At 42.7% G+C, this 72,089-nt stretch overlaps 1 protein-coding gene across 2 annotated transcripts; it reads right to left on the reverse strand.

The window, feature by feature from the left end:
* Positions 1-31,953: 31,953 nt before the first annotated feature.
* Positions 31,954-46,545, reverse strand: LOC131258361 (putative clathrin assembly protein At5g35200). 2 transcript variants are annotated; one of them, XM_058259630.1, is made up of 16 exons: positions 46,405-46,545; positions 45,912-46,030; positions 45,662-45,731; positions 43,552-43,649; positions 42,279-42,420; positions 42,088-42,188; positions 40,668-40,751; positions 40,435-40,485; positions 39,893-39,958; positions 39,749-39,814; positions 39,555-39,635; positions 39,373-39,438; positions 35,700-35,849; positions 35,507-35,582; positions 35,300-35,421; positions 31,954-32,533 (listed from the first exon to the last, which is right to left on the reverse strand). In XM_058259630.1, the coding sequence occupies exons 2-16, from the start codon at positions 46,002-46,004 to the stop codon at positions 32,174-32,176; spliced, it is 1,626 nt and encodes a 541-aa protein (XP_058115613.1). In that variant the 5' UTR covers positions 46,005-46,030; positions 46,405-46,545; the 3' UTR covers positions 31,954-32,173. The 2 variants fall into 2 exon arrangements, with proteins under 2 accessions (XP_058115613.1, XP_058115614.1); XM_058259631.1 differs by lacking the exon at positions 46,405-46,545 and adding an exon at positions 46,293-46,318.
* Positions 46,546-72,089: the final 25,544 nt, after the last annotated feature.

The raw sequence follows: 72,089 nt of genomic DNA on the forward strand, positions 1-72,089 counted from the left end.
CACCCGACCCGTCGGAGCCCGACTCGGACTCGTCAAAGGTTGAGAGATCAAGCTCGGGGAAGTTCTCTCTCATCACCCTCACGCATTCAGTATAACCTTAGCGAAAGAGAGTATCCCTTTCATCCAAAAATGCTTGGGACGATTGGAAGTCCTTCACAGCATCCCTTCATACAATGGCAAGGGTAGCCTTGATATACATCTTCAGCCGATCCAGCTTGGCGTTTGTGTCAGCGAGCTGTGCACGACAATCGGCATACACTACTTTAACCTCTTACAATCGCGAGGCCATCCCAACTTTCTCGACAGAAGCCGCTTTGAGAGCAGCCTTCATCACCTCTAGCTTGGCGTCTGCAGTCGATGCCCGAGCTTCAGCCTCCTTTGCCCGCCTATGAGCCTGAGCAAGCTCGGCGCGGGCCTTCAAAGCGCACGGAGTGAACTGCAATAAGAAAAGGAAAATTAGAGCAAGTTATCCAAAGACAAAACAGGCGAGGAATAATGTCGGTCGAAGCTCTTACCTCAAGGAGTGTGGTCGTCATGCGGGCCAGTGTCTAATTTGTGGAGGACTCGAACAAGCCGACGAATTCTTCTTCAATGCCTTGACGATCCGCCCAAGGGAGGATGTCCTCCACTGTCCAATGGAAGCTCCCCTTCTCCTCTTCGACCTCTTCCCTTCTCGAGGGCTGCACCTCAGAAGGGTGTTCGGCTCCCTACTGTGGTTCGGAGGGAGCCACGTCTACGCCCTCGTCCATGACCTCTATGATGGTTGGGCAAGAGGGGCCGACTGTCCCCTTGCTCTTGGAGGACATCTTCTGCTTCTTCTTCTTCAAAGCATGAGTGTCGTCCCGAGGAGGAGCTCGCACCTTAGAAGGGGGCCGAAGGATAGGCCGAGCCTCAGACATCTCTGCATCAAAGAAAAATGCAACAATACGTCAGGAATTTCTACTCGACTTAGAAGCCAAAAGTCTAATAGCTCAACCGAAGGCCTTACCAAAAGTCGCACCTGTCAAAGCTATATCCAAGCTTGACCGAAGGAGACACTTTGGTTGGAGGAGCACCCTCCAAGATCTCCTCTCCCGGCTCAAGGCCGGCAAGTCCCTGATCCGAGCTAAGGACCCACTGTCAAGCAAGGGCTGGCTCTTTGGGACGACTAAAAATATAAAAGAAAAATATAAGGTCACCAAACAGTATGAGCCGACCAACGAAGGACGACCCATTATTAAAATACAAACCTGACGTACAAAAAGCTCGGGGAATGAGGGAATGTGTCGACTCTGGGTCAGTCGCCTCCCAGCTTTCGTAGACCCAGAACCACTTGTCCCTCCAGTCTTATTAGAGGAAGGAGAGTTGGTTATTAAGGGACCGCCAGTGTTCAGCCACGTGGAGAAGTAATACCAACTAGGCTGGAGGGTGTTCGGTCTCACCTGATATAAGTGAAGGAACTCATCCATCGACAGCTCGGGCTACTCTTGTTGAGCCCATAGAACTACATAGCTGAATAAGTCCCTTCACCTGTTCGGAGTTAGCTGCCTAGGGCCAAGTCGAGGCAAGTCAGGAGACGCCGAACGATCCCCTGGAGCGGAAATCACAGGCCACGCTGAAGGGCGACCTAGAAGATTGCCATCGCTCCCTCAAGAGGTCGGTCTGGAAGGACCTCCGCCAGGGGAAGTCCGAAGATTACAGACTCGGGAATGTGGTAACCGAGCCTGATCCGAACCAAATCATCAGTGGTCAGAGTCGAGGGCACAGGCCCCTTCGGGTCCTCCTCATCCGCTCCGTCATCATCATCAGGAGGATAATCTGCCTCAGCAACTTGTTCAGTTTTCGAAAGGCGCGCTGGGCTCTAGCACGCTAAAGGCCCTCTCTTGTCTGGATGATAAGTCTAGTGCCCTAACGGCAGATGCCCTGGCAGCGAGCGCTGGTCTCTGCGCTGGAGACCTCTCCTCTGCTCTCCTAGAGGATGAATACCGGAAAGCGGCATCTGCCATTACTACCAGTGGTGAAGGTGGGTTCGACATTACCCGGAGGTGACTGCTTGCCCCACTTTCGCCACCAGAAATCCCCTCTCATGAGCTCCTAAACCCAGACATTGAAATCAAATGGAAAGGGAGAAGAGATGGAGCTCACCGGAGACAGGAATGGCAGAATGGTAGTGGATTGTGGCAAAACGATCGCCAGAGTGCATTTGGGGAAGAATGAGAAGGGAGAGAAGACGAAAATGGCAAAGGGAAGAGCCCTAGTACTCCAGGGCCCTCCTTATATAGTTGTGCCACGTGGCGATAATTTAATGGCACATCAATTCCACACCATACAGACGTGCCCTCGTCTACCCCGTCGCATCACGTGTCGCAACTAGAAGCGCTGCTCGGCCGAAAAATCATTCGCAGCACCACGCGTCACTGCCTTATTGCCAGTCATCGAAACGACGGCTCAACACCCACGTGACGACACGTAATGAGCGATGCCTCGACTGTCGTGCTGGCCACCACGCCTTATATTAATGACTACACTGCCCAACCTGGTCCGCACATAACCCGACCGAATGATGGCTAAGCTTACTTTCCGAGCCATGTTCGAAAAGCAAGGGGGGCTCACTATTGGGGAAAAATATGTAAATCCAAAAGTCGACTTATGGAATGGACCAACTCTTCTAAATCGGCCTGAACCCATTATGGTCCAAGCCTGATAAGACCCCCAAACACAAGAGCAAACTGACCTCTAAAAAGGGTAATGCTGATGCGAGCACCCTAAAAGCCCAAAAGAGGCTGAGAGACCGATCTAATTTATGGGTCAGCAAAGGGTCGATTATGAATCGACCATAGCTCAGTTATAGATCGGCCATAGATAGGTCGAAGATCAGATATAAGACGGTCATAGACCGGCCACAGCCCGGTCACAGATCTGTCGTGGTTCAGAATAATCCCTCAGCAGGGTTGGAGCACCTTGGAAACTAAGCAGCAAGGAATGCGGAGCCGTCAGGAGCAACTTCCTCCCTAGATCCGACCCAAAGTCGAGCCATCATCCGAAGGATCCTTACAAATTCCGAAGATCTCTCCTAAGTTCTTGAGAGACAAGATCAAATCCCAATAATCTCGGGATCCTGTAATCTCGGAGAGATCCCAGATCATATCAAATTTCCATAATAGTCGAAGAGAGCCCCCGCACGGTGGAACTCTCCCTTCCCTATAAATATGGGGGCATATTTCACCAGGAAAGGGACGTTCACCAAAAAACCCTAATTACCACATTGATCTCTTTTCTGGAGATCCTTCTTAGACCACGAGCCTGACTTAGGCGTCGGAGAGTCCCCTGAACGAGCCAAGGCCTCCTTTGTCCTTCACCTCTGCTTGTGCAGGTTCAAGAGAAAGACGCATAGAAGGTATGCTGGAAAACTGCATCAACAATAATAATAAAAGAGGAAATGGCATAAGCGGAGCAACAAAGAGAAAGCAGAAGGCCTCTCTGCCACCGTTGGGCTAAAAAATTCATGTACTAGGCTGCCATGTCTACTTGGGATGAGCTACCCGTTTCCATCTTTCCCGAGTTCACCCAGGCTCCCGAGCGCTTAACCCATGACTCTCCTCTCATGTAGCCTTCAGCCTTAAAAAGGACGGAGGAAAGTTCCCACGCAACATTTTATGTGAACGATTCTCTCTCTTTTACCCTTCTAACCTAATCAAAGGCCCTGATCATCCAATAAAACAGAAAAAACTTCAACCCTCCATCACAGAGTGATGGATGATGATACACCAAGCACCCAAAAGATGTATGAGTGGAAGATGTGTAACTCAAATAAAACCGTCCAGTTAGTAGGCCCTACTTTATTTGGTTTATAAAACATCTAATGTATTCAAATGATGCCTTGATAGCTATATTATAATAACGGTTCCAATTCAACAAAGAAAAAAATTCATAAATAAAATGTTATACTGATCCAAATAAATAATTATTTTAGGTTTATACCTACCTTCCTTTGATTTTGACTGCCAATTAAAGGAGAGACAGGTTCAATCCAAGCACTGTGGAAGATAGAAATCCCATGCTAGTTTTGAACGATTCTGAAAGAAAAAAAATAAAAATAAAAATGGTGGTGACTCGACCTACTCCCATGTGACACTGACGTACAGCTATACAGACCATCCAAATTCTGAGACCCATCATGGATGGAACATATATTTAAAATCATACTGATCAAGCAATCCCAACCATTCATAGTAAACTAGCGAGTGGTACAAATTTGAAGGGAAAATCAGATGTTTACTATTATCTTCATGCTGCAGTTCTTCTCTTATGTTTCATCCGTAGCTGGGTTACTGATTTTGACTCCCTTTTCATGCAACCATGCAATGTGTACGTTCCATTACCTGCCACCAGCTTTTAAATGGTACAAAACAAACACAGTAGTGTAGCTCGAAAATGAAAAGATAGAGATTTACCAACGATGAACCTATTACGTATAGAAAGCATTGGGAGGAGACCAAAGCATTTTAAGAAGTCGTTGAAGTCTTTTAAAATGCACCCAAATGAGAAATTTGTAACTAGTACAAATCAACATGTCACATCATTCATATTACAAGGTGATAGTCAGCCTACTAAGACAAAGTCCCAAGTCTGTTTAGGCAGTTGGTCACTTTCAAGGAGCGTGACATCCACTGACCCACCAGACAGGTCCTTTTCAGCCATCATCATGTCTTTCCAACGTATCAAGGTGCACGCTCAAATGAATGTATTTTATTTTATTCCACGGAACCTGGATCAAATTCGAAGATAGGTATTGGATTAAATGGTATGGTATTGCATGGGATGAAATTAACACTGTTGATGCAAAAACCTGGTCCACCCTCTTGAAATCTTGAAGTACTTGCACAGGATGAAGACAAAGGAGACCCTGGCTAGAGCAGGGGACCCTCTGATGTCAAAGTCAGGCTAGGAATCAAGGTCTTATAGTATTGAGGGGGTTTGGGAGAGAGTTTTTGCGTACCTTTCACCCTTGGAGTCCCTCCTATTCATAGGAGGGAGGATCCCGCCATACGGGAATTCTTTCCTGATATTTTAGAGATTTGATTTAGGTGTAATTTTGTTTACTGATACTTCCGATTCCGAGATTTCCGGGCTCGGGAATCCTTTTATAAGATTCTCGGGACGGTGTTTAAGATTACACCGTCTCTCCTTTGTTTGGCACGACCTCAATAGATTCGTAATCTCGACTGGCTTACAGAGTTTTTTTACCTACTGTCGGACGAAATTAAGTCGGTTCAGGACCGATGTTTTTCTTCTATCCAATAGCCAATTCCACAACCAACCATACATATGTCGGTTTCATAATCGGTCAGGTGGCTTTCTAATTTAGGACCTTTAATAGGTCTCTTTAGACATTGCTACCCCATTAACAGAGTCAACTTGATGTGTCTTATACTTGCCCAAAGCTCTCGACTCTCTCAGCTTCGGTCGGAATTCATTTTCCTACAAATCCGAGCAAATCTCTCCTTTAGGCTTTAGCTTAACTAGATCTAAACTATTGACTCGGATCCCTCGGACAATTTCAGGAGAGTTGGTCCATTCCATAACATAGTCTCCGGACTTGTCATATTTTTCCCCAATAGTAAGCACCCTACTCCTTATGTCAGTTGTATCGACACTAAGAGTAATGCATTGCAGACCGAGGTTATGATGGGGCATTTATTGCTTCTAGTGTCGTTCTTGACATGCGACGGATCGTTATTCGAGGTCGCACGAGCGGACAGCCGTCAAGTTGTTTCATCCGCTTATGAGCGTCAGACACATGGCGAAGACGTTACTTGCGTCAGTCAGCGTGTGCCACGCGTCAGGCGAGGGAGTCGAAATAGGCGTCGATTTGACTCCTCCTTAAATGCTGCTGCCATGTGGCTCGGCTATAAAAGGAGGAGCGAAATCGACTTTCGCACTTTCGTCTACCTGGTTAATCTCCTTCTTCTGTTCACTCTTCTTCCTTCTTTACTGCACTTGCATTCTGCCATTCTTCTCCGTCCTCGCTTTCTTCCTCCCTTCTCAACTGTGTGCTTTTCGTCTTTCCGGTGAGTCTTATCTTCCTCCCTTTTCTTTTCGTCGTTTAGTGACAATGCATCCTTCAAATTCCCAGGAGGGGATTTTCGGTGATGAGGGCGAAACGGAGCATTTTTGGAATGTTTCGGAATCGCCTTCCTTACTGGCGGAGATGGCGATGAGCGCCAATGAGGCTTTCCAGCTCACCGCTAGGATGTCCAGTGGGACTCCAGCGGAACGCCCTGCTCCAGAGGGCCCTTCTGTCTTGAGACATGCCCCGGGCAGGCCCACCCCTTTTTTCCCTGGGGATGACTTAGAGGAAGAGGAGGAAGAATTAGAAACCTCTGAGTCGGCACTTCCCAAGAGACCAATGAGGACCGAGTTTAGAGGAACCACTGAGTCAGTTCCCCTACGGATATCGGCTCGATTCGCTGAGTCGGCAGCTGAAGAAGGAGAGGCCACCGAGAGTGAGGAAGTCGGAGAAGAACAGAAGGGACCTGTTCCCTCAGTTTTGACTGAGGCGGATTTGGATAGGATCCGAGTAGGGTATCATGTTCCCGACTCAGTAATTCTTCAACTTCCGCTTCCGACTGAATTGCCCGACCATCCCCCTCCTGGGATGGTCGCAATTTTTCAAGTCGCCATGCAATGTGGCTTGCGTCTGCCCTTACAACCCATTGTTCGAGATTTTCTTTCCCGACTCAGAATTGCTCCTGGGCAGATAGTCCCGAATGGGTGGAGGAACTTGTTTGGATGTGCAGTGTTGTGGGCTGAGACAGAGTAGCCCCCACTGACCGTGGATGAGTACGGCCGAACACTTCGCAGCCCGGCTGGTATTTTTTTAGTACTTGGCAGAACAAGGGTGGCTCTTTGATAACCGACCCTCCTACCTCTAACAAGCACTAGAGAGAGAGGTGGTTCTGAGCGTGCGGTCGCTGGAAAACTCCGAGCCTAGTCTGTTCGAATCTCTCATTCCTCGGGTGTTCTCTAAAGTAGGTGACTCGGCATGCCTTTTCCCTCGTTTTGCCTTGATAACATCCTTTTGAGTCTGAATGAACGTATTCTGCAGATATTTCTAAGAAAAAACTGAAGCTAGCAGCCAACGCTTTAGCTCGGATCAAAGACCTGTAGACATTAAGCCCGGAAGATAGGTCTTGGAAGTCTCTTTTACAACCGGAGCGTCTTCTTCTTTCGGGCCTGGATTCATCCCTGACAGGTATCTTTGAATTATTCAAACATATCCTTCTTAAATTTTCCTGACTCTGCGTTTTGTCTGACACAGAAATGGCTGAAGCTCGACCCCTTCTGAGGCCATCGTCGAAGCTGAAGGCTCCTCCTAGGTCGGTCCTTCTGTTAGAGCCTCGGCCTCCAAAAAAGGTGAAAACTGCTCCCTCGGTCGCGGAGCCTTCCGCCCCAATCGCCACTACTGCGGCTGTCCCGACCATGGTCGATCTTTCTAACCCCGAAGAGAGGGTGGAGGATGTTTCGGTTGAGTCCCGGGCGACTCTTGAGCAAGGACCTGTTGCAGAATGGGTCTCGGGGTGAAGAGAGGAGCAGAGAGGAGAGAGTTCAAGGGAGGAGTCGGCCCCACAGGAGCAATCATCCTTTCGTCGGGCCGTAGCAGACATGGTTCCTTGGGTTATTTCTGCCCTGAGCGAAAAGGAATTCGCTTTCATCTTCGAAGCTCCTGGGAGTCGGATACTCTCCTATGCTGTAAAGGTCTTGCTTCAAGTAGGATTTCAAATTTATCCTTTAACTCCTTGTTTCTTTCGGCTTTTAATCGAACTTCATTTTTTTTTTGCAGCTCGCTCCTTGCCTATTGAGAGCCAGCGTGGACTTGACCAAGGCTGAGAAGGCCCAGAAACATGTGGCGGACGTCGAAGCAGCCCAAAAACGGGCAACAAAGGCAGAGGCTCAACTTGAGATTACCTCAACTCAGGTCGGGCGTTTGACTGGCGAGTTGAGCTTGGCTTGGAAGGCGACTGAAGATGCTAGAGCTGAATGTGCTCGAATGGCTCAGCTGCTGAACGGGGCTATTGATGAGAGTCGGCAACTCCGCCTGGCTCGTGACGCCTTCAAGGAGAAGCTAGCTCGGCTGAAGGCCAATACAAAAGAAGCGCTCGAGGTGGCCAGGAAAGAAGTAGGAGAGAAGGTCGTAAAAGACTTCCTTGAATCTTTGGAGTTTGAAGACGAGAGAGATCGCTTATACGCGAGCGGGTACAAAGCTTGCACCTAAGTGGTGAAGCAGTTTTTTCCCGACCTTGATCTCTCAAAATTTGAGGAAGGGCCCCCTAAGGATCCGCCGACTGAAGCGGCTGAGTCTAATGATGCTGCGAGTGATACCAGGGCCGAGTCTGAAGTGGCTCAGGCTCTAAAGGTCATTCCGAATGACCCTTGATAACCTTGGAGCTCGATTTTTGGTACCATCATCGGCTCTACTTTTGGTACCATCATCGGCTCCATTTTTGGCACTAAAACCAGCTCTGGGCAAACTCGAGAAATAGCGTTAACCGAAGGAGAAATTCGCACATTGTGGCCGATCTTTCTTTTGCCCCTTTCTAGTCTAACAATGTATTGTTGAAGTAAGATGTAACTCGATATAACATACTGATAAATGAATATGCTCAGTTTCATTTTATTCATTTTTGACTTAGTTTACATGCCTGTTATTTTCGAGCCTTCTTCATTGCTTTATCATGCTAACTTTAGGGGTAATAGATTTTCAGATGCTCGGCATTCCACGGATAAGGTAGTAGTCATCCGGTTAGGTCTTCTAACCGATATGTCCCTGGTCGAATGGTGGCTGAGATGATATAGGGCCCTTCCCAGTTGGGTCCCAGTGTACCTGAGCTAACTTCCTTAGTATTGAGGAACGTCTTTCGGAGAACCATGTCTCCCACTCGAAAACGTCTGACCTTGATTCGGGAGTTATAGAACCGAGTTACCTGTTGTTGCCGAGCTCCCATACGTAGCCGAGCTCTTTCTCTTTGTTCGTCCACAAGATCGAGTCCGAGTGCTAAGAGTTGTTCATTATCCTCTTCGTTAAACGAACTGACTCGGGCTGAAGGCAACCCGATCTCGACCGGAGTGATGGCTTTCGAGCCATAAGCAAGGGAGAAAGGAGTTTCACTTGTGGCGGTTCGAGCTGTAGTTCGATATGCCCACAATATTTTCGGGAGTTCTTCAGCCCATACTCCTTTGGCTCGGTCGAGCTTGGTCCGGAGATGCTGTTTGATGATCTTGTTGATTCCTCAACCTGTCTGTTTGTCTGAGGATGGTGGGGCGACGAGTACACATTTCTGATTCCGAGGTTCCCACACATTTCACGAAAGTTACTATTGTCAAACTGCTTTCCATTGTCGGTGACAATGGTCCGGGGTACTCCGAACCGACATACAATGTTCTTCCAGACAAAATCAATGATCTTCTGTTTGGTTATTTTTGTCAGTGGCTCAGCCTCGGCCCATTTCATGAAGTAATCTGCGGCTACGACAACGAACTTGGTCTGGCCTCTTCCCACAGGGAGTGGGCCTATGATGTTGATTCCCCATTGTGTGAAGGGCCAAGGACCAGTCATAGGTGTCAGCACTTCTGGAGGTTGTCTTGGGATAACCGTGAATCTCTGACATCTGTCGCATTTCTAAACGAACTTACGAGCGTCGTGTTGGATAGTCGGCCAGTAGTATCCCTGACGTAACACCTTATGCGCTAGTGACCGTCCTTCTGAATGGTTTCCGCAGATCCCTTCGTGGATTTCTCGTAGTACATAGTCCGCTTCACTGGGGTTTAGGCATCGCAGCAGTGGAGCATAATAACCTTTCTTGTATAAAGTCCCGTTGAGTATGGTATAACGGGAGGCTCGGATCTTTAATCGTCGGGCCTCGGCATGGTCTTCAGGCAACTCACCCTTGTTGAGATATCGGACGATCGGATCAATCTAAGAAGGTTCCGAGTCAATCGTATGTATGACCGAGCTAACTGGTTCATCAATACTTGGCTTAGCGACGTACTCGACTGGAACAGACCTGGGTATATCGTCTTCGTCGGCGGAGGCGAGTTTTGCTAATAGGTCGGCTTTGGCATTCTCTGTCCGAGGGATCCGAGCGACGATACAACACTGAAAGCCTCTGATCAGTTCTTTAGCTTTCTCCATGTATGCTTTTAATTGTTCTTTCCGTGTTTGATATACACCGGTAACTTGGTTAACAACCAGCTGAGAATCACTGAGAACATTTAGATGCGTAACACCTAAGCTGGCCGCAAGTCGAAGGCCGAGCAACAACGCTTCATATTCTACTGTATTGTTCGAAGCTTGAAATCCAAGTCTTAAGGCATATTCCATGTAGGTTTGATCTGGAGTTTTCAGAACTACTCCTGCCCCGCTTGCCTTAAAGTTTGAGGAACCATCGATATACAGCTTCCAGGGTATTAGTTCGAGCAACAACACGGGAGAAGCAATAGTCAATTCTTCAATAGGCTCGATCGTATGCTCAATCATCGGGTTGGTTTGTGGTGTTACCTCAGCAATGAAGTCGGCCACGGCTTGCCCTTTGATTGCTACTCTCGGCTTATATTGAATGTCGAATTCGCTGAGTTCGATCGCCCATTTCATAAGTCGGCCGGATGCATCCGGTTTCTGTAGAATCTAACGCAATGGGAGATCGGTCATAACGACAATAGTATGGGCTTGGAAATATGGTCGACGTTGGCACGAGGATACTACTAGAACTAGGGCCACTTTTTTCAAGAGTGGGTATCTCGTCTCTGCCGGTAATAGTGTTTTGCTGACGTAGTAAACCGGTAGCTACTTTCCTTCATGCTCACGTATTAGGGCTGAGCTAATTGCTGCCTTGGACACCGCTGGGTATAGCAGCAGAGCTTCTCCTGGCTCAGGTTTCGATAAGAGTGGTGGAGATCCGAGATAAGACTTTAATTGCTGGAACGCGGCTTCGCACTCTTCCGTCCAATCCACCATTTATCATCCCTTCAATTGTTTGAAGAACAGGAGAAATTTATCCGTGGCTCTGGATAGGAAACAATTAAGTGCCGCTACTCGTCCAGTCAGTCTTTGTATATCTTTAAACATTTTCAGAGATTCCACGTCGAGCAGGGCTTTTATCTTTTTCAGGTTTGCCTCTATTCCTCGCTGACTGATAAGGAAACCGAGGAATTTTCCCGAGCTTATGCCAAAGGCACACTTGCTCGGGTTCAGCTTCATTTGGAACTTGCGTAAGATAAGGAACATTTCTTCTAGGTCGGCTATATAGTCGGCCGCGTGTACACTTTTGACGAGCATGTCGTCAATATAAACTTCCATGGTTCAGCCGATCAGCCGAGCAAAGATTTTGTTCACCAATCTTTGATAAGTCGCACCAGTATTTTTTAAACTAAACGGCATCACACGGTAATAATAAAGGCCTTTATCAGTGACAAAGGTAGTTTTAGATTTATCAGACTAATGCATTACAATCTGATTATACCCTGAATACGCATCCATAAAGCTAAGAAGTTCATGCCCTACAGTACTATCTACCAACTGGTCTATCCTTAGAAGAGGAAAGCTATCCTTCGGGCAGGCTTTATTTAGGTCGGTATAGTCAATACAGACTCACCACTTCCCATTGGCTTTCTTCACAAGTACGACATTAGCTACCCATTCCGGGTAATATATCTCTTCTATGAATTTTGCCTTGAGAGGCTTGCTAACCTCTTCTTCATTGACAGCGTACCTTTCGGGGCCGAGTGGTTGTCGTTTCTGTCGGATTGGTCGGTAGGTCGGATCGATATTGAGTCGGTGAGTGATCACTGACAGGTCGATTCCTTGCATATCTTCCTGGCTCCAAGCAATCGTCGGAGCAGGGCTATCAAATTATCTTTCAAGGGTGATCGCAGAGACGAGCCAACTTGCACTATTCTAGACCAATCTGTCTCGACCAAAGGCACCCAGATTAGATCTTCAACTAGTTGCCCTCGTTCATGTGTCTCGACCCGGGGGTCCAGCAACTCGATCACTGATACTTCGGTTGGAGCTTTCTCGGTGGGTATTTTTACAGCTGTCATGTAGCAACGTCTCGCGTCCTGCTGATCACCTTTGACAACTCCTACTCCTGACTCAGTCAGGAATTTCATTGAGAGGTAGTATGTAGATACCACGGCTTGGAGGAGACTCAGAGAGGGTCGGCCGAGTATAGCGTTGTACACGGACAATTGGTCGACTATCAGGAAATCAACCATTATCGTTGCTTGGTGCGAAGGGTTCCCGGCTGTGAGTGGCAGTGAGATGATCCCTTCCGGGAGTATCTGTCCTCCCAAGAATCTAACTAATGGGGTACGAACCGGTCGTAATGCCGATCGTTCAACACCCATCCTGTCGAACATCTGAGTAAATAATACGTTAGCCGATGATCCGGTGTCGATGAGTATGCGAAACACCCTTCGGTTTGCAATGGTCAGAGTAACGACCAGCGCATCATCATGTGGATGATGGATACCTCGAGCATCCTCATTAGTGAACGAGATACGGTACTTTTCCTTCTTCCTTTCCTTTGAAGGCCAAGCTATTATCAGAATTTCAGACTCAAGTCGGCTGAGGCTTCTAACATGGTTTTTTCGGGCATTATTTAAGTCGCCTCCGCACAAGGGTCCTCCGACTATTGTCCGGATTTCTTCTGTGGATCGGTTGTCGCTCGGTTGTTCTTTCATTGCTCCTGTTCTCTTGACATGTTCTTTGAGCCGGCCTTCTCAAATAAGCCTTTCAATTTCCTCCTTCAAGTGATAGCAATCACTTGTACTATGGCCATGATCGCGATGGTAGTGACAGTACTTGTCCTATTTCATCGGTTCGGATTACTTCGAAGCTTATTCGGCCAGCTTATGAATCCTTCACTTTTGATTTCAATCAACACCTATTCTTGAGGTTTGTTAAGCGGGGTGTATGTAGAAAACATTCGGTCAAGTCGCTTGCCCAACTTGCGTTCGTCGCGCGCTCAGTCGTCCTTACGCTTTTTTCCTCCGGCCGAGTCAACTTCCTTTTTGGCTAACTCTTTGGCCGTGGTTCTTGCATTCTGGACGGCCTCTCGTAAGTTCTGCGTTTCTTCGGCGTTTGCGTATTTGGCTGACCGAGTCATGAACTTCGTCAAAGTTTTGGGCGGATTCTTGTCTAGGGATGCCAAAAATGGCTTATCCCCCACACCTTGCATGATGGAGTTGAGTGCTTTCTCCTCCGAATGTTTTCAAACTTGGAGTGATTTGAAGTTGAATCGTTTGATGTAATCTTTCAGCAACTCTCCCTCCTTCTGAACTATGTTTTTCAGATGCACTGGGGGCTTCAACTTCATCTTCCCGCCAATAAAATTGGTAAGGAAAGCGTCATTAAGTTCTCCGAAGGTTCGGATGGACTTCGGTTTCAACTGTTTGAACCAAAGTCGGGCCACGTCAGTTAAGGTGAGGGAGAAAGCCCGCCACATTATGGCGTCCGAGGCATCATGTAATTCCATGTATGTCCGAAAGCATTCGATGTGCTCTGTTGGGTTGGTTTTACCAGTGAAAGGCATGATTTACGGAAGAAGGAACTGTTCCGATAGTCGACCTGCAATACTTCCTCCACAAACGGGGATGCTTTTGTTTTGAGTCAATTCTGATGCAAATCCCAACCCTGTTTCACATCCTCGATCTCTTCCCGCACTTCCCTCCTAAAATCTTGAAGGTCGACTTTCCAAGGTTCATCACTTTTGGCCATTCCTTCGACCGGAGGCCGACTGCGCCTCCGCCGATCAATTTCATGTCGGAGGTCAGTAGGGGTAGCAGGCAGTAGCGGAATGAGCGGGCGCTGGCTTGAACGGACCTTGGGGCTGACTTCGCTGAGGGAATGTCGGTTGCGGGGCGATAGGCTCCGGATCAGCAACCTGCTGCGGGACGTTAGTGTCTGAACACTCGGTGGAACTTGCTGTTGGTGTATCTGTTCCAACAGTTGTTTCATGACGTTGATGTTGGATCTGAGTTCCTGGACTTCTTTATCCAGTCGCCCATTACCTCGGTTCCGCTGAGTGTTTCTCGTCCCAGCAGAGGTCGCTGGTCGAGCAGCGGAATTCTGACCTTGATTCCCTCAGACAATGTTTGCATCCGATGGTTCAACGGCAGCAGCCTCATTCGGATCTTCTTGGACCGTTCTTCCGGTAACCACCATTAAAGAATGTTTTACAGCCTCTTGATAGAGAGTAGGAAATGACTTTTTGTATCGATTCCCACAGACAGCGCCAAACTGTTGATGCAAAAACCTAGTCCACCCTCCTAAAATCTTGAAGTACCTGCACAGGAAGAAGACAAAGGAGACCCTGGCTAGAGCAGGGGACCCTCCGATGCCAAAGTCAGGCTAGGAATCTGGGTCTTATAGTATTGAGGGGGTTTGGGAGAGAGTTTTTGCGTACCTTTCACCCTTGGAGTCCCTCCTATTTATAGGAGAGGGAGGATCCCGCCGTACGGGGATTCTTTCCCGATATTTTAGAGATTTGATTTAGGTGTAATTTTGTTTACGGATACTTCCGATCCCGAGATTTTTGGGCTTGGGAATCCTTTTGCAAGATTCTCGGGACGGTGTTTAAGATTACACCGTCTCTCCTTTGTTTGGCTCGGCCTCAATAGATTCATAATCTTGGCTGGCTTACAGAGGTTTTTTGCCTACTGTCGGACGAAACTAAGTTGGTTCAGGATTGATGTTTTTCTTCTATCCGATAGCCGATTCCACAACCAACCATACATAGGTCGGTTTCATAATCGGTCAGGTGGCTTTCTAATTTAGGACCTTTAATAGGTCCCTTTAGACATTGCTGTCTCGTTAACCGAGTCAACTTGATGTGTCTTATACTTGCCCAAGGCTCTCGACTCTCTCAGCTTCGGTCGGGATTCATTTTCCTACAAATCCGAGCAAGTCTCTCCTTTAGGCGTTATCTTAACTGGATCTGAACTATTGGCTCGGATCCCTCGGACAGTTTCAGGAGAGTTGGTCCATTCCATAACATAGTCTCCTGACTTGTCATATTTTTCCCCAACAGTAAGCCCCCTACTCCTTATGTCAGTTGTATCGACACTAAGGAGTAATGCATTGTAGACCGAGGTTATGATGGGGCATTTATTGCTTCTAGTGTCGTTCTTGATGTGCGACGGATCGTTATTCGAGGTCGCATGAGCAAACAGCCTTCAAGTCGTTTCATCCGCTTATGAGCGTCATACACGTGGCGAAGACATTACTTGCTTCAGTCAGCGTGCGCCACGCGTCGGGTGGGGGAGTCGAAATAGGCGTCGATTTGACTCCTCCTTAAATGCTGCTGTCACGTGGCTCGGCTATAAAAGGAGGAGCGGAATCGACTTTCGCACTTTCGTCTTTCCGATTAATTTCCTTCTTCCGTTCTCTCTTCTCCTTCTTTACTGCACTTGTGTTATGCCATTCTTCTCCATCCTCGCTTTCTTCCTCCCTCCTCAACTGTATGCTTTTCATCTTTCCGGTGAGTCTTATCTTCCTCCCTTTTCTTTTCGTCGTTTAGTGACAATGCATCCTTCAAATCCCCAGGAGGGGATTTTCGGTGATGAGGGCGAAACAGAGCATTTTTGGAATGTTTTGGAATCGCCTTCCTTACTGGCGGAGATGGCGATGAGCGCCAATGAGGCTTTCCAGCTCACCGCTAGGATGCCCAGTGGGACTCCAACGGAATGCCCTGCTCTAAAGGGCCCTTCTGTCTTGAGACATGCCCCGGGCAGGCCCACCCCTTTTTTCCCTAGGGATGACTTAGAGGAAGAGGAGGAAGAATTAGAAACCTCTGAGTCGGTTCTTCCCAAGAGACCGATGATGATCGAGTTTAGAGGAACCACTGAGTCGGTTCCCCTACGGAGATCCGCTCAATTTGCTGAGTCGGCAGCTGAAGAAGGAGAGGTTGCCGAGAGTGAGGAAGTCGGAGACGAACAGAAGGGACCTGTTCCCTCAGTTTTGACTGAGGCGGATTTAGATAGGATCCGAGTAGGGTATCATGTTCCCGACTCAGTAATTCTTCAACTTCCGCTTTCGAATGAATTGCCCGACCATCCCCCTCCTGGGATGGTCGCAATTTTTCAAGTCGCCATGCAATGTGGCTTGCGTCTGCCCTTACAACCCATTGTTCAGGATTTTCTTTCCCGGCTCAGAATTGCTCCCGGACAGATAGTCCCGAATGGGTGGAGGAACTTGTTTGGATGTGCAGTGTTGTGGGCTGAGACAGAGCAGCCCCCACTGACCGTGGATGAGTTCGATCGAACACTTCATAGCCCGACTGGTATTTTTTAAGTGCTTGGCGGAACAAGGGTGGCTCTTTGATAATCGACCTCCTACCTCTAATAAGCACTGGAGAGAGAGGTGGTTCTGGGCCTGCGGTGCTGGGAAACTGCCAAGCTTAGTTTGTTCGAATCTCTCGTTCCTCGGGTGTTCTCTAAAGTAGGTGACTCAGCATGTCTTTTCCCTCGTTTTGCCTTAATAAATCCTTTTGAGTCTGAATGAACATATTCTGCAGATATTTCTAAGAAAAAATCAAAGCTAGCAGCCAACGCCTTAGCTCCGATCAGAGACCTGTGGACATTGAGCCCGAAAGATAGGTCTTGGAAGTCTCTTTTACAACCGGAGCGTCTTCTTCTTTCAGGCCTGGATTCATCCCTGACAGGTATCTTTGAATTATTCGGACATATCCTTCTTGAATTTTCAGCCATCATCATGTTTTTCCAATGTATCAAAGTGCAAGTTCAAATGAATGTATTTTATTTTATTCCACGGAACCTGGATCAAATTTGAAGATAGGTATTGGATTAAATGGTATGGAATTGCATTGGATGGAATTAACACTGTTAATGTAAAAACCTGGTCCACCCTCTTGAAATCTTGAAGTACTTGCACAGGAAGAAGTCAAAAGAGACCCTGGCTAGAGCAGGGGACCCTCTGATGCCAAAGTCAGGTTAGGAATCTGGGTCTTATAGTATTGAGGAGGTTTGGGAAAGAGTTTTTGTGTACCTTTTACCCTTGGAGTCCCTCTTATTTATAAGAGAGGGAGGATCCCGCCGTACGGGGATTCTTTCCCGATATTTTAGAGATTTAATTTAAGTGTAATTTTGTTTACGGATACTTTCGATCCCGAGATTTTCGGGCTTAGGAATCCTTTTACAAGATTCCCGGGACGGTGTTTAAGATTACACCGTCTCTCCTTTGTTTAGCTCCGCCTCAAAAGATTCATAATCTTAGCTGGCTTAGAGAGGTTTTTTGCCTACTGTCGGATGAAACTAAGTTGGTTCAGGACCGAGGTTTTTCTTCTATCCGATAGCCGATTCCACAACCAACCATACATAGGTCGGTTTCATAATCGGTCAGGTGGCTTTCTGATTCAGGACCTTTAATAGGTCCCTTTAGACATTGTTACCCCGTTAACCGAGTCAACTTGATGTGTCTTATACTTGCCCAAGGCTCTCGACTCTCTCAGCTTCAGTCGGGATTCATTTTCCTACAAATCTGAGCAAGTCTCTCCTTTAGGCTTTATCTTAACTGGATCCAAACTATTGGCTCGGATCCCTCGGACAGTTCAGGAGAGTTGGTCCATTCCATAACCGAGTCTCCGGACTTGTCATATTTTTCCCCAACAAACACCATTTTTGTATAATGATTGCATGCCTAAAAATATTATGGTATTTTGACCATCCAACCCACGTTCTTGTGACCAAATTCTTCCTTTAAGAAAAATAGTGGATTAAGTGAAACCTATAATCGACAAACCGGATTTCATAACTAATGTCGGCCAGTTGTACGCATAGGCAATGTGAATGTCATGTGTTAAGGGCCCATATGAATGTATGGTGTGGATATATACATGCATCAACGTGGGACCAGATGTAATGGATTTCAAAATCCACCATAAATTACGCATTTCTACTGTAGGGATGGGATGATATCATACCTCGATTAATCCAGTTCTTTTGTTCATTTCCAAATGCTGGATGAAATTTACATGGGACCAAATGCACTCCCATTCCACTTGATTCCATATTCCAAGCAGGATAAGCAGCTTAAGTACAACATGTGTCTAAGTACATCTAAATGCATCTAAGTGTGTTTAAATACATAAGTTAAATTGAGGCAGTACTTAGGGGCCGTTGGGATCCCTTTAAAGTTTCAAGTTGTAAATAATTTATACATTAAACTCTTTTCAATATAAACTATTTACATGCTAATCTTTTTAGTTTTGAAGTGATGAAGTATTTGTAGGTAAACAAATTATGTGTTTGGCTAACTTGATAAGTGTTTGTAATACATAAAGCAAGTGTTTATGGTGGGCGTTCCATTCTAGATGGACTGGGATGTCCTGCACCCATAGGGGGGGCTATAGTACAAAATTAAATTACCCACATGTTGGATGGACTGGGATGTCCTTGTAACGTCTCGGAAATATTCGTACAAAGACCCGAGTACCACCTCAGGCAGAAATCACCCAGGACCGAAACCTTTAGAAATTAGGTTAATATTAGGAAGTGTTAAACTAGAGTGCTTATGAAATTAGCATTAATCACTTTAAATATGATCTGCAAAACCTAAACTATGCAATACCATTGACGCTACATTACCCTGAAATCTAGAATCCATCCCTAAACTCGGTTGCTCTCGGGAGCACACTGAAACTCTGTATCGGACCTGGACCGCACGTCGAAAGTCCGATAACCGCAAAACTATACAGCTATGACTGCATTATTGGACTTGACAACCCCCTCGAAAATCAAGTCTTAATTGTGTCTAGAAATGCACAACTTGAGCCCGGAGCAAAGTGTGTGAGAAACGTGAATATAGAAATAAGATCCGAATTTAAGTAATCTGAGACGTGTCGCTTGCGGGCCAAATATAAGGATTCAGACTATCAGAATCTGACCTAAATACACCCTCGGATCAGGGGAAATTTTTCATACATGACAATGTACTTGTGGCCCTGATCGAGTGACCGTGACCATTGAACTGAAACTGGTCCGCCACGGCTGATCTATAAACTCGATTGAAACGAAAACTTAGCCTGACCTAGATCCATGGTCAGGGAGCTTAAGTCTAACCGCACGTGGAAAAGGGGCCACTAGAAGTGCTCCATTGGGCTGAAACAGACACCCTTTGGATATAACCAAAGTATACCTTGGCCATGGGGCCATTTTCATCAGTCCTGGGCCTATATGAGGACCTTAAACCCCCTCTCTCTCACCTCATTCGAATTTGAGAAACCCTAGGGGAGAGAGGAGAGGAAAGAGAAGGGAAAAGAGAGAAAGTGAGAGTGAGAGTTGGAGATTGCTCCTGGGATTCGATCTCATTGCTCCTCGAGCTTAGTTACCGCTTCTACGTCGCTATTCCGGTGATTCTGACTCCGTACTTGGGTAAGAAAACCTAACCCTAACTTGCTTTAGGGTTTTCAATTAGTGTAATAGATGAATTAGCTAACCTATTCCCTATTATAGGTTATTGTGGTGCCGTTGACAAAAACTTAGCCTTTAAACTAAGTTTGTTACGTGTCTATCGGCGAAAGGTGTGGACTATAAACATATAGGTTATGGTTTTCAAGGCTTTCAATGTCAGTTAATGATTTATGACTGACTTGAATTGCTATCACATGCTTAGATACGATGATTCCCGCACTTTACATATATATATGACCTATGTTGAATATAGTGTATTCCTTGTATTTGTTGATATGACTAAATGAATATGGAATTAGGATTAGTACTTGTTATGATAGATGTTTGGTAATACATGATCGTTGTATGTGTTGTAACTCCTATGTGAAAGGATTTACTATAATATACGTTTTAAGTAAATTAATCTATGTACGTTGGAATATGTAGTCTGTTTGTAGAAATGTCTGTATGATCAGGCATGTAGTATTTTTACTTTACATGGGTGTTGAGATGAGATTCTCAACTACCTTAATGATGTGTATGATTTCCTCCATGTAACTTATATTCTTTGTCTGTTTTACTTAGGGACTGCATGTGTTTGAATTTATGTTTAAGTTGAAATCCATCAAATGCCCACATGCTTGTATGATTGGAATTAAGCATTCATTACTGCTTTGATTATCTTATATGATTATCTATTAAAATTGAATGTGTTTGGGACTACGGTATAGTCCAGGCAATCGGTAACAGGCACTGAATAGGTGGCTGAGGTTGTTTCGCCACATAGGACGTGATCGATGAATCCGAACTGTACTTGGGATGTTGGCAGTGGTTAGGCCACACGGAGTGCTTACGCACTTCATGTCGATCAACTCAACGTGCGCTCCTACTAGTCGAGCTCATCAAGTAACCCGATTGACCCAATGTATGTTCACCATGTATGGACGCTACTGCTTGAATCTAAGGTACCAAACTCACCAGTGAAAACTCCTTTAACCTTGGTACCTCGATCCGCTAAGACTCATGATCTGGGCATGGTGGTATGGGACACCGTGGTCGAGCTGTCGGCCTACGCTGGGGTGATGAGCCTCCCTGTAGTGACCAGTGAGCAACCCAAACTCGTGAGCCAAATACGGTGGTATAGGACACTGTATTCGAGCTGTCGGCCTACACTGATAAGGTGATGAGCCCTTTGTAGTGACCTCGAGCGTACTCTAAGACCGCGTAGAGGCGATGAGCCCTTACGTAGCAACAAGAGTACATACTAGGCCTACACTGATAAGGTGATGAGCTCTTTGCAGTGACCTAGAACCGTAACATCGTATGAGATTTACTAGGACTGACGACCCTAGAATGGATCATCGTTTGGGAATTGATATAAGGGAGGTACCTTAGCTTTCCAATCCTGCTGTATGAAAAGGACTAATAAGAACTTGGTAATCATACTCATGCACCACATTGCATGTGCCGTTTGGCGATGTGTAGAGAGCACGAGGAAGTGACTGACATGCGCGACCGTTAGATGAAGATCGCTGAGGGAGTGCAGACGAGGGCATGCATCATTTATACATATCATTCCTGCATTAATCAGAGTACTTAAGGATATTCGATTGTATTGCTTTATCATTACTGCTTGATTAAATTGATAACATGTTAACCTTTGCTTTATTATTCCATTGAGTTGATCACTCACTCCCACGTTATGGGACGGTGTTTTAAACACCAACCAGACTCTGTCTTAGTTGCAGATGGAGACCTGACTGATGAGGCAGAGGCGGACTTCGCAAACGATGAGGATGTTTTCTCATATATGTAGTATTCAGGCGGGTTTACATAGACCGTTCTGATCGGCGGAGCTTCAAGGTTACACTTGTAAAGGACTCTCATATTTTTGACATTTTGTTAACTTAAAACAGTAATTGTAATAATTCACCTGGAAGGTGTTTATACTCTGGAGATGTATCAAGACTTATATGTTTTATATCCATCTATTATAGTCTTCCGCTTGCGTAATTTAACTATCTCTGGAGTATGACATGCTGTTTTGGTATGATCCCACTCATGTTTAATGCACTAATATGGACAACATTAATCATCATTTTCTATGTTGCATAAGTGATGCGTTGGAACTCGGGAGTTGGACTTCTACTCGACCCCCGATTTTCAGGGCGTTACAGTCCTGCACCCATAAATCAAAGTACCCACATGCTGGATGGACTGGATGTCCTGCACCCATCAGAGGGGCTCCATACACAATTTGGAAGGTTTTCCTTTTTTTAAAAAAATGGTGGGTATTCCATTCCCAATGTGTCCACTCGATCGTTTGACTAATGATCAACCGTGCTATTTTGGGAGCTATAGGAGAGCATCAAGAAACATTAAGAAACCCATGATAAATGGATTACATGTATTGTACACATCATGGTGGGCTCAATACCATATCAATGTGTTGTTAGTGCACCATTTTGTCAATGACATGACATAGGATGTCTTAAGTCGGTTGACCATTCATCGAAAAATATTGAAGACCAAAAACTCAAAGACTTGAAGCATCAAGGCCGGCAGATAATAGCTAAATTGAGATGCGTTGGTGATCTTAGCCTAGACACCTTAAATTTCAAAATAACTTTAGCCTCTAGATGATCCATTTCAATAAGTAAACATTTGCATGATCATCCCATAGCCTTAGGATACATATTCGATCATAGTCTAGTTAAGCTTTAAAAGTTCAAAGCTATTAATAAACAAATAGCCCAATTCAGCAGTTTCGAGGGGATCTCGATTGAATCGATGATTTAAAGCTGGTAATAAACAAATAGCCCAATTCAGCAGTTTTGAGGGGATCTCAATTGAATCGACAGTTCGTTAATGGGACTCAATCGAATTAAAAATTCCCTCGATTCAATTGAAGTTGGACAAAAATGTCCAGCAAGTAAAATTGCCTATATCTAGAGTTTCTCGATCAAATCGAATGGTAGTTCAATCCTATCAAATGGGTATTCGATCGAATCAAAGGATCGATCAAATCGACAATGCCGTTAGTTGCCCATTTTATAGCCATTGCAAATCTTTTCTATATTTATGGGCATTCAAATTTTAGACGTTTTGATGGATTTTTTATGCAATTAGAACCTAGGTGATTCCCCACTCATTATCCTCTCCTAGCTCAAAACCAAAGATATTCATGATACCCTTCTTGTGATTAATCACTCTAGTGAGCATTCCAAGCTCCATTATGAAGGTGTTAATGTTATTTACATTTTTTATATTTTAGACACTAAGCATATAGGTAAATTCTTATCTATATACTCTAGAATACTCATTACTATAAACCAACTAAAAGCATTAGTTGTAGGAGATTCAACCCAACTCCCATTACCTTCACATCTTAATAGGAAGATTGTTGTCCATAGCCGATTTAAGGAAGTGAAAGAAGATCGACTTCAAAGATCGGGAGAGCACAAGAGAGGCTAATTCAAGCATTGAAGAATCTTCTTAAAGAAGGTGCTACAATGGAGATCAATCCAACCACCAAGTAAGAGTCATTTGTTAGAATCCGAGTATGCTCTTTCCTTGTGTAGGATTGAGTATAGAGCTTGAGATCTAAACTCATATAGGTCCTTGTGTAGGACTGTCTCTGGCGGGAGTATACGTAAGTCCTTATGTAGGATCACCACTGGACACGGGTGTATATGTGTTAGTCTCCGTGGGAGCTTTCAACGGAAGTATACGTAGGTCCTTAAATTAATACTGTAGTGGTTCTTGGTTAGTCAATAAAAAACCAAGTAAGTCGCCACCGACATGGGTGGAAACATGTTCCACCAATACACGTGAGTACATGTAGGTCATTGTTTAGGATTGTCACCGACATAAGTGTGTACGTGGTCCACCAACACGGGTGAGTACGTGTAAGTTTGTGGTGAACATGTAAAATTATTATAAAAGTTAGAGGTGAACCCATTGGAAACATTTAAGATAATGAAATTTAGTACAGTCGAGGAGTGTGTCCACCGGAAGTGGAGTAGGCAATTAGCTGAACCACTATATATCATTGTATTTGTGATTGTGATTTGTGCACATTTCTATTTTATGTTGTGGATCTTGATTGTTGTATATGAATGCATAATTAATTGTATGCTAGGTTCTTAATTAATTACACATATATACACAAGATATCTATCTCACCACATAGACTAGTTGCTCAATTAGTTGTATCTATTGTAATCTATATACTTGAATCCACTTGACTCGGAAGCTTAAGTGTCAATTGCTTTAATTGACACATATTTTTAAATGATCTTATTCACCTGCCCTATGGGACTTAGCCAAAATTTTAAGCTCCATAAGTTTTTGCGTGGCATGGTGTCATGTCACACAATTTTATGTGTGTTCATTATCGTATTCTACTTTATATAATGTCATTTTAGTTGTAAAGATTTTACATGTATTTAAAATTTAAAAAAATTTAAAAAAAAACATAGCTTTTTGCTTAGAAAAAAGGAAGTGAATTCACCTATAAAGCATCTACAAACAAATATTGTCATAAAAATATTTTCCTATAAACCCTTTACAACTAAGGAGTTTATGAGCATCAAATGGCCCTCAAATGTTCTTAGACGCACTTATATAGACATTGATAAACTTTGTTTAAGGTACAAAGGCTCATTCAAGAAAGCATACACCGAATTATATTATAGGAAGAAAATTATTGCTTACCTCGCGGTCGGGGCTAACTTTCTCTAACTTGGGAAAATAATCTAATGTGCATAAAATCCGTGTTGGGGGCCATTGCACAAAACCTTAGGATCTAGCCTCCGAAAACACCAGAATTATGGGATATAATAAAGCAATGAAATAAAATCAAAGTATAAACCACACGACACAAGAGATTTTTACGTGGAAAACCCTCAAAGAGGTAAAAACCACGGGACCTCGTCCAGAGCAACAATTCACTATGAAGTAGAACGTTACAACATATCACAAGCACACACCGCTTGGATGAAACCTTCTTCACTCACGCAAGAGTGGATGAACAATAAGAGAATAATGAAAAACGAAGAGATCTCACCAATTACGAGGACGTAGAAGCGTTGAGATGTCGAGTGCAAAGTAGATCACCTCTACGAGTAGAACCTCCCTTCCACAAGCTTCCTCTCTCTTTCTCTCTCTCTCTCTCTCTCTCACCTTTGATACCTTAAACCCTTTAGCAAACCCTTCCAAAGCTTTAAGAAACTCTCTTGCATTCCCTAGAATAACCCTAGGGACCCATATTTATAGTTTAGGAAACTCCTTTTCGCACCTCGGTGAAAACCACCTCAAATTTACGCAGTCCACACAAAATACGGACATGAATCTGTGTAACCTCGACTAGCTGAGCAGACCCTCGACCGGTCGAGCAGACTCCTCGACTGGTCGAGCAGCGTGGAAGAATTAACACAATTGGTCACTGGACTTTGAGTCGAGCCAGGGCTCGATTGGTCGAGCACCACCCTCGACCTGTCGAGCTAGGCCCTTGACCGGTCGAGCTATGAGGAGAAAATCCCCATCAAATCTCTCCCTTTTCGACTCGGGAGAAATCTGTCATCTTCAAGTCAGCCAGGTTTCTACAAACCTCAAACTTGCCCTTGAGCAATGCCTTGGTCATCATGTCTGACTCATTATCGTCTGTGTGGACCTTCTCAAGCTGTAACACCTTCTGTTCCAAAGTATCCCTAATCCAGTGATACAGAATCTCTATATGCTTCGACTTAGAGTGCTGACTTAGATTCTTGCTTAAGTGTATAGCACTTTGACTATCACAATAAACCACGTGCTGCTCCTACTTCAGGCTAAGTTCCTATAGGAACCTCTTCATCCAAACCATCTCTTTACATGCCTCTATGACTGCAATGTACTAGGCCTCTGCGTCGATAATGTTACGACCTTCTATAGCTTGCTCTACCAAGAGACCGCTCCCCTTACAAACATGAACATGAACCTCGATGTAGACTTCCTGGAGTCTATGTCACCTATCATATCTTCATCTGTGTAGCCATCTAACATAGGTTTTCCGTTGCCATAGCATAGGCTCAACCTGAATAAACCTCTTAGATCCGCAGTGTCCATTTCACCGCTGCCCAATGTTCTTTGTCAAGATTGATAAGATACTGGCTGGCAACACCAACCGCATATGCTATGTCTGAGCGCGTACACACCATAGCATACATCAAACTTCTTACTGCTGACGCGTAAGGTATCTTCTGCATCTCATCCACCTCTGGCTTCATCTTGGAACACTACATGTCACTCAATCTAAAGTGACCATCCAGTGGAGTACTGACCGGCTTCGCTGCATTCATATTGAACCACTTTAGGACTTTCTCAATATACCGCTCTTGTGATAACTAAAGCTTTCTGCTGCTTTTGTCACAAGTTATCTCCATTCCTAGGATCTGTTTAGTCGAGCCCAAATCTTTCATCGCAAACGACTTGCCCAACTCCTGTTTCAGCCTGTCAATCTTCTTAATGTCTTTACCTATGATGAGCATGAGTAGAACTAAGAAATCACCATCTGAGAACTTGCACGTGAACACATAGTGGTCCGACTCGATTTTGTCATATCCATGCTTTAACATAAATGAGTTGAACTTCTTGTACTATTGCCCTGGAGGTTGTTTCAGTTAATACAAGCTCTTCATCAGCCTACACACCATATGCTCTTTACCCTTGACTTCGAAACCCTCTGATTGGTGCATGTAGATCTCTTCTTCCAGGTCACCATGGAGAAAGGGAGTTTTAACATCTATCTACTTTATCTCCATATCCATGCTACCTGTCAACCCAAGCAACACCCATATGAATGTCATCTTCACCACTGGTGAGAATATCTCCTCGAAGTTTATACATTTTCTCTGACCAAACCCTTTTATCATAAGTCTGGCCTTGAACCTCGTTTGTGAATTTTTCTGCTCATTCTTCTTTCTGAACACCCACTTGTTGCTCAGAGCTTTCTTGCCCTTAGGCAATTTCACCATATCATAGGTGTGGTTCTTATGCAAGGATTTCATCTCCTCTTGCATAGCTTTCATCCACTCCCCCTTATGCTCGTCGGCTAGGGCCTCAGAATAATCTTTTGTCTCTCTCCCATCAGTGAGCATAATATACTCATGCGGCGAGTACCTCTTGGACAGCTATCTATCCCTAGATGACCTCCTCACCTGTGGCTCAACAGGTGGATCAAGTGGGGGCTGCTCCCCTGGTCCATTTCTGTGGGAACTCCCTCGTCCTCTGCACTTTGCTGTACTCCCCCGTCATCAGGCACCACGGGAGGAATAACCGGATCCATATCCTCTAACTCTCCTAAACTAGGCTGCGTCTTTTCTGGCTTACAAATGTCGTCAATACATTGGTCTTCAAAGAAAACCACATCTCTGCTCCTAACGAGCTTCTTCTCAGTCGGATCCCACAATCTGTAGCTGAACTTCTCATCACCGTACCCTAAGAACACACATTGCCTGATCTTCATATCGAGCTTGGACCTCTCGTCTTTTAGTACGTCAATGAATGCCCTGCATCTAAACACCCTAAGATGATTGTATGATGGATCTTGTCCAGTCCACACCTTCTCAGGTACTTCTCCATTCAACGAGGCTGATGGAGACCTGTTTATCAAATACACTGCAGTGTGCATTGCTTCTCCCCAGAATATTTTCGACAACTTTGCATGGGATAACATGCATCTGATTCTCTCTACAATGGTGCGATTCATTCGCTCAGCCACACCATTATGTTGGGGGGGTCTTGGGAACCATTTATTCATGCCGTATACCCAAAGACTTGCAATACTCATAAAAGCCACCGATGTATTCACCACTATTGTCAGTGCGGATGCACTTCAATGATCTACCTGTCTCTCTCTCTACCATAGCATGAAATAATTTAAACACACCAAAGACCTCGTCCTTGGATTTCAAAGCATAAACTCAAACCCTCCTAGATGCATTATCTATAAAAGTGATAAAATACAATCCTCACCCAATGTTGTTGTCTTCATAGGACCACAAACATCAGAATAAACCAAATCTAATGCATGCACTTTATTAACATGAGAAGTAGATTTAACAAATAAAACTCTATATTGTTTTCCTGATAAACAATCAATATAGGTTTTGAGAGGTATACCTGTTATGTCTGAAAGGAGCCACTTCTTTGCTAGTAGCTGAAGCTCTTTTTCACTCATGTGGCCTAGACGCCTGTGCCACATGTCAATAGCTGAATCTTCCGTTGTATTCAACCCACCCTTACACACACTGATACTTGCCTTGTAAAGGGTGCAACACTTCTTTCCTCTGGCCTCGATCAATGAACCCTTGATGAGCTTGCAGCGCCCACCAGCAAAACGGCTTTCATACCCATCATCATCCAACCTTCCCATCGACATCAAGTTGAGGCAAAGGTCTGGAATGTGCCTCACATCTCTTAGAACCAATGTGCAGGCCACATCAGTCTTCACACAAATATCACTGACCCCTACGATCTTCGATACACCAGAATTTTTCATCTTCACGATCCCAAAGTCACCTCACCTGTAGCTTGTGAAGAAATCTTTGCAGGAAGTTGCATGAAACGAGGCTCCTGAGTCTATCACCCAGTCGGTGTCTTGACTCGTAGCCGTGAGACAAACATCATGATATGCTGAAAGAATAATTACAATGTCGCCATATGAAGCGACCGCAGTGGAATCTGATTCATCTTCCTTTTCCTTTCCTTTTCTTTTCTTGTCATTCTTCTTCCTATTACATTCATGCTTGTAATGGCCCTTTTTGCCACAATTCCAGCATTCAACATCCTTCCTGGTACTCGACTTGCCTCTTGATTTATCTCGAGCCTTCCCGCCCTTTTTGTTCTTTCCTCTCCCTCGATCTTGTATCACAAGGGTATCTTGCTGAGTAGACCCCTGAGACTTCCTCCTTGTCTCCTCATTAAAGAGACAACTAGTTACCTGTTCCATGGACACCTTTCCTTCTGGCGTGGAGTTACTCAAAGACACCAACAGTGTCTCCCAACTATCAGGCAATGAGCTAAGCAATAGCAAAGCCTGTAATTCATGTTTATGACCATCTTTATAGCGGAGAGATGGTTCAATATATTGCTAACTTCATTCATGTGCTTAGTCACAGAACCACCATCTTTGAACTTGAGATTCACAAGTTGTCTTATCAGAAAAATTTTATTGTCGGCTGTCTTCCTCTCATACAGTCCTTGCAGTTTTAGCCATAGGCTAGCGGCTGAGGTCTCCATAGACACATGGTGGAATACGGAATCGTCTATCCATTGTCTAATAAACCCCACCGTCTTCCCGTCCAATTTCTTTCAATCATCATCTGTATATCCTTTGTTTTTGCTAATATGCCTTAAATTGAAGAATACAAGTCCTTGCAATAAAGCAAGTCCTCCATCTTAGCCTTTCATATGGTCCAGCTAGAACCATTGAGACTGATCATCCTTGATGAGCCACCTTTTATAATTTAGAACCGATCCCACTCCGTTCAACCAACCTGAACTATCTGATACCACTTTATTAGGGGTCGTTGCACAAAACCTTAGGATCTAGCCTCCCAAAACACCAAAATTATGAGATATAATAAAGCAATGAAATAAATTAAAGCATAAACCACACGACAGAAGAGATTTTTACGTGAAAAACCCTCAAAGAGGTAAAAACCACGGGACCTCATCCAGAGCAACAATTCACTATGAAATAGAACGTTACAACTGATCGCAAGCACACATCGCTTGGATCAAACCTTTTTCACTCACGTAGGAGTGGATGAACAATAAGAGAATAATGAAAAACGGAGAGATCTCACCGATTACGAGGACGTAGAAGCACTGAGATATCGAATGCACAGTAGATCACCTCTACGAGTAGAACCTCCCTTCCACAAGCTTCCTCTCTCTCTCTCTCTCTCTCTCTCTCTCTCTCTCTCTCTCTCTCTCTCTCTCTCTCTCTCTCTCACCTTTGATAGCCCTAACTCCTTTAACAAACCCTTCCAAAGCTTTAAGAAACTCTCTTGCATTCCCTAGAACAGCCCTAGGGACCCATATTTATAGTTTAGGAAACTCCTTTCCGCACATCTGTGAAAACCGCCTCAAATTTACGCAATCCGCACAAAATCTGGACATGAATCTGTGTAACCTGTACTGGTCGAGCAGAGTCCACGATTGGTCGAGCGGACCCTCGACCGGTCAAGTAGACTCCTCGACTGGTCGAGCAGCGCGGAAGAATTAACACAATTGGTTGCTGAACTTTGAGTCAAGCCAGGGCTCGACTGGTCAAGCACCACCCTCGACCGGTTGAGCTAGGCCCTCGACTAGTCAAGTCATGAGGAGAAAATCCCCATCAATCCCGCCCACCTATCAGGCATAGCATCCCTTGTTTAGCCATGGTCGAAAAAATCATGCTGTGCAACACTCGAGCAATTTAAAATTCATGAATAAACTTCTAAATTCTCATGGTAGGGCACACATTACTTTTTCAATATTATGATTTTTAGGTAATCCTTTCATCTTGATGAGGCAAATTAGATGAAGAGAATGCATACAAACATCATGGTGAGCCCTATGCAAAACTAACGGTGGATGTCCCATTCCATCTGTTTCCCATGGTGTGGCCTACTTGACTTTTGTATCATCTTGATATTTGGGTCCAAGGGTGTAGAAGAGACAATGCACCTTATGGATGGGGTAGATCTCATGAAAATTCCATCCATGTGGTGCTCGATTAGCTTTAGGTGCCCATTTCCACCAATCCTCTTTGATCTGTAAAGAGAGATTCCCTCACATCAAAGGAAAACTATAGCGAGAGAGGTGACACATTTGTGTCTATTGGCTCCCATCATATAATCAGAGCCATCAATTGTATTTGGTGGGCTATCCTAACTGTAAATCAAAGGGATGGAACTCTAGTAGTGTTTTGGCAGACCACTAGAAGAAGGTCGTCCATCTTTGGATTTGCATGAGTGCATCCAAAAATCAGACTGAGAAAATCCACTGGATCCTGCCTTTTATTGATTGGCTTTCAAAATGGCATCAGATATTCTTTAGTTTATTTCTTTCTCTGCATAGGTTCTTATTTGTTTTTGGGTTTTTTTTTTTCCCCCTACTTCCTTGCCTTAGGCTGTGGGTCTTTTTTTTTTTTTTTTGCTTCCCTAGCCTGAGGTGTAGTTTTTCTCTCTGCTCTGTTCCCTCTGTATTCTTGAGAAATTAGTCCTTTACAAGTAATAAAATCCTGCTCATCTTCTAGAAAAATAAAATTTTATTTAGAGACATAATACCAATCAGTAGGACATAGTCGCAGTCCATGGAAAATTGAGACCCATAGGTTATATTAGATATGGTCACTATGATGGTGTATTTTCCAAGATATATTGAGCTTTGAAATAAAGCTAACATAAGAAATATAAACACAAAACCTCATTGTCTGGCTGAGATTTTATGAATGGTCGTTTAATCATGTCACTCTTTCCTTATAGGACCAACGACTTGTCAACCCAACATGTTAGATATGGTTATTCACTAAAATTTCCCTGTAACTTCGAGGAGAAGGGTGGATTGTTAGTGTGGATGATTTAGAAGATATGATTGTTATGAGATATTATTGGAGGATATCTATGGTTAGGTTTTATTTGTATACTTGGTGGAACTTGATATATCTTAATCAACCTGGCCCATTGCCACCTCTAACTAAGCATCTGATGAGCCACATCTGATGTAGAGCGGGTTGCGGACACTTTCACGTCCAAGATGTACCAGAGAAGGCACGATCAGAGGCGGAGGGGATCCAAACTAGGAGAACCTTACAATAAGCGTATCTCTCGCAAACCGGCTATGCCGGGTTGCCCATGCCAAATTTGCGAGATTCCATCAGATTGACTGTCGAAAATCTATTTTATTTCCATTTTTGCTATTTATACTAAGTTTTAGTTTGATTATAACTTTTTATCCTTTGAGTTTTAGGAGTTGTGTCCAACATGAAAAGTGTTTAGAAGAGTGAGGAGAATAACGTGATTAAGCCACATAGGACACTATAAATAGTAAATTTACTAGTAAGTTAGGAATTTTAGGGAGTTTTAGTTGTAGTTTAAATCATAAACTTCTTCCAAGGCTTGGTATCCCTATTTAAAGGGTTGTAGACTTGTTTATTTCATTCATCAATCAATCAATTTATGAATTTTCATGAATATTATTTCTATTTTCTTGTTTTTTCCCTGTGGATTCAATAAGTCTCTATGAGGAGTTCAAAGAAGCTTCGTGGATTCGAAGTAGTTATCCTTGAGGAAGATGATGATCGACCTCATCACGCTCATCCGTCAACATCCTACATAGGTGAACGGACCAACCTTGCCTATTCCCAGGATCAACCCTCAGAGCCCCTCCCATCCCAATTTTTAACAAAAAGCTGTTACTTACATTGGCTAGCCACCCTATATTCCACACTAAGATGCTGTACAAAAAAAAAAATGCAGCTGAAATAAAAAGTAATGAATTTTTGGTAACATCTAAAACCGTTCAATCAGTACAGATTGAATATTTTCAAACCAACTCTCAGAAGATTATTAGGATCACATCCATGTCCATAAATAATCCAATAAATCCAAAACATTTACTTACTGCACATACATGACATACTTTACATTTCTGCATCGACATCAACGTGGGAAGAAGATGGCTTCAAGGACCGCGGGTTCTAACTAAAGCCTGCATATGGGTTGTATGCCTGAAGATGAGGATGCATACCTGGCCCAAACTGGTGTGCCCCAACATTGTATGGATTGCTAAATGGATTGAGAGGTGGTTGTGGTTGTTGGGCCATCATCGTCTGTTGCTGCAACAGGAAGGCCTGCTGTTGGTAGGCCATTGCAGCCATCTGCATGCTATGAGGTGTTGCAAATGCGTTAGAGGCATAGAACGGGTTGTGGGCCACTTGTGGCATCATGGGACCCGCCATAGGCTCCATGTTCCATTGGTTGTAGCTCACGTTCTGGTTCGCTCGTCTCAGTGCATCGTCGTATAATCTATCCAATGTGAGCTTGTCTAGCCCACCACCCTGTCATGAAAATTCAGAGAACATCATCAACTATAACAAAGAGAGGTGAACATATCTATCTAATCCCATAAAATAAAATGAATCTACTTTCTCCAACAGAAGAAGTGCAAGAATAAAGAAGACAAACTATCGCATGGTGATCCTAGACCATTGATCTGACCTACATGTTGTCGGGTATGCCCCAAGAATCTCCCAGATTGATAGATCCTAACCCTTCATTCAATAGTCTACAAATAGGCAGACACTTGGAACAAAAAACGCCGAAGACTAGCTCCATTGTGGGAGTGGGACCCATCAATCCACAATATGGATAATAGGACCTGCAGACTGGGCACGAACATACACCATGACCGCACTTACCATCCTAGCGATTGGCATATTCGCAGTTGGCAAAAAATCTTTGCACGTAAAGGATGTCATATTCTCGGACGCGGATTAGCTAGTAACAGGTTGAGTATCGAGACTCGCTACTGAAGTGACGTCACCAAGTTGTGGGACCCACCATGATGTACGTGTTGTATCCACACCGTCCATCCATTTGGAGAAATCAATTTAGGACATGAGCCAAAGAATGAGTCAGATCCAAAGCTCAAATGGACCCCACCACAGAAAACAGTGGAGAGAGTGACACCCTCCATTAAAAATTTATAAGGGCCACAAGTTTTCGATTAAGCTGAAATTTGTGTTTTCCCTTCTTTCATGTCTGTCTTAACTTATGAGCACATTGGATCTCAGATCAACATCATAGTGGACCTTAGGAAGGTTTCAACAGTGTGCGTCACTCTTCCCGTTGTTTTCTGCGGTGGGGTCCACTCCAGATTTGGATCTGATTCATTCTTTGTCTCATGCCCTAAAATGATCTCTCCAAATGGATGGATGGTGTGGATACAATACATACATCATGGTGTGTCCCACAAAACTTGGTGACGTCACTTCAGTAGCGAGTCTCGCTACTCAAACCTGTCGGTATCCAATCCGCGTCCCATATTCTCATGCATATCATTTTAGAGTCACGTGAGCTTTATACCACTCAACTGAACTACATGCACCCATAACAGCCATTGAGGTCATGTGGCTGATTGCAAAGCTGCCAAGCATGATCATGAAGAAGATCATCACTTTGCCGTGGCTGCTTGATGCCTATATGCTTGAAAACAGACTTCGGAACAAGAAAATAGAACTTAAATGAGTAATTAGTAAATGGCAGCAACAGAAAGGCCTTCTAGGACAAAACTGTCATGAGGATTGAAGTCTCTGTGATTTACATTCTTCCAAGCATGCTTCTAAAACTTAGCAACTCGACTTGAAACTCACCAAGTCAACTCAACTTGACCAGAAATCCACCCGAGTCAACGTGAAACTCTCTGAGGAGTTTGACTTGATTCAGACACGTCGTGTCGGCTCGCCTACTCGGTCAACTCAGAAAGACTCGAACCAAGCCACTTGGGACCTCGACCAAGCTAACAAACAGCATCAACTAGCTAACCACACACTATTTCTATGTTCATATTCATGCTATTTTAAGTGTCAATTATTAGTGTAATTAAATTCCTAGTTTAAATATTCAGTCAAGTCATCCCGACCCAGATGGACATCGGGTTGAGGCAAGTTTTCAAGATTTTAAACTATGCTTCCAAGAAGAATAAAGGAGAAGAATCCAAAGTCTGGAATAAAGTTTTAGATTAAAAGCATGAGGCCACAGTTACCAAGGTCACTAAATGTTCCATGGATTGATAGCCAGTGTTCCCCAGCAGAGGTTTCTCCCTTCTTCTGATGGGCCCAACATGTCCACTCCCTAGGCAGTGGATCTGGCTCCCCTTGAGCAGGTACGCTGTTTCTTACTACAAATTGACTACTCTCAGTTCCACTTGAATTCTTTTGATAGACATCATCGATATTCTGCATAAGCGTCCTCTGTCCACATCCAATGGGAATCTATTTCCACCAAAGCTACACCATTGCTAATAGGATCGACTTGGTAGTAAGATTCAATTCATCCCCATTGTCATCTTTGTCATCACCATCATCATTATCATCATAGCCTTTCCCGCTATTTGGGGTAATGTTAAGAATCCTGTTTCACCAGTTCTCCGAAATAGGACATGACTTGCTTGGTAAAAAAACTATTTACAACCAGCTTCCACTCGATATCATCCTCACTCTTTGCTGGGTTTGGCAATGGCTGGCGCACCTCTTCAAGGCATAGTGGGATACTATGACTAAATTGTGATATTAAAACATTATGAAATTGAATAGTAAAAATGAAAAGCTAAATATTCATTGAATTAATAGCTAGTTCTAAGTTCATTAGAAATATATCAAACCACAAACTATGTAGAAAAGTAGACAGAACTGGCCACACAGCCCATGTATGCTGTTGGAGTTGGGTATTTTCACACCGGACTCGAGTGGAGTAGCCTGTGGGATGTGGGGACACACCAGGGGTGGGTGGCCCATGTAAAGCGGAACCCATGTGAAGTGAGGCCCACGAGGAGGTTTGGCCGAGGTCCTAACCCATGTGATGTGGGGCTTGGGCTATGAGATAAAGGGATTGATTCACCACTCACTATCAGTTCGAGCTTTTAGAGCAAGTGGTCAATTGTCCTACATCAGTTGGTCCAAGGATAACCTCTTTTAGGAAAACGACACTCTTGCCCCATGTTCAATACCAATGCAAGTCGACTATTTTAAAACATCGAGGTAACTCAAAGACCCAGCCATCAACAAGAAACACTACAACGAGGATATAAGGAACGAAAATATTACCAGCTTAGTTGCCGTTGCAGCACCCTCAATTGAGCTTGGAGCAGTTACGAGTGCCAATTCCCAGCCTGTAGTTCCACTTGCCAGATCAGTACCAAAAGAAGCAGCATCTGTTGAAGGATTTGCTGCAACAATCGTCCACAAATACCATGAGAACTGCTTAAAGATGTAATTCTTAATAAATGTATCTACATTTTGTGAGTGACTTACAAACAGGTACCATGGCAAGCGCCATAGAGTTTTTCTCATCAAGATCAGATGCAACTGGGCTTGGATCATCCAATACCTGAAAATCACGTAACACAAAACATTGGCAATAGCCTCAAAAGGTTTCGGAGCTCGAATACAATACAAATGGTGAAACTCAATGTAGTATTGGGTGAAAACCGAATAAACACATTACCAAAAGATCAGGTAGTTCGATAGCAGGAACATCCACTTTAACTGGTTCAGGTGGTGGTGGGGATGCCTTGGGTGCCACCTCCATTTCTGGGACTTTCTTATATTCGAGTGCCAAGACCACTTTGGGAGCTGGAAGTTTGTTGTTCATCTCCTGATTATATGAAAAAGAAAGTAGTCAAAAAAAAAAAAAATTTGTATCAATTTCATGGTCAACAAGATCCATTGAACTGAGTCATGGTCAGAATTTAAGAAACGTATTTACGTTGACATTGCACAATGAACTAAAACACGAACAACATCAACTGGGAAATTTTACATGGACACCTGATTTATAAAATCACTGTAGATTCTATCTTACATAGAGACATTTCTTGTAGAAAAGATTTAAACAGCATTAATATTTTAAGCTGCATAGCATATCAAGCCTATGAAATTTTGTTTAAGAACTGAATATGAGTAACTAACATAGCAGGTGCGTGGACTAAAGAGGAGATCAGTCTTCTTCTCAAGAATAGCCCCTTGAATCCACAAGGAGAGAGAAATCTCTATAAATGAGAGGTAAAAATTGATGTTATTGTCGTAAAGTGCTGCTTACAATGTATTTAATGTAAGTAAGAAAAAGACATCGTACACCGTAATTTGACTCGAAATAGGAAACTTCTCCGAAATAGTACAAATTGTAAAAAATAGTAGAAAGATGTTTACTCCTACCAAAACTTGTAAACAACCCTCAGATGACTAAAACAAAGACTTTGAACCACAACCGGACTCTTAAAACCCTAAAATAGCAAAAACAAAACTACAAAAATAGTATTTTTTTTGGGCTAAAACACATTTTTGACCTAGAAAATGTCTTTTTTTGAGAAATCCATTAGGGAAACTGTCCATTTTCACTCATAGAGCTTGTCGAGAGCTTTCTAACGGTATATTATACACGTGAAACGGATAATTGGTCGTGAAGTTCTGGCTATCGGAAGCTATAGTGTGTGTTTAGGCCCTTTTTTTTCCTAACTAGGGCTCCTCTGGCCTGAATTTGTGTGATCCTGGCCCTCCATTGAGTCATCCTCTACTCGTCCTACATCAGTAACTCCCCGAAATTAGTCGGAGAGAATATCTGTCAACTATATACATAAGATTAGGGACTACATTGTGAAAATGTCTTGTTTTGTTTCGTTTTTCTAATTCCATTGAGAATGACAAGAATATATATAGCAAGAAATGGTATCATAGCCGGAAGAAAAAAAAAAAGGCACAAAACCAGTAATCCACTCAACATAGAAGACACAAAAAGGCACGTCAATGGGTTGGTTATGATGCACCAAAAAGGGAGAGCAGTGGATTTAGAGGTATTTTACAAGAAACAGGTAAAAAGTATACGAGTATCTAGCATCTATTTCCCTACGACCTTCAATAAATCCAGAAGGGGAATTTAATCAATTAGAAATTTTGGAAGGTTATAGACGTAAAGGCAGAAACCAATACTAAGGGAAATATGTGAATAAATCAAATTAGATACTAATGGAACTCCACACCTGATAGATGATTAATATTTACAGCCAGAAAGAGATCACGTTCGCAAATTCTTCTATATGTTGCTGGGTCAAGACACAGACGATGCCACTCTCTTTGAGATAGTTTGTGCCCCTCAGTGCATAGAACAGTACAGGAGGTTGACAATGTGCTAACCTAGGATAGAACACCCAATAAAGAGGAACTTCACAATGTGCACAGGCCATGGAATTCCCAACACCAAATCTCCAACAGAAACCCCACCCTCCAACATTATGCTCAAAAGGAAACTGATCGAAGAAGAAGAATTTTCTCAAAAGGAAACTGATCGAAGAAGAAGAATTTTAGAAGGAGAGGAAATTTGTGGCGTGCATGAGTGAGAGAATATATATTTATAATGATTTCAACCAAAATACCCATATGAGAAACCGTCACGCATTACACGTTGCAACCCATTATGGGAACACTACGATGACCCGTTGGAAAAACGACCACAACGCTTTAGATGCACAGAATAAAGAGGCACATTAAGACTAAACTCAAAGATGCCCACTCAAGCCTACCGAGGCTAGATTCCCAACCCCTGCACATGAGTATCGTGTGCATACACATGGTTAACTGGTTTCCAGGTTAGTTTTCCCCTCATGCACATATGGGCTAGAGCAAAATGTCGCATATTTTACAAGTCTATTGTGAGAAAAGTTCCTAAACTACTTCATGACCCTTCTTCCTATCTAATGTGGGGACTAAAGATTCCCACTATAAAGCAAAACAAAATAAAAGCATTGTTTCCTTCTTTTTTTCTCTATTTCTTTTGTTTTTGAAATACCTTTAACGAACAATACATTTCCCTAAATATTATATGCCCTAATGTAAGAGGAACGATCACATGCAACCATAGCATGTTAAGCTTACCAAGTTATACTTTCCCATGAATGTGTGACATGTGTGGGACATCTAAGCCATCCAAAACGTGGTCCCCATCATGAAAATCAGCTGGGACCAATTCAGGAAGATCAGACTCGGAAGTAAAGGTCTGACCCACCCAATGAGTGGATTACGCTGATTTGTGAGACATGTGATCTATATGATAGACCCCACTTTTTGCATGGCTCAGATGGCCTACGAACATGACAAACTAGCAGGATGCTATTGTTGTATGTGATCAGTTGTCCTTATATAAATCAACATACGCAATAGAGACAGTAGAGTGTTTTGTGGTTATCTCAGTCTATGAAACTTAAGGGAAAATTTTATAAACAATTATTCACTCTAGTGTGCTATACTGGCAGAGTGTTGGACAGCTAGAAGGAACAGTGCAGAGTAGTCCCAAAAGGAGAATGATGAAGAGCAAATTAAGATGGTTCGAGCATGTGGAACAAAGATCAAAGATAGATCGTGTGAGGAAGAGATCATTTATTAGGATTGAAGGGCCTGAAAGGAGGAACAGAGGAAGGCCTAAAAATAAAAGGACTTGGACCGAGATAGTGAGAAGGGATTTGAAGGCTTTGTCACATACCAAGGATGAGAACTTGGATGGGAGTATTTTTTATTTTTTTTTTGATGGGAGTGATTGATGAACCAGATTTGAAAAGCCAACCAAATAGCTGGGGCAAGGCTAAGAAGATGACAATGACGACGGTGTGGATGACACGATAGAGGTGGATGATAATGATGGCAGTGACCGCAACAACAAGGGTTCCAGTCCTTTCCCGAGTGGTAGACTCTGAGGAGTTTCAACACAAGGTCTTCGGTTCGAAACCCATAGGTGGTGAAATCCCGCTACGGCGTGCGTGGGTGTGTGGCGGGTGCATGTGTAAAAAAAAAAAAAAAATGACAGCAACAACGATGAAGATGATAATGAAGATTCCAATGATGAAAAAGACTATGATGACAGTGAGGATGATGACGGCGATGATGATGCAACAAGGGCACTGCAATTTTTGAAGTTGGCCTGAGTTGTTATATCATAATACCAATTCCATACATAGTTATCTGAAACTAAAACTAGAATTGCTTTTGAATCTCAGAAGTCGCAAAATGCCGAGGGATTTGCATGTAGCATCAAGAAACATAAATAATTACCAGTATCAGTTGGCAGCTTATTGACCAAGTTACGCTTGATAACTACATGTGTTTGGTAGCTGATGAATGGACTCTCATACCTGATTCTTGGCTAGTGGAGCATCTATCACGTACTCCTCCATGGCCGTGAGAAATGATTCAGAGAGCTGCATTATTGGAAAATGTATCAGATTGCCGTGAACTGATTAGCAAAGCCTATAAGAAGTATAATCACATCCAAAGAAAGTAAAATTGTAGGAGGCATCACTAGAACAGTCATAACCTGCTCAATCTTTATAAACCTTTCTCCCCGCCCAAGACCAAGGCTTTTACATAACTCATAAAATGATGACAATTGCTTTGCCTGCAAGCAAATTGTAACTTTGAAAACAATAGCAAATACACAAAAGGATCCTAACCCATATTGGTATGTAGTATAGACAGAACAAGGAGAGATGATACAAGTTGAAGAAGTACCTGCTTCATTGCCTTCCTGTATATCTCAAGAGCCTTGACGGCATCATCTCGCTTCATCTCAAAGAACTGCCAGAATTCTCAATAATCAACATGCCTACTAATGTACACAAATGCTTGAAGTGTAGTGCAGAAAAATCAGTTTACCTTGTCAACCATATTGATTGTACCATCGGATATAGCTTTATAAATCTTTACACTTTCCCCAGCAACCTATCCAAAATGTTAAAAATAAACATGAAGTGTGGATAACACCGGTGAGACATTTCAACTAAAATAAGAGGTACTATGATAGTTGAAAGAAGGAAACCTTGTCTTTTAAATGTCCAAGCATGGTACATACCGGGCCCACTTTTCAGTAACCTAAACCATTGATCTAGTGGGCCATATCATGGCATGTGCGATACCTTAACATCTGATAATGCACCTTTGTAAAAAAATGGTCCAAATTTAATTAGGACCCAATTGGATGGTTTGGGATTGTCTAACTAGGGAAGATTGTAGGTTTATTTCAGCCACTGCGGGGACCATCCTCTAAACCATTTGGGTCACCAAAATATGGTCCCATGTGAAGTTTCTTGGAATGAGCAAATTCCCAATCCAACATTGTGTATTTCTGCTTTATATGTAATTTGCAAAAAAAAATAATAATAAATAAATAAAATTGAATGATAGCAAAAATTACTCACCATTGAAAGTCCTACATGGATCAGATTATTATAGACGGCTGCTCCTAGTGGCTGCAGACATGTTCAAATAAAGATATTTCAAATGAAGAAAAAAAAAAAAGCAAGTGATGCTAATCTTATTTCGGGTAAAAAATACTGATTTCATGAAACAAGTTCATGATGTAAAACTTTGCAAAATGAAGGGTGGATATGGAGCGCATGAAACTTTTGACCAACAAATCATAACATTTTACCTCACATGCAAGGAGATGAAAAAGAAGCTGTTGCAAAGCTGATAATTGATCAAGCAATTCAACAGAGTCGAGATCCTTGGTTCTCTGCAGACAACAACATCCAAAGCATATATAGGTAACTTTGGTCCTCGTTATCACATTTTCAATCAGATTACTGTTCTAAGCCTAAACTGATCCACATGTCATACTTGAATCAAATCCATGAAATGATCTTCAATGCAGTTCCATCAAACCAATGCAACTTCTAAACAGAAAGAACAAAAAAAATGAATTACATGCAAATGGCTTATTTGCATAAAGTGGGAGTGTGAGTGAAGATACCGAGATTTGAAGAAGTGGGAGCACCTTGATCTTACATATGACAAGAAGTATTAATACTTAGAGCTTTTCTAAGCAATGTGTCAGAACATCCTAGCTATCATCAGGTAGGCACCGCCTTATTGATGACCAGGCCAAAAAATCAGGCTGGCAACTCATCAGGTGAGCCCGAGGTTTTGAATAACAGTATCAGTGGGCGTATCGGTTGTGCCAACAAACAACACGATACTGGGCATAGTCTGAATTTTTTTCTTGGCATGAAAAAATCTTGAAAAGATATTGGGAAAATAGGAAAATTTTAAAGCATCAGATTCTACCATTTTCTTTTGTATTTGTAACATGTGTTCAATGGTATATTAGACCGTTCTTTGATAAGAATGTTGTTTGTAAGCTTGACCTGCTGAAAGCCAACCAAATAGATCCTAATCAAACGCAAATCAAGAATGATTTGGTGGCTTAGGGCCCATTAGATATGAATACAACAGAAAGAATAAGTGATGGTTCATCCCCTCTTCCAATATTTCCCAAAAGGGTCCATTCTGCTTCAATTCATTGAATCCCACTCAAATCTTGTGTTTTGATCCTCAAAATAGGCCTATATCTCATCTGATTACGGTTATCAAAATATGGAAAAGGTCACTACAAAGAAGGATTATCACAACTGAATTCAAATGTGATTATGTAACCTAGAAAGATGAAGAACAACTTAAAAAAGGATAATAAAAAATGATATCATCAATAATATCTATTAGAGAAGTTCACTGTTGTTGAAGACTAATTAGACTAAATATGATTCTACAACAGCTTGCAAAAATTTTAGATTTCCATTACCATAATTCTTTAGGAAAGGAAATTTTAAAAAAAAAATAATAATAATAAAATAAAATAAAATAAATAAATCAATAAAAAATGAAACATGATGCTTATCCGCGGAAACTAATAGTGAAGAACAAGTTGAGTTTGGTCAAATACCAAACTAAGCATTTTGCAATCAAAATTCACATTCAGAGATATGCATTACAATTGGATTATGAGAGAGAGGCTACAGAGGAACACAGAAGGATCAACCAAACAAGAAAATAGAATAGACTAAAATGCTTACCGGCTGATCAGTCTCAATATCGTACTTCAGCACACAGAAACACTCAAGCCTCTCCTCTAAAAACAAAGCATACGTACGTACCCATGCAGAATAATCCCATGCTATCACATGATAAGAAAAATATGTATTAGTAATCCACATTTTCCTTGCAAAAAAAAAAAAAATGCATAAATTTACAGAACAGTGAATACCATGAGAACTGGAATCATCCTTAAAATGAGCCAAGTTGAGCAAATGGTTTCTGCTCCTGCCATAATAAATGAGTTCTTCCCGAAATGTAGAGTCCACTTCCCTCAAAGCACGATGTATAACGACTAAAGTTTTTACCGCAACCTAAGTACAACCAACATTGAGTAAGCCAAATCCCAAGGTACATGCTTTAAAGCTGATGCGAACGAGCTTCCAAAGCACAGCTTTCTAGTGTGAGTAGTTAATTACAGGGATTAATGCATAAACCAAGTTAATATAAGAAAAAATCCTTTTATGAGAATGTAGGCGAACCTACTTAATATAGAATACAAAATAACAGAATTAGAGACATCCCAGCTTCCTGATGATCGAAAGTTCTGGACATGCATGAATGCATTCTGTGTGACTGAAAAACGAGGCTTACGTGATGCAATAATTAATGATAATAATGGTGAGATTTTGTAAACTGAGAATCAGATCAGCCATATAGTTGCACAAAGCATGAAGAGAAGCAGCAGGGGAAGCATCTGTTCTGAATTTTTTATTTATTTTTATTTATTTTTTTATTTTTATTTTTTTGTTGCTTGAGCAAGCAACAATGTTTCATTAAACGAAAGATCCGAAGACCAAAGTACAACACAAGAAACAAAAACATAAGGGATACAAGATGGGACTCCCGCGGTTAAGTGAAATGTTTAACCAGGGAGTAGACTGCAATTACCCGACAAAAATGGACCATTCATTCCCTATCTCAGATGGGTGTTGACTGGGACATGTCTCTTCCCATGGATCCGCTACAATCCCTCTGGAGTACCAAGGCTTTATGTTGCGATATTGGTCTTTGTGAGGTTGTTATCGCATCGTCACTTGAGATTATCTGCTATAAAAGGACATGCCACTGAAGGCTGAGTGAGAAGATGCCTAATCTGTTTTGAAATGGTAGGAAGTATAGACAGCTAGGATGTCGGAGCGGAAACAGGACTGAGAGGCACAATTAGATGCGGTAGTGGCACCTGGGTTGAAGGTTTGTAAGAGATATTTCCGGTGAAATTTACATGCAAAAGAGAGAATGATAGTGGCAAAAACATCGATGATGATCATGATGAAATTGGTGCGAAATGCATCATTACAATGTCTCAAAAATCTAATGTCCAAATTTCAGGCACTACAAACATATCAAAGATCCGTTCACATTGTCAATGGATTTGACTTTTGAAAAATAAACAAAATGGTAGCTGTTCGAATGATCCGTTATGGTGCATAGTGGACACATACCGCCCAATTATGTGTCTTGGCGAGACGTCTAGCAAGTGCATAGATACAGTATGCGATATCAGCCCGAGGTCTTGCTGCTGAAATAGCAGAAAAAATGGCTGCAAAACAGTAAAACAGAAAACTGTATATATCAGACCATTACTCATCAAACTTGAAGATGGTGTGTAAAAAGTGAAGATAAATAAGTGGGAAGAGAAACCCAGAATAGATTACAGGAAATATATGAGAAGAGCACTCATTAAAGATTAGAAGCCAGACAGCTGCATTATCAGCAGATTTTACCGAATGAACCTAAACTTTGGTGAATGGATCAGCAGATTTTACCGAATGAACCTAAACTTTGGTGAATGGATAAATCTAAGGGTGAAAAAATATGCTATTAATCTACAAGGGTGAAAGCGATAAGTTTATGAGTTCATAGTCTTGATCCTCCCTACTTGACATTCTGCAGCATATGTAGTTTCCATGCTTTCTAACATAATTAGGAGCTTTGTTAAGCGCACACGCGTGTGCAATAAAGTTTGTGTATGTGCCACACAAATGCCAACATCGCACATAGGTACAAGATCCAATCCACTCATCAGGTTTGTCCAATCTTCTACATGTTTCCCAAAAATAAATCTGGTCCACTCAGCATGTGGGCCCTAATATTGGAAACAGATGGATGGGTTAGAAAACTTCAGTCAAGTTTTTCAGAGCCGTACGTTTGTTTTGCAAACTGTGGCCCATCTATCCAGTGGATCAACCTGATTCCTGGGCTATGGCAGAAATATCATGGAACCTTACCGATGGATGGATTGGATCTCGGACCTATTGTGACATGTATTGAACGCGGGTGTGGACTTAGAAAGCTCCACAAATAGATTTTCACTCAAAAAAAAACAAAAACAAAAAAAACAAAAACAAAAAAAACAAAAACAAAAACAAAAACAAAAACAAAAACAGAAAAGAAAAACAAAATGACAATAAACAAACACGAACTAATTTCCCTAACACTTACAAGAACTATCAATAATAGAAACAAATACATGTAGTTGAAGTCATTGGATAAATCAACTAATGATGATGACGATAACATCTAAAGAAGGGAAATGGATATTTGATACGGACACCTTTTATTCTGCTTTCAGTGTAGAATAGTTAAACTTTTTATTCTGATCTAATACCAAAGGTAGAAAACAGGGTGTATGCATGAAAAAGAAGGCTGATATCATTTGAATGAACAGAAGCAGGGCGACGCATGAGCCCCATTGTGAGATGCCATTTCATTACAAGTTGAACCTCTTGCCTTGAAGCTAATGCAACTAAAGTACGAGGCAGTGCAAGCCAATGTTGCATGAAGAAATGCAGAAACAAAAATATCTTAGAATCCAGCAAAATGAAATACAATGCAGAAAGCAATTAAATGAAAAACATATTAAAACACATACTATAAATAACAACAAAGACAAAGAAGTACATACAAAACCTGCTCTAATAACATTCAAATTACAAAAGAAAAGGGTAAATAGCCTCTATAAATATCCATAGCATGATTCATCAAAGTGCTGGCCCACCTATTCAACAGTATGGATCCGTTGCCATGTGCCCCAATCTACAATTTATAGGGGTGGTGAAATATATCAAAGGATGCACATCAAGCTTGCACTCACGCATTGACCAATGATGCATGCTAAGGAGGCTTGTGTTTTCTGACCAACCACATGAAGATCCAGACCATTCATCTAGAAGGTCTTGTGCCAGGTGAGATACATGCCAAAAAGCAAACGCATCAGAAATCTGACCATTCATACGAAGGTGAATTGCAGATTCTAACTAGCCTCTTTGTACAGACATCGAGTATCACTAATCAGTAAGATTTTCACCCTGTGGCGCATATACAACGGAACCTTTTAGTTAAATGATCTTGATCATCATCATCATCATAAGATGGGGGAGAAACGGTGAACGGCACGCACGAACCTCTTTACCATTTCTCTTAGCATAATTATCATGACCCAATTCAGTAGACTATACAATACAATTGCTCAGCTAATATTTTCAAAGGAACTTAGTTGCTAAAATATTAAAAGACGAAGAAGAAGTAGTAGAAACAGAGCTGGGCACTCACCCTGTATGTGCCTTTCCTTAGCCGGGCCTTCAACATGATTCGTAGCCTTAACAATTGCAATATCCAATTCCTGAATAATTCAATTCAATAAAAAAGAAAGTCCCAAAAAAATCTCAAATTCATATATGTCGGTGTGTTTCGATATCATGAAATTTCATGATATTTGGTGCAACCAAACACCAAACACACCCACCCATATAAGCATGACATAAGAAGAGTCGATTGGCTGGATGGCGATTGAAATTCAAACCTTGTAATCGCTGTTTACTTTGGCCAATCCGACTTGAGTCGAGTCCTTGATAGCTCCCAATGCTTTCCTCAGCTGTGTGCCGCCTACCGCCATTCTCTTCCCCAATCAAAAACAGATTTCTGCCAAGAAAACCAGATATCTCTCTCTCAAAAAAAAAAAAAAAAAGAATATATATCACTTCCTAATCAAATCAAATTTAGCTAACTCAACCAAACACAAATCACTTCGATACCCGCTTCTCGGAATTTGAATTACAAGCAACAGAAATTCACATCAATCCATGGTAACAAGAAAAGAAACACGATTCTCTTCAACACCAACAACTTGAAATTTGAATTGCATGTAACAGAAATTCAAAAAAAAAAAAAAAAGAGAGCATACAAACAAGAAAATGAAACCGGATTCTCTTCAATACCAACTGCTCAGAATTTGAATTAAAGGCAGTAGATGTTCAAATCAGTCCATAGCAACAAGAAATTGTAATGAGATATACCTCAATGGAATTATATAAAAATAGAGAAGAAGAAGAAATGGAAATTTCAGCTCTTCTTCTCTTCTCTTGCTGTCTTTGGTTGTAGTCGTGGAAGAGCTTCATTTTCAAATTTCAAGTAGGTTTCTTATATCATTAGATTAGTGGCCTTTCCTAAGCCCACACGCGTGTACAATTCAGCTAAGGCACGCGCCGCCCCATATGCCATCGTGCCAAACATGTGAAATATCCAAGCCATTCATCATGTGGGAATGAATGTGTACGTACTGTTTCATAAAGATAATGGTGGTTCACTTCGTAGATGTGCTATGATATTAAAAATAAATGGACGGGTTAGAAGCTTCTTACAACCATAATTTTTCAGTTAATTGTGGGCCACTTAGATAGATAACCGGCCATATTTTTGGTGTAGAGAATCTACAGAGTCGTAGTCTTGTGATGGACGGATTGGATACTTCACATGTATGCTTTGCTGGTGTATTCTGTGGCCTGTGCATTAGCTGATCTGTACACGCGTGTGGGCTTAAAAAGTTAGAGATTAGTATGATAATCCTGATTCACGAGTCTTTTAACTTAACTATGGTCAGGTGTTTCCACCCAAGTTCCTCTCATGCCCCACCTCAGCACCATCCTCACAGACGCAGTTTGGCTAGTGACGCTGCCATAAGCCAGGTAGCTAGTCGTCGGTGCTATGTGGACCCCACCATGGTGTATGTATTTTATCCACGCCGTCCATCCATTTTGAAAGATAATTTTAGATCTTGATCCCAAAAATGAACTAGATATAAATCTAAGGTGGACCACACCATGGGAAAACAGAGTGATTGAATGTCCACCATTAAAAACCTCCTAGGACCCACTGTAATGGTTATTTGACATCTAACCTTTTGATTAGGTCATACAGACTTGGATGAAGGGAAAAATATATATTAGCTTGATCCAAAACTTTTGTGGCCCCAATAAGTATTTAACGGTGGTCGTTCAATCAACACTGTGCGGTCCACTTGAGATTTGGATCAATCTTATTTTTGGGCTCATGTCATAAAATTATCTGAAAGAATAGGTGGACGGCATGGATGAAACACAAACATCATGGTGGGGCCCAAATAGCACCGACCACTAGCCATTGGCTAGTGGCAGGCTAAGTAGCCAATCCGTTTCCCATCCTCACCGTTCATATCATAGGCTTCCATCATACTGGGAGTTAGAACTGCTTTTATGTACCGTTGCTACTATTTCACTTTGCATAGATGATAGATGTGCAATGGGGTGGATTTTTATGTACAGGCCATCTATAGTTGGGGATTCTTAACGAAATGAACGGTCTAGATCATCTCATTTCTTCTATTTTTCTATTTATTTAAAAAAAAAAAAAAAAAAATTTCTGCTCCGTCAATACACGGGGGTCAAAATTGCCAGCGGCTGCGGCTGGGAACTGGATGACGGTCAATGTATTAGTGTTCTAGAGAAGGAATACGAATGTTCATTCGCGCGAGGTTAATGTCTAGGCCATTGCTTTACAAGTGCAAAACACACGCACAAGTGATATACTTGATTCATTCATCTAATGAGAAGCATCATGAAGATAGCCTTCCCCAAAATTCATAGGGATCCTTTGATCATGCGGATCAAAACATTATTTTTGTTTTTACCCGTTGGTTATTTGTTTAAAACCATAGATTTTTCTTCAATTTATTTAATTTTTACTAAATAATTTTATTTTAAAATATTTTTATAATGTTTAATATCTTTTTAATGGCTCAGATCACGTTAATTATGATATATATTTATTTTTATAGCATGGATTCTTCGGTATCTCACTCGCGCAAGCCCCGTTTGTTGGGTGAAAGAAAAGGACAGAAGGCAGTTTCGATAGGAGTTATTTGGTTTTTGGTAAATATGATGGCAGAGCATGAAAAATCTATACTCATGCGCACCGCATATGCATGAATAGAATGCTTATAAATCAATTAAAAAAGTTTAAATTGTATTTTGAACGGTTAAAATTTCATAAATAACATGAAAATGAATATATATACTGTATTATTAGTGTCCATAAGAAAAAACAGAGGTAAAGAAATAAAATTTTAACTCAGGAATATAACACAAATTTTATGCTATTTAATATAAGTATATAATCTTATTACAATATTTCCACTCTTTGAAAGGTTTGGATGGTATTATTTCAGTCATTTCATTAATAAAATTCATGCATTTTTATGGATGGATATACAACTCAAGAGTAACAATGGTTTTGCCGTCAACTTTTGAAATGGCAGGTGGGCATTTGAATTTTCTTACGAAAATAGCCTGCTTTGATAGGGGATATACGTAAGCCAAGAGAAGACCGATGTACAAATTCGGGGGTATTTGTGTAAAACGGATCGAAGGATCACAGAAACTGCCACGTCGGTATGGGCTCCGGAAAATGGGGACTCAGGATTTACGAGAATCGGGAGATGTTACTATGTAGCAGGACGTACCAATATGGTACATACGTCTCTTTCTAATATACGTGGCAGGGTTATTTTCAAATCAGGTCCATCCATGTATGTAGGATCCTAGCATGGATTGTTTTTGTTTATATCTCAAAAATCAATTCTACAAATCTATCTATCTGATCTTTTAACTTTAAAGCAACGGTTTAAAACAAAAGTAGTTAACGGTCAAATATGCAGTGGGGCGAACTGTAGAAAAAGCAACCGATGTCGACTGTCTCATGGGTTTTATTTTTAAAAGTCCCATTTGAAATCATCAGTATATGCGTGGTCCTGCCACGTGTCCTATGCAGAGATTGTTGTAGCATATACTATTACTAAGGTTTCTTCCAGCTGGACAGTATGTTTTTATCGTGTTCCCCAGAATTATCGTGTCTCCGTTGATACATTCCTAGGGCCCACCAAATATCAGCTTCATCCAGGTGTTGCTCCAGAGAAGTTTTCAATTGTACACGTTCAATCTCCACTGCTTTGTGATTTATGTTATGTGATCCACTTAAGCTTTGGATCTGTATCATTTTTGTGCTCGTACTGTAAAATGATCTCAGAAAATGGATGGACGGTGTGGATATAACACATACATAACGGTGAGCCCACAGAACTTTGCCGCGTCAAGCAATCCCTGTCCGTTCGAATACATCCCCATGTCACCACATGGTACGTTGGGACCATTCCGTTGGATCTGGGGTCTTGTTTGGTTATCTAAACCTAGAGATGGGCATGGTACGTTGGTACCATTCCCGTTGGATCTGGGGTCTTGTTTGGTTATCTAAACCTATAGATGGGCATCGGACCAAGTCGGATCGAATTAGGTCCAACTTGAACTAATCCGAATTCTGCATGGCCTGACCCGAACTCGATCCGATCCGAGACCAAGTCCGGATCACCTGACTCCAACTGATCCGAAATGTACATAGCCTGATCCGATCTGAGTCTGACTCGGTCAGAAAAATCAAGTCGGATCGGATTGGGCACGGCTCAGATCGGTCTAGATTTAAATATATATAATTTTTTTGAAAATTTAAAAAAAAAAAAAAAAAAAAACAAAACAAACCAAAAAAGTACAAATGAACGGGGTAGATTTCCCACGAACATTACGGTAGGCCCCACTTAACTTCTCATAGGAGGGAATCCGCCTCCTTCCATCTAGAGTACATTTTGCCTCTATTGCGACTCATGTTTCAGCGTTGGTCGCTAGCTACTTGGGCCCATAAGCTGTAATAGATCAATGATTTCGATTGTCCATATCACCGTTACAACTATAAATAAGTTATTTTCTTATTATCGACCTTCGTTGATCATCCTAACCTTTGATTTTTAGAGTTAAATGCAAGCCATTGGATGTTTTTTTTTTTTTTTTTTCATTGTTCTAAATTCATCCACAAAAAAAGATGGTCGCAGTCATCTGAATGGACAGTTCAGATCATCAAACTACTCAACAAGTTGGCCTCAATGGGCAGCAAGGACGGAGTTCAACATTACTTACCCAATTCGAGTTGGGCAGGCAGGGACGGCCAGACGAGAGGAATACCGTCGGACAGGTAGCAGCTGGTGGGCTTCGGATCGACCTTTGAAGAAGAAGAGTAGAGGATTTCGAGTAGGCAGCAGCGCTCGTTGGTTCGATCGGGCGGGAGAGGGTAGGGTAAGAAAGGGGTAAAAACGATCGGGTAGGGTAATTTTTTAGGGTAAAAAATTAAAAATTATATATATACTACCTGACTCCGGATCGGGTCGGATCGGATCGGTCCAGATCCATTCGAATCGGGTTTCGGATCGGTCCGAATCCACCACGATTTAAACTCGATCCGAAAATCATTTGGATAATTACCCAACTCAATCTGCACCATCCAGGCCGTCGATTCGATTCGGATCGGATCAAGCTTGCCTAGCTCTATCCAAACCGTTTATAAGGCAATCGAATTGCGTACTGAGTTACTTAATACACTCTTATCGTATTGAGTAAACTTATGTAACGTTCCGGATTTTTTCCAACTTGGCGATGGACGTCTTTAGGCACTGGGTCGATCATAACATCTTATTAACTTCTCAGAACTCAATCCCAAAGTCTGAAATCTTTTTTTTAACCCATTTCCTTCAAAATATCACCTTTCACCACTTTATTCTTTAAATTTTTCTAACTACTTTCATATTAGACACAAATCTTAAAGTTTAGGTGATGAAGAACAATACTTAAACTAAAAATTACTATAAATAGTAAATAAATAAATAAAATGGGTTTTAACCATTAACCTTTTGGAATCTCATGAAATAAGTAGGCTATTTGGATAGATCAGCTTATCCTACCCCAAAATCATATATTGTATGTCAAATAACTCATTCTAGCTTGCAAAATAGACCCCTTTTAAATATCAGGTGGCAAAACCACCACCAGACAGGACAGCGACCGGCGATGGCATCGCCGGATCGGGGATGCATCGCCGGCCAGTGGGCCAAGCGGCCCGTTTTCTACAGTTTTTCAGCCCGAGTTCAAAAAGTCATATCTCCTTCAATATAACTCCGATTTAGGTGATTCAAAAGAGAAATTAAAGCTAAATAAGTCTAGTTTCATATAAAAATAAGTAAAAAATATAATAAAAATTTTAATATAGTTAGGTCGTTGTGACAACTGTCTGAAAATCATTAGTTTGGACAGTTGCTGCTTTTAGAATTTTTAGAATTTTTCTACAACACGAAATCTAATGAAATTTGGTAAAGATGAAGTAGACTTGATGATGAACTACTAGAAAAATAATTAAAATAATATACTAATTAAAAGTACCAAAAAGGGGCGTAGAACTGCCCTAGGACCTTATTCTGTCGTAATTAGGGCATAATCTAGTTAAGGACTAAACTGAATAATTAGTAGAATTAGCTTGAACCACTTTCTATCCAAACTGCAAAATCCAAAACCTTTAAAATTACTAACTCAACATTACTTAAAAACATAGGAGTAATCTCAAAACCCAGTTGCTCTCGAGAGCACATTGAAACTTTGTATCAGACCTGGACCGCGCGTCGAAAGTCCGATGACCGTAAAACTATACGGTTATGACCGCTTACTGGGCTTGACAAGCATCGTGGGAATCAAGTCCAAATAGCATCTAGAAATGCACAACTTGAGCCCCGAGTGAAGTGTGTGGGAAACGTGAATATCTTTAGAAAATGAACTCAAATTTAAGTGATTTGGGTCATTCGCTTGTGAGCCAAATTTAAGGTTTCAGACCATCAGATTCTGACCCAACTACAACCTTGGATCAGGAAAATTTTCCTACACAGGTCAGTGTACTTATGGCCCTGATCGGGTAACGATAGTCGTTGAACTGAAACTAGTCCTCCACGGTCGATCCACAAAATCGATCGGACCGAAATCTTAACCTGACTTAGATCCATTGTCAGAGAACTTGCCCCTGACCGTGTGCAGGTAATGGACCCCCAAATGAGCTCCATTGGCCCGAAACAGATGCCCTTTGGCTATAACCTAAGTATACCATGGCCATGGGGTCATTTGCGTCAGTTCTAGCCCTATATAAGGACCTTAAACTCACACCTATCTCTTTCATACGAATTTCTCTAACCTTAGGAGAGAGAAGAGAGAAAAGAGGAGAAAAGAGTGAGGAGAAGAGAGGGATTCCTGGAGATCGTTGCTAAGATTCACTCTCACAACTCCACGCCTCGATTCACCTCCCCACCATCGCTACACGAACCATTCCAACTACGATTTGGGTAAGAAATACTAACCCTAATCTTGTTTTAGTAATCCAAATAGGGGATTCGACGAAATAGCTAACCTATGTCGTGATTTAAGTAACCGTTGTTTTGTAGACGGAGACTTGTGTACGAACCGAGTTCGATGCGAGTTTACCGACAAAAGGTGTGGACAATAAATATTTAGGTTATGGTTTTCAAGGCTTTCAATGTCAGTTAATGATTTATGACTAACTTGATTGCTATCACATGTGCTTAGATACATTATTTTTCGTATATTACATATATATGTAAACTATGTTGATTTTAATGCATTCCATGTGTTTGTTGAAATGTTTGAATGAATATGGAATTATGATTTGTGTTTGCTATGACTATTAACCGAAAATGCATATTTTTTGTAGGTATGACAACTCCCTTGTGAAAGGATTTGCCATAATATATGCTATAACTAACTTAGTCAGTATGTGGTAAGGTGTAGTCTAAGTGTTTGACAAAACCCTAAGTCGTATCCCTTAGATCTGAGTCGGCTTAATCTGAGACTTGTACCATTGTGACCACGTCGTCACCGCAGTTCCAACATTACGTATTACACGCCGATTCGATACCCTAGGCCATGAGATGTAAGGCCGCATTCAGTTCAAAGAAAACACCACGCATTTGCAATCCCAAGAGAATCTCTACAACATGTCCCATCAATCAATCAATCACCTCATGTCAAGTACAAGTAACCCCAAAGTCAACTCTCTCTCACCCTCTCTCTTACACACCCATACATGTCAAGTACAACCATCACCTCACATCCATCACTCACCTACATCCATCACCTCTCCCTTACAACCACCCCATTTCTCTCTCTTTCTCTTCACATTTCCAAGCAACACCAAAGAGGTGCACGTCCAAGCATTTCAAGAGAGAAAAGTGAGTGTGTGTGGCCCACTTTCCATCTCAAGATCCATCATCCTAGCCCTTCATTTCTCATCCTCTCCATCAAAGACGGACACAAGGGGATCGACATTCCATCGGACTGAGAAGATCAAACGGTGGGTGTTTTGTAGGCCTAGATTTAGTGCTTTGATGATGGGCCAAGTGAGGCCTACCGATTGACGGTATGGATCTTACTTTGGACCCTAGGTGTGGTTGATGACCCACCTTAATTCTCATGATCATTCCATGATGAGGCCATTCTCCATGGACCCCATCATGATGTTTATTTTCCTTGCATGAACAGAGGTCATCTAGACCTTCCATTTTGGTGGAGAAGGAATCTTCACCGTTGATCTTTGATTTGGTGGGCCCACATATATTGGGACCCACTTAATGTATGATTGAATACAAGGGAGGGCTCATAGTAGCGGAGCCCTCCATCACATGTATCCCTCTCTCTTTCTCTCTCTCTTTCCCTCTCCTTTTTTTTTTAATTTTTTTATTCTTTGTGTGTGTGATGATGTAGTTGTGTGGCCCACTTGGATGGACCCCACCTTGATGTATGTCTTATCCACACCATCCAACCATTGGTGGCCCACCTATGCAGCTATTTGTAGCTCGGGCCCACCTTATATATGTGTTACCCAAACCGTCCAATGTCTAGGGACGCTGGACGTGGACATACAGTGAAGTGTGCACTGACCGTGTAGTGTACTGACTAATAAATATCAGTTTGATTTAGAAACTTGGGTGGACTGCTTATGCAGGCCCCACCTATAGATGGCTGCCTAGGTGGGCCACCAATGGTTGGATGGTGTAGATAAGACATACATCAAGGTGGGGTCCATCCAAGTGGGCCACCAGTTTGATTTAGAAACTTGGGTGGACCGCTCATGCAGGCCCCACCTTGATGTATGGATTTAATCCACGCTGTCCATTCCGTTCTCCCATTCATTTTAGGCGTTGAGCCGAAAGATGAAATCAATCAGACTCTGTGGTGGACCATAACATAGAAAATAGTGTTGTCTACCATTGAAATTTACTTTGATGTTTTTGTACCTCAAAATATGTCGAATATTGGTCTCGATGGGTCTGTCTTGGGCCATAAAAACCAATGGCTGGGTCGGATTCCCCTGATGCGCGCCCCACGTACGAAAATCTGCGGAAAAACTACTTTTCAATCTATATATATATATATATATATTAAGGCAGCAGGCGCTGCTAACGTTGCACCAGCGTCCTGCTACGTTTGACGCTGGACGGGCAGGGACCACAGGTCCCAGCCGTGGGCCCCATGTGATGTGCGTGGGACATCAACACCGTGCATTTGGTGGCCCCCTTTTTGGGTAGTGGCCCCTCCAAAAATCAGCCATATACATAGCTCAGGTGGCCCACTCCATAGGGGACAGTGGGGTTGAGCGTTTGCCATTGAAACCCTTTTTAGGTTGCGGAAGTTTTGGATCATTGTGAAGTTTGTTTTTCCTCTTTACCTAGGTCTGTGTGACCTTACCAACAAATTGGGTGGAAAATAAACGTCATGGTGGGCCCCACATGGGACCCACTGATGTATGTCTTCCACACCTTCCACATGTGTGAATCCCATCATAATGCATATGTTATATCTATGATGTCCGTCCAAGCGTCCAGGGTCTGGACATTGGGTTGGATATAATAATAATAATAATAATATTAATATTAATATATTAATATAATATAATATATTATATTTGATGGTGGGCCTACGTGGGACCCACCTCTTTGGAAACTGATTGGCAGGTCTACCGCTCACCAGCTACATAGCTGTTGTATGGCGTCAGGAGCTGGGTGGGTTTGATCCACACCATCCAGACCTTGGACAGTGGGACCCACCATGATGCATGTGTTACATCCAAACCGTCCACCATTTGGCAAGCTGTCTTACAGGCTTGAGACTAAAAATAAGTCAAATATAAAGTTCAAGTGGACCCCACCATTTAAAATAGTGGGGATAGTGACATTCACCGTTCAAACTTCTTAAGGGTCACGGTGGTTCCGATCAAGCTGATGTTTCTACTACCTCTATGTTAACTTATGAATAGGTTGGATCTCAAAAATACATAAGGGTGGGCCTGATTGGCATACATGAAACCCATTTGATTCGGCCCATTTGAATCAGCCGATTTGATTTGGCCCATTGATACGACCTATTTGATGTATTTGGGGCCCATTTGATGAGGCCCGATGTAATGTATTTAGGGCCCGTGGGTTGAGATCCATTGTGATGTATTTAAAGCTCATGGGTAGAGGCCCATTGTGATATATTTGAGGCCCATGGGACGTGGCCCATTGTGATGTATTCTCGGCCCATATGATGAGGCCCATTGTGATGTATTCTCGGCCCATATGATGAGGCCCATTGTGATGTATTTTCGACCCATTTGGCAAGGCCCATTGTGATGTATTCAAGGCCCATGGTTGAGGCCCAGTGCGATGTATATATGACCCATTAAGTTGTGTATGAATCCCTTTTATGGGCCACTCCTTGGGAGCAATGTTGGTTAAATGGCCACATTGTTGGGCAATGATGGTTTAATGTCCACATTGCAACCTTCCCTTAGGCCTTGTTCGGCCGATTCCAATTGTCGAGGCCGATTATCAGTGCCGGTCATCGATACTGATTATGAGTATGTGACAGCATAGCATCATGATACCTACACCTTGGAGCCACCTTTGTATATATTGGGCTCATGGGAAAGTCCAGTTTATTGCGCGATAGAGAGGGTAATGAAGCCCACTTATTGCACTTAGACTCAGATCTGCCCTCGGTGGGGGATATTGTGACGCTCCATCACTGTGATACATGTGGGCAGGCGCACGTGGGCGAACACTGATGTGGGGGGGCCTGAGGAGCCTGGGCGAGCTACCAGTGATTGACAGGCTACTGTGCTGGCAGGCTACTGTGCATATAGTGAAGGCGGAACATTGTCCCATATCGGTTGCATCGTTCGATGTTGTGGTGGCTACAAGTTGAATTCTTTCCTTAACTATCGTGACGCGTTTTAAATCAGTTACTTATCTTGATATTTGGACTCGATCCGCCGTCCTTCTGTGGACCTCCATCATTTATATGCATGTTGCGATGGATGATTGATTAGGGCATATGCCATTGGGCTGAGATGCTTATGGGACTCCTTATGACACGGAGTTGTCCCCACATGATCGCGCGATATGCGTGGGTTTGATGTATGACCTAGATGAGGTTGATGGTATTCGTGGCTCGTCAGGATTTGCATATTGCATTGCATCCTCGGCATCTGTTATTGTCTTATTATGTTTTGCATTGCATAGCCTTGATATGGCCGTTAGCATTTATGCCTTGCAACGCATAGCCTTGGTACGGCTGATAGCACTCATAACCTTATCAGCATGTTTCCGCTTACTCTAATATCGTATGATTCATGATCTTGTCAGTATTTCCACTTACTCTGATTACTCTGATATTGCTTACTTGGCACTTTCCTTGTGCACACACTTTCACCACCCTCTAAGCTTTCTATAAGCTTATACACGATAGATGCGTGCAGGTGGCGTTAGATCGCAGTAGTGTTGAGCTTGGAGCATGCAGCGATTTTCAGTAGCTTTGATTTTTGATACATATGTATTTCTCTTTCAGCATTGTATTCAAATGTTTATATCAGTGGATATGTGATGATGATGTTGCCTTTATGATTTGGGTATACTTGTTGTACGGCCCGTGTCCTAGTCCGTACCGTTCCGTTAGCTTCCGCGGTCCTTCCGGTCAAGTTCCGACAATCCTCGACCCGTATCCGACGTTTGCGAGCGATCCTAAACTGGGTCCCGCATATCTAAGTCAGTTCAAACCGAAACTTGTACCATAGCGACCGCGTCGTTGCTGCGGTTCCAATGCCGTGACTCGCACATCGAATCGATACCTAGGCTAGGAGATGTGGGCTTGCGTTCATTCCAAAGAAACGTCACGCGTTACAATATTGAGGGAGTTTCTACGATATCTCTCATCAATCAATCAATCAATCAATGTCAAGTACAACCTTACCTCAAGTACAACCAACTCATCAGTCAACGCTCTCTCCACTCACCATCCCTCTTTTACAATTTTTCAAACAAACCCATCCCTTTTTTACAAAAAATTCAAACTCACCCATACGTCTTCATTACAACCACCACTCTATCCATCCCTTTAATCCCATTATTTCTCTCTCTCCCTTATTTCTTAAAACACTCTCCCAAGCAACAAAAAACTCTATACGTCCAAGCCTCTCCAAGCCTTCCCAAACAACAAGTGTGGCCCACCGCCTCATCTCTCATCCCCACCATAGAAACTCCATCATCCGCCATTAAAAGTCGAGCATAGGAGCTTACAAGCCTACGGGAGCAAGAAGAAGGCCTAGAGGTGGGTGATCCACCGTTGATTTCAACTTTTGGGCCCACTTATTGGTGGGACCCATTATGATGTATGTATTGTGTTCATGAGGGGCCCATAGTGGCGGGGCCCCCCTCCATCACCGTATCTCTCTCTCTCTCTCTCTCTCTCTCTCTCTTTCCCTTGAATGTTGTGGACCCCACCGAATTGTGTTAGATCTAATGCATCCATCGGACAGAGTGGCTCACCACATATCAGGGAAATCCCACCCACTAAATCTAAACATATGTAATATATTTATATTATATATATGTATATATATATATATATATATATATATATAAACATCCATGGTGGGCCACATCCATGTGGGACCCACCATGATGCTCGTGTTTTATCCATGCCGTCTAGCGTCCCTGGACGCTGACAGACCATGGCTAACATGGTGTGCGTGTACTGACATGGGTGTGTACTGTTAAGCTAACAAAACAAAAAAGGGTGCTTTTGAGGTGGGCCACTCATGTAGGACCCACCTTGATGTATGGGACTGATCCACATCGTCTATCCCATTACCCAGATCATTTTAGCCATTGAACCAAAACTTGAGACCAATCTGATAATCAAGCGGGCCATACCATAGGAAATAGTAATTTTTACCGTTAAAAACCTACCCGATGATTCTACACATCGAAACATACCCAATATTGGGCTTGTTTTGTCAGTATTGAGCCACGGGATGTAATGGCTGAGGCAGATTTTCTTGATGAGGGCCCTACCTAGGAAATTCCTTAGAAAAATGGATTTTCAAAAAAAAAAATTGCATGTGTAGCAGCGTCAGCTGCTGCTGTCAGAACGCACGCAGGCAGCGCCTGCACGCTGACATGCGGACGGCCTGGCAGGGACCCACGGCCCCAGCCATGGGCCCCACCTTGATGGGTGTTGATGATCCACACCGTACACTTGTTGGGTCCCTCCTAGCAGTGGCCCCCTCCCAAAAATCAGCCACATATGATGCTCAGGTGGCCCACATCACAGCGAACAGTGAAGATTGAACATCTGCCATTGAAACCCTTTTTGGGTGTCCAGAAGTTTTGGATTATTATGAAATTTGTTTTCCCACTTCATTTGGGTCGTGTGACCTCATCAATGGACTGGATGGCAGATAAACATCACCGTGGGCCCCAGGTCCATGTGACCTTATGATCAGTTTGAGTGGCAGATAAACATCACCGTGGGCCCCTGGTCAGTTTGGATGGCAAATAAATATTACAGTGGGCCCCCTGGTCCACGTGACCCTATCAACAAGTTGGATGGAAAACAAATACTATGGTGAGCCCCATGTCCACATGACCTTATCAACACGTTGGGTGGAAAATAAACATTTCAGTGGGCCCCATGTCTGTGTGACCTTGTCAACAGGCTGGGTGGAAAATAAACATTATGGTAGGCCCCACATGGGACCCACTGATGTATGTTTTATAATCCACACCTTCCATAGTGTGGGCCCCACCATGAGGTATGTGCCTCATCTATGCCATCCATCCTTCCCATATGGAATCCACCATGATGCATATGTTGCACCCAAACTGTCCAATCATTTTTAAAGGATCATTTTTGAGGCTTGAGACAAAAAATAAGACAGATCTATTTATCATGTGGACCATGATGCACGGTGAGGATTGAACAGCTACCATTGAAGTCCCTTGGGACCGTTTTTCGAGTTTGAGGCGTGACATAAATGTTATGGCAGGCCTTGAGAATTTTAATGGTGGGAATCATTATCACTACTTAAATTTGGGCGTGGCCCATGAGATGTGGCCCACTTACCTTAATTATGGCTCATGTTATGAGGCCCATTGTAATGTATACAAGGCCCACTGGTGTGGCCCACTTGACGAATATAAGGCCCATGTAACCAGGCCCATCTTAATGTAGTTGTGGCCCATCCGTTGGGGCCCATCTTGATATATACAATACCCGTGTACATGAGGTCCATTTGATGTATTGGAGGCCCATGGGTCGAGGCCTAATAGGACGCACATAAGGCCCATTGTAGTGTGATTCCACCATATGTGTTGACCCTTATAACGAGCTATGCTTTGGGAGCAATGATGGTTTGATGTCCATATTGCAAAGATGATGTTGGTTAAATGTCCACATTGTCACTCTCCTTGGGGCCCTTTGATAAGCCCATACCTATAATGTGTAGGCCGTCTAGGCCCATCTTCATTTTGATCAGAGCCTATCACCACATAACATGCTTAGTATAGATCCATGATTCATGATCATACGCATCATATGTATGCCTGATGTGAGGATTGACTGATCATTGCACATGCCTTCGGGTAGATTATTTATGGACTCCCTGATAGGCGGAGTTGCCCTACATAAGCGCTCGGTACGCGCAGGATTGTTGCATGTCTGAAAGTATGATTCATGCATTTGCATTTGTGTGATTGTGATTATTGTATGCCCTAGCGACATCAGGGCCATAGCCTCCACAGACACATCGTGAGTGGCTGGATTGGATACCGAAAATATTGTTACTAAGCATCGGGGCGCCATAGATGTCCCTGGGTGAAAATTCCTAAACCCGATGGTACCAGAGGATGATTCCAACGTCGAGACCGAGTGGATATATGAGCGCACGAGGGCCGAATACCAGGAGGTCGCGTCTCCCACTATGTCGTGGTCGATTGGAAAGGGGTGTGGCCTTACTCACTCGAGAGTAAGGGACAATACTAGGCTGAGTTTGACCTACTCGTGAATGGGTCCACTATCGACATACCGGATAGGTATTGACAGACTATTGGTCAGGCAGATAGTGAGGTTTCTTACGCTCACTTGGACTGTGCGGCTAGGAGAGCGGCAGTGCCACTTGGAGTGTACTAAACTCTGGTGATTATCCAGAATGACAATTGTATTGATTTATGATGAGGATTGGTATGCTTGAGTTGCATCTCGCATCACATGGTCATGGTATGGCCTTGGTACGGTTGATTGCATTCATGTATTCATCACCATGATTCCTCATTACTCTGACCTTGCATTCTGAGCACACTTATATTGCGCACACACTTACACCACCCTTTAAGCTTTCTATAAGCTTATGCATGATCGATGCGTGCAGGTGACACCAGGACGCAGTCGTAGCCTTGTCAGAGTTGGAGCGTGTAGTCAAGCTCTTGGAGTTCCTGTTATTATCATCACCTTTTATTTTCCTTTTACACGCATTGTACTTAAAAGTTTTTTATCATAGTGGATTTTGCGATGGTGTTCTTGTGATTATTGTTCGTGGGTTATGCTTATGGCTATATTCATCATGAATTAAATTGGTATTAGAAATCCTCTTTGTAGCATCCCAGGATCGGAACCTGGTAAATGGGTGCCGGGAGCCGAGAATGGGGTTCTACGGAGGCTGTCGGGGCCGGATTCGGTGATCGGGAATTTTGTGAGCCCAATTTCCGAGTTCGAGGCGTGACACTTGTGGTTATGCTTCTTATGAGACAAATGTATGTTGAAAAATCCTCTTTGTAGGATCCCAGAATCGGAACCAGGAGTATGGACGTTGGGAGCCGATGATGGGGTATTACGGAGGCTGTCGGCACCGGGTTTGGCGATCGGGATTCCTGTGAATCCGATTTTCGGGTTTGGGGTGTGACAGAAGATGGTATCAGAGCATAACTTGAGAATACCTGAAGATAACATCACATATCTGCTGATAGCTACCCTGCACTCAATGATTGTTGAGAACTTAGAATGATTAGATCCCCGAGTTCAAATAACTTAGAGATTTTCTGATATAGCTCCCGACCGTTAAGATTGTGAGGTTGCATAGTATCCCTATTTCGATCATTTCTGATCCAGGATCCGATGTTCAGTAAGGTCATCGTAGTGTTGATGAGGTGTCTTGGGAGAAGGAGGCTGAGATTCGTGGGCGTTGTCCCTATCTCTTAGGTGTTTGACTATATTGGGATGTTGTGTTCTGATAGGATTTCTCTCCCTTCGTGAGCTCTGTATTGGTCGTGTTCTGTTTTAAATTTTGAGGATAAAATTTTTATTATGTGAGGGGAGCTGTAAGGCCCGTATCTTAGTTCGTACCGTTCCGTGGACTCCCACGATCCTTCTCATTGAATTTCGGCAACCTGCGACCGATGATCAACATTTGTGCTCGACCCTAAATCATATCCCGTAGATCTGAGTCTGCCTAATCCGAGACTTATACGATTGCGACTGCGCCGTCGCTGTGGTTCCGACGCCGTGTATTATGCGCTGAGGAGATGCCCTAACCAAGAGATGTGGGGCCGCGTTCAGTTCGAGGAAAACACAGCGCATTTGCAATCCCAAGAGAATCTTTACAACATGTCTAAACAATTCATCACTCAATCACTCAATCAATCATCATATGTCAAGTACAAGAGCAACCCCAAAGTCAACTCTCTCTCACCCTCTCTCTTACACACCCATACATGTCAAGTACAACATCACCTCACATATATCACTCCTATCCATCACCTCTCCTTACAACCACCATTTCTCTCTCTTTCTCTTCACATTTCTAAGTAACACCAAAGAGGTGCACATCCAAGTACTTCAAGAGAGAAAAGTGAGTGTGTGTGGCCCACTTCCCATCTCAAGATCCATCATCCTAGCCCTTCATTTCTCATCCTCTCCATTAAAGACGGACACAAGGAGATTGGCGTTCCATCGGACCGAGAAGATCAAACGGTGGGTGTTTTATAGGCCTAGATTTAATGCTTTGATGATGGGCCAAGTGAGGCCTACCGATTGATGGTATGGATCTCACTTTGGACCCTAGGTGTGGTTGATGGCCCACCTTAATTCTCATGATCATTCCATGATGGGGTCATTCTCCATGGACCCCATCATGATGTTTATTTTCCTTACATGAACAGAGGTTATCTAGACCTTCCATTTTGGTGGAGAAGGAATCTCCACCGTTAATCTTTGATTTGGTAGGCCCACATATATTGGGACCCACTTGATGTATGATTGAATGCAAGGGAGGGCTCATAGTGGCGGAGCCCTCTATCACACGTGTCCCTCTCCCTTTCTCTCTCTCTTTCCCTCTCTTTTTAAATTTTTTTTTTTTTATTCTTTGTGTGTGTGATGATGTAGTTTTGTGGCCCACTTGGATGGACCCCACCTTGATGTATGTCTCATCCACACCATCCAACCATTGGTGGCCCACCTAGGTAGCCATCTGTAGGTGGGGCCCACCTTATATATGTGTTACCCAAACTGTCCAGCATCCAGGGATGCTGGACGTGGACATGCAGTGAAGTGTGCACTGACCGTGTAGTGTACTGACTAATAAATATTAGTTTGATTTAAAAACTTGGGTGGACCGCTCATGCAGGCCCCACCTTGAAAAATAAAGCCAATCCAACTCTCTCGCGGGCCATAGCATAGAAAATAGTGTTGTCTATCGTTGAAATTTACTCTGATGTTTTTGTACCTCAAAATATGTTGAATATTGGTCTCGATGAGTCTGTCTTGGGCCATAAAAACCAATGGCTGGGTCAGATTCCCCTGATGTGGGCCCCACATACGAAAATCTGCGAAAAAACTACTTTTCAATATATATATATATATATATATATATATATATATTAGGCAGCAAGCGCTGCTAATGTTGTAGCAACATCCTGTTGCGTTTGACGCTGGACGGGTAGGGACCACGGGTCCCAGCCGTGGGGCCCACGTGATGTGCGTGGGACATCAACACCGTGCATTTGGTGGCCCCTCCAAAAATTAGCCATATACATAGCTCAGGTGGCCCACTCCATAGGGGACAGGGGGGTTGAGCGTCTGCCATTGAAACCCTTTTTAGGTTGCGAAAGTTTTGGATCATTGTGAAGTTTATTTTTCCTCTTTACCTAGGTTCGTGTGACCTTACCAACAGATTGGGTGGAAAATAAACGTCATGGTGGGCCCCACGTGGGACCCACTGATGTATGTATTCCACACCTTCCACGTGTGTGAATCCCATCATAATGCATATGTTATATCTATGTTGTCCGTCCAAGCATCCAGGGTCTGGACGTTGGGTTGGATATAATAATAATAATAATAATAATATTAATATATTAATATAATATATTATATTATATTTGATGGTGGGCCTACGTGGGACCCACCTCTTTGGAAACTGATTGGTGGGTCTACTGCTCACTAGCTACATAGCTGCTATATGGCGTCAGCAGTTGGGTGGGTTTGATCCCCACCGTCCAGACCTTGGACGGTGGGACCCACCATGATGAATGTGTTGCATCCAAACCGTCCACCATTTGGCAAGCTATCTTACAGGCTTGAGACTAAAAATAATTCAGATCTAAAATTCAAGTGGGACCCCACCATTTAAAATAGTGGGGATAGTGAGGGTCACGGTAGTTTCGATCAAGCTAATGTTTCTACTACCTCTATGCTAATTTATGAATAGGTTGGATCTCAAAAATACATAAGGGTGGGCCCGATTGACATACATGAAACCCATTTGATTTGGCCCATTTGAATCAGCCCATTTGATTTGGCCCGTTGATACGACCCATTTAACGTATTTGGGGCCCATTTGGTGAGGCCCGATGTAATGTATTTGGGGCCCGTGGGTTGAGGCCCATTATGATGTATTTGGAGCTCATGGGTAGAGGCCCATTGTGTTATATTTTTGGCCCATGGGACGTGGCTTAGTGTGATATATTTTCGGCCCATTTAGCAAGGCCCATTGTGATGTATTCCCGGCCCATATGATGAGGCCCATTGTAATGTATTTCCAACCCATTTGGCAAGGCCCATTGTGATGTATTCAAGACCCATGGTTGAGGCCCAGTGCGATGTATGTATGACCCGTTAAGTTGTGTATGAATCCCTTGTATGGGCCACTCCTTGGGAGCAATGTTGATTAAATGGCCACATTGTTGGGCAATGATGGTTTAATGTCCACATTGTAACCTTCCCTTAGGCTGTTCGGCTAATTCCGATTGTCGAGGCCGATTATCAATGCCGGTCATCGATGCCAATTATGAATATGTGATAGCATAGCATCATGATACCTACACCTTGGAGCCATCTTGTGTATATATTGGGCTCATGGGAAAGTCCAATTTATTGCCCGATAGAGAGGGTAATGAAGCCCACTTATTGCACTTAGACTCGGATCTGCCGTCATTGTGACGCTCCATCACTGTGATCACATGTGGGCAGGCGCACATGGGCGGACAATAATGTGGGCGGGGCCGGGGGAGCCTGAGTGAGCTACCAGTGATTGGCAGGCTACTGGGCTGGGAGGTTACTATGCACACAGTGAAGGCAGAACTTTGTCCCACATCGGTTGCATCGTCCGATGTTGTGGTGGCTATAAGTTGGATTCTTTCCTTAACTATTATGATGCGTTTTAAATCAGTGAGTTTATCTTGATATTTGGACTCGATCTGCCATCCTTCTATAAACCTCCATCATTTGTATGCATGTTGTGATGGATGATTGATTAGGGCATATGCCATTAGGCTGAGATGCTTATGAGACTCCTTGTGAGACGGAGTTGTCCCCACATGATCACGTGATATACGCAGGTTTGATGTATGACCTAGATAAGGTTGATGGTATTCATGGCTCGTTAAGATTTGCATGTTGCATTGCATCCTCAGTATCTGTTATTGTCTTATTATGTTTTACATTGCATAGCCTTGATATGACAGTTAGCATTTATGCCTTGCATCGCATAGCCTTGGTACGACTGATAGCACTCATGACCCTATCAGCATGTTTCCACTTTGATATCGTATGATTCATGATCTTGTCAGTATTTCCGCTTACTCTGATTCCTCTGATATTGCTTAGTTGGCACTTTCCTTGTGCACACACTTTCACCACCCTCTAAACTTTCTATAAGCTTATGCATAATAGATGCATGCAGGTGGCTTTAGATCGCAGTAGTGTTGAGCTTGGAGCGTGTAGCGATTTTCAGGAGCTTTGATTTTTGATACATATATATTTCCTTTTCAACATTGTATTCAAATGTTTATATCAGTGGATATGTGATGATGATGTTGCCTTTATGATTTGGGTATACTTGTGGTTATGCTTCTTATGAGACAAACGAACGTTGGAAAATCCTCCTTGTAGGATCCCAGAATCAGAACCTGGTGTATGACGCTGGGAGCCGAGGATGGGGTACTATGGAGGATATCGGCACCGGGTTCGGCGATCGGGATTCGTATGAATCCAATTTCTGGGTTTGGGGCATGATAAGTCCCTTGTGAAAGGATTTCCTATAATATACGTTATAAATAATATATTACTTGTATGTTTATATGTGTAGTCTAAGTGTTTGATAAAATGCCTGAATGAGAAAATGTTTGCTGAAATGTGTTTAAGGAGGGTATTCAGATAGGATTCTCAATTACCTTATCTTTAGTTACAGTTTTCTTCATGTAACCTATTTTACTACTACGTGCTTTATTGATGAAATGCTACATATGATAACATGTGTACTATGTGTTTGTCAAAATGCTCAAATGAGATTTATATTTGAATTGTTCGTCACATGCTGTTTGACTATCACATATGAATGACTAAAGTGTTTGAGTATGAATGGGACTACTGCGTAGTCCAGGCAATCAGTAATTATTCCGGAATGAGTGGTCGAACTAGTCTCGCCACATTGGATAAGTTCGATGAATCCGAGTCATACGATGATTGTCGACAGTGGTACCATGTCGACTAATTCAGCGTACGCTCATACCAATCGAACTTGTCAAGTAATCCAATTGGCCTATTGTGTGTTTACCATGTATGGACATTACTACTTGCATCTAAGGTACCAACTTACCAGTGCAAAGCTCGTTTAACCTTGGTACCACGATCTGCTAAGACTCATGAGCCAGGCATGGTAGTATGGGACACCGTGGTCGAGCTGTTAGCTTACGCTGGGGTGACGAGCCTCCTCGTAGTGTCTAGTGAGCAGCCCAAACTCGTAAGCCGAATACGGTGGTATGGGATACTGTATTCGAGCTGTCGGCCTACTCCCGGCGCAGCCTGGCTGTGGTCCCCAGTCGGGTTGTGACGAGCCTTCAAAAATAAACTGCTAGTTGGTAGGGCGTTGGGGGAGTAACCTCGAGTAAGCACTAGGACTACGCTAAGGTGACGAGCCTTTCCGTTGTGACCTCGAGTATAAAAAGGCCTACGCGGATGGTGAAGAGCCTCCCGTAGTGACCTGAACTTGCCTATCATATGTAATTGACTAGGATTGACGACCTTAGATGGATCATTGTTTGGGTAATGATATAAGGGAGGTGCCCTAGATTCTCAAACCTGCTGTATGAATAAGTCTAATTAAGAACTTGACTAATCACTTACATGCACCACATTTGCATATGCCTTTAGTGTTGGAGTTGAGCACAGAGGAAGTGGTGCATGCCGCGATCGTGAGATAGTGTCGCAGAGGGAGTGCAGGTGAGGGCATGCATCATTAAAACATATCATCTTTGCATTAACCAGAGTACCTAGGAATGCTTATTGTATTGCTTTATCATTACTGCTTGATTGAATTGATAATATGTTAACATTTGCCTTCTAGCTTCACCGAGTTGATCACTCACTCCCACTCTAGGACTGTTTTAAAACACCAACTAAACTCTGTTTTAGTTGTAGATGGTGACGATGCTTACTAAGCGGAGCCTGACTTTTATGATGATAAAGAGGAGTTCTCCTATATGCAACTCTCTGGCAGGTCTACGTAGACCTGTAGTTGCCTCACCGAGGCCACAAGGATATGAACTAGATAACATTACACTTACCATTTTGTATATTTTGGAACTTTACATGTAATTATTTAACCTGGTATCATGTTCATACTCTGAAGACTTACAATCACTTATACGTTTTACATACTTGTCACAGTCTTCCGCTTGCATAAATTTAACTCTCTGGAGTACGATATGCTGATTTGGTATAATCTCACTCATGTTTAATGCACTAATACGGGCAACATTTAATCATCATCATCTATGTTATATAAGTGGACCCACTGTGAATTTATGTGGTTTATCCACACCTTTCATCCGTTTTTCCATCTCATTTTAGGCGTTGAGCCCAAAATTGAAGCTTATACACATCTCAAGTGGACCATACCATAGGAAACAATGGAAATAATGATTTCCACCATTGAAACCTTTCTAGGCCCCACAATGATGTTTATTTGTCATCCAAACTGTTCATAAGATCAAACAAACATAGATGAAGGGAATATATATATATATATATATATATATATATATATATATATATATATATATATATATATATATATATATATATATATATATATATAATATTGATCCAAAACTTCCGTGGCCCCCAAGAATTTTTCAACGGTGGAAATTCAATTCATATGTTTCCTGTGGTCTGGTCCATTTTAGCCTTGTATATGCTTCGATTTTGATCTAAGGACCTAAAATTATCTTGTAAAATAGATAGACAGACTGGATAAAATACATAAATCACGGTGGATCCCACAGAGTTTACTCAGTACACTTAGGGCCGGTTTGGACGGACGGATTAGATTGGATTAGGTGGGATGGGATCACTCGATCCCATCCCCGTAACCCACGCACGTGTTTGGACCGTGGATCTTAATCGAACTGTCATAACCCAAGGGATATCCGGTGGTATTTAGCAAGATGCCTGGGAAACAGCACCGTCCATCCGTCTTCCTCGAGCCCTGTCCGTCGTTAAGATGAGGGATTCGGAGAGATTATCTTTGTCCCGCTCATCCACATACAGGTAATGCGTGGATTCAACCTTAACTGGATGAAATGGGATGTTAGGATTGCTCTAAATGAAAGGTTAAGATGTGTGGATTCAGCCTCACGCATCTTAAGCCAGTGAGGCATAACCTTTCCACTTTCGGAAATCCCCCACATGTTACTCATCTTGCGTTCAAGGCCGAACTCGCACATGTGTGCATCATCGGGTGAGAACTCCAGGGTTTTGATCGAAACCCCCCGCCAAACACAATGGACGGTTTCGATCACTGAAGGGGGTTCTCAATGGTGGGCCATGTCCCGGCCAAATGGACATTGTCCGTTCAAATTCTTTCAGGCAGGAGAAAGCTCCCAGCCTTCCTACATTTTTATGCTTAATCCCATGTGTTCCCAAACACTCCCTGTGTTGGAGCCGTAGGATGGGTACATCCCATCTGCCATCCCAAACAGATTTTGCAGTTCATCCCGAGATAATTTGATCCATCCAAACAGGCTTCGAACATCATTCCGGGATTTGGCAATCCGGTGGAACTCAATTCCATCCACATCACCATCATAACCTTAAAATTGATCCCATCCCTCCTAATTCTGCCCAATCTTCCCGGCCAAACAGCCCACTTCCGCTTAGAAGATGGACCTCTCCGTCGATGGAGGATACGCTTAATAAATGCTTAGCTTGGAATATCTATGTACTTGGTTTTTTTAAACTTTTCTGTTAAATATATACGGTCTATTTGACTGACCATTGATTTGAATGCCTACGATTTTTCAATCTGGAACATTTTTGAAATAGATTCATTTGTCGTTGCATTTCGTAATATCAACGGTTTGGATCACTTAACAGGATCTTAGATCGAAAGGAAATGGTCCCGACGTACCATAATGTGGTACATGGGGACATATTCGAGTAAACCTCTTATTCCATTCACAACGGGGTTACGCAGAAAATAGAAGACACGCACTGCACACGGACTCGTGGGTCCATGTTTGTAGATGACGTCTTGATTTAATACCCCCCATTCACTTACGGACGCGGATTGCGTACTACCCCCGCCTGTCCCTAGCTCCGAACGGGCAATTCTGTGGGTGGGCCCACCGTGATGTATCTGTACATCCAAGCTGCCTATCCCTTTTCTCAGATTATTTTAAGGCATCAAGACAATAATGAGGCAGATCCAACGGTCAAATGGACCACACCACAGATGACTCTAGCATTTAATGCAATTGACATTTAATGCTTTGTGCATTTTAATGCAACCAAGCTTATTATTTGGTGTGGTTGACTTGAGTGTTGGATTTGCCTCATTTTTGTGCTCATGCCTTAAAATAATACGAGAAAAGGGATTTACAGCTTGGATGTACAGAAACATCACGGTGGGCCTGCCCATAGAACTACCCATTTGGAGCTAGGGATGGGCGTCCGTGTCCGGTCCCTAGCTCCAAATGGGCACTTCTGTGTGGCGGGCCCACAGTGATGTATCTGTACATCCAAGCCATCGCTAGCTCTGAACGGGCAGTTCTGTGGGCAGGCCGACCGTGATGCATTTGTACATCCAAGCCATAAATCCCTTTTCTCATATTATTTTAAGGCATGAGCACAAAAATGAGGCAGATCCAATGCTTAAGTGGACCACACCAAATAATAAGCTTGGTTGCATTAAAATGCACAAAGCATTGAATGTTAGTTGCATTAAATGCAAGAGTCATCTCTGGTGTGGTCCATTTGACCGTTGGATCTGCCTCATTTTTGTTTTGATGCATTAAAATAATTTGAGAAAAGGGATAGACGGCTTGGATGTACAAATACATCACGGTGGGCCCACCCACAGAATTACCCGTTCGGAGCTAAGGACGCAATCCGCGTCCAGGCTTGACCTTACCCATTTAAAATTTATGATGCCCAAACCCAACATAGTCCAACGCATTTAATGTAGATATGGTTGGCTTCTTAACCAACCTGACCCACACCATCATGACCACGTTTGGTATAAGAACGGGATATTGGATAAAGGTAGGCCAGCCCAGCGCAACTATGATCAAGTGGATGTATCTCTACTTTCACGTTTTGGGCTCGGTTGGGTCAGGGTCATCTGGCGCATAGCTCATAGATAAGTTATGTGGGTGAGTTGGGTGAGTAGGATCTAGTCTTTGGAGAGCCAACCAGGGTTGAAAAACTAAAAGTTGAGGACCATGAGAGGTAGAGGTAGAAGGATATCAGAGTAATAGACCTGATTCTTCTCTTAAAGGATCATAGGTTAATGGGAACTAAATGGATCCCCTTGAGGAGGAAATCGGATTGCGTACTGAGTTACTCAGTACGCATATCCAAAGCTCAAGTGGATTATACCATATAAAACAGTGGGAATAATGATTTTCACCTTTGAAACCTTTTTGGGCCCTACATTGATGTTTACTTTCCATCCAACCTGTTCATAAGATCTCACGGACATGGATGAAGGGAAAACACAAATATAAGCTTGATACAAAACTTTTGTGGCCCACAATAAATTTTCAACGGTAGACACTCAATTCACACTGTTTCCGGCGGTGTGGTAAGTTTAACATTTTGATATGTTACATTTTTTTGGCTCAAGAATTAAAATTATCAGATAAAATGGATGGAATGAGGGGATAAAATACATAAATGATGGTGAACCTCACAGAGTTTACTCAGTACGCAATACGCTTCCCTTGAGGAGTAGACTTCCTCCCAAAACAGTAGTCGCCTGAATGAAGGTAAGCTCTCATTTTACCAGGATATGCAACATGCCGACGGGGAAGGTGCTCTTTCTTATTGGACCAACGGTTCACTGTATGCTGGGGGACCTTAGTAGGGAGTTGGGACTCCGCGTTTAGAAGAATATGGTTAGCTGACAAAGCATCCTGTGCAACATAAAAATCAGCTCGGGGTGCCTTTTCCTTGAGGACAAGGGGTTGACTGGACCACCCTAAATTGAAGTTGGGAGCTAAGGTGAACGCCATGTTATATAATGGGCTCAGGGGTTTACCTTTAGAGGACAAAGGTGTATTGGTCCATGACTTGTTGGAGCTGGAGGATGAGGAGTATGCTGACTTAGGAACCTTCCCTATGGAGGATTAATGGTTGATTAGCCCATAACTCGCTTGGTATTGGAACCTGGAGAGGTTGTTGGTTCTAAAGCTCTTCCCTAAAGGATTAATGGTTGACTAGCCCATGATTGGTCAAAAATTAGGACCAGGTTGTATGCTAGATTGGAGGCTTTCCCATGTAGGACCAATGGTGCATTGGACCATGATTGAGTGGAGATTGAAGTTGGATTGTAGACTAATTTTTGGAGGACCAAGAGTGGAGGGGATACCGAGCTACTTGGTGTGGATTCTGAATGTGAATTAATTGCATAGATGAACTGGATT

Source organism: Magnolia sinica, chromosome 10 (genome assembly GCF_029962835.1).
Source record: "Magnolia sinica isolate HGM2019 chromosome 10, MsV1, whole genome shotgun sequence".
NCBI lineage: Eukaryota > Viridiplantae > Streptophyta > Magnoliopsida > Magnoliales > Magnoliaceae > Magnolia > Magnolia sinica.

Bases quoted from the DNA above. Each gene is read 5' to 3' on its own strand.
- LOC131258361 (XM_058259630.1), bottom strand. From the start codon at position 46,004: ATGGCGGTAGGCGGCACACAGCTGAGGAAAGCATTGGGAGCTATCAAG. The intron at 40,752-42,087 runs GTAAGCATTTTA...TGTTGTCTGCAG, and splicing joins ATATTGAGACTGATCAGCCG to AGAACCAAGGATCTCGACTC. The intron at 39,439-39,554 runs GTTATGACTGTT...CCAATAATGCAG, and splicing joins GGTTTATAAAGATTGAGCAG to CTCTCTGAATCATTTCTCAC.